This window comes from Hydra vulgaris, chromosome 07, assembly GCF_038396675.1.
Source record: "Hydra vulgaris chromosome 07, alternate assembly HydraT2T_AEP".
NCBI classification, from domain to species: domain Eukaryota; kingdom Metazoa; phylum Cnidaria; class Hydrozoa; order Anthoathecata; family Hydridae; genus Hydra; species Hydra vulgaris.
In genome coordinates, this window is record NC_088926.1 from 4,730,748 (window position 1) to 4,784,741 (window position 53,994).

The window sequence follows — 53,994 nt, forward strand, 5'->3', positions numbered from 1 at the left end:
AAATGCAAAAGTTGAAAATAAACTAATTAATGATTCTGAAAAACTGACATAATTAATTAAATTAATTACGTAATTAAATTAATTTTTTTTTTTTAGACATTACGAACAAACTTGACTACTAACAGCGTTTCTCAAACAATTGTTAATCTAGCAACAATGAAAGTTTTATTAAATTGTCACAAAGTACAACTTTTTTAAATTAGTTTGAAACTAAATTATTACTTATTATTATATTTTTTAGTATATGTATTAATTATTTGAAAAAGCGTTTAAAAGAACTAAAAGATATATAGGGTAGATTAGGGTAATATGAGCACCTTAAACGAAAATTAAAATATTTAAAAAAATAATTATGCTGTATCCAGAATTTTTGTGAATAAACAATTTTTAGGGGTCTATGCTCATGATCCATTTACATATTTGGGCACCCGAAAATTTTTTTTAAAAACATAGAGGTTATAAAAAAGTAGCAAAAGTGCTCATACTGCCCAGACCACTTGGTAATATCAGCACTTTAAAATAGCTCAAAAAAACAACATTTATTAAGTAAAAAAAAATACCAACCTGACAATTAGAACTAAATTTTGGAATATAATGATTCGTTATTTGCAAAACTTATCATTAAAAGATCAAATTTTAAGCAACTTTTTGTTGAAAAAATATAACGTTTTCCGCAACAACAACAACAACAAATTAATTCGTTATTTTTTCATTTTTATCAACTTAAACTTTTGAACGACAAAATTTCAAATTTTTTGAATTTAAATTACAGAAAAATATTTAGTATTGTTAAAATAAAGTTTTTTATTATGTTTTGTTTTTATTCAAAAATCAACTAAAACCACTGCAGTTTTAGTACTTTTAAACTAGGTAATTTTGAGCATGCTCATATTACACAAAAATGGCATCATTAAATTAAGTCAAAACTAAATGTTTCTATGCATTGTTTTTCAAACAAAAATGAAACGGATTTCTAGCTAACATATTTTTCTTTAAGAAAAAATAAATTTCATTATTATAGCACCAAAATTTTGCGCCAAAAAGTTATTCACGCGTAATGATATTATTTTAACAACGCAAAAAGTTTAACAGCGTTTTAATTAGATAATAGCCGCTAATTACTGCATATAAATTTATGCTAATTGCACCGAATCCTGTTGTTACCACATGAAGTCGATTCAAAAATTACAAAGCAACTTTAACTTCACTGCTCACATCTAAGAAATCTTTAGGTATACTCATATTACCAAGGTACTTATATTACCATAATCTACCCTATTTATTTTTAAATTCTGAGATTTTTTCCTCTTGATACTGTTGTTATCTTTGATACTTCCTTCATTTCATTCTGTCAAAAAAGTAAAAATTCTATTGCAAAAGTGCACCCTGAAACAGTTTAAAAGTTGTAAACTATTAAAGTGGTAAAAAACTTTTAATTAAGATCTGTTATAACAGAAAATAAATGCAACTAAAAAGTAAAAGTAGCTTTAATGCGGTGGTGGTGAAGTGGTAGGGCGTTCGCTTCATAGGCAAGTAGTTCCGAGTTAAATCCTCATCACTTTCCTGGTTTTACCGCGCTCAATTTGTTTCTCCATGCAGCGGCCTTGTTTGTCAAGGTTCGTGTTTTGGAGTTATGTAGTTGAGAGAAGGTTATAACCACAATTAAAGTAGCCTCCTCGACTGTAGTGGGCTTCTCGGCCTCGAGGAGGTAACTTAATATTAAAAAAACCCTTTATTTTTTAAATTTGACATAAAATTAATGAAATATTTGCATAACTTTAAATATGTTTTTTAGATTAGTTCTAAACAACAAACTTTTTAATAAAAAAAAATTTGGCCTCGCACGAACCATTTATTCACGATGACTATTTAAAGAGATGGAAAGCCAAAAGCACTTTACTGGTAAAGTACTAATTCCGCCCCGTCTCTTTTTGAAAGCTCTAATTTTTTTTAAGGAATTCGTTTATTTTGTCGATATTTTTCTTTATATATTGCCCTAAATCTTTCTATATTGAGTATTCGACCTTTTATATTTTAGTATATTCAAAATAATCTGTACACATAATTTCTTTTTGTTTCCTTCGTTTTTTTATGTGATTACTTCTTTTGCTATACTTATAAAATAATTTATTATTTGGTGAGCGAGGAATTTACTGTTTTGGCTCGTTATTGTTTATGATCTGATTTGAATGATGCTAAAGATATTTACAACTTAACTCCATAAGGACATATTTGTAAACTTTCTATTTTCATTCTAAATTTTATACTTTCATTTTAAATTCAGTGGTATGAATGATCACACAGCTATTTCAGTTAGTCGCATTTAATCTTTTATAGAATTGCCATTTACGGTTTTTCCGTAGAAGAACGCTCTCCTACGTAAAAACGCTACAATGTTCACTCTAATTTTATACATACCTAACTAATGTGTGGTGTTTCAATATATTTCGATCACTCCTGTATTTATAATAATCATAAATAATCTTTAAATAAGCATCATATTCAATGAACAAAGTTTTTTTTTATACTAACTTTTCAAACCGCTAAGCTAAAGCTACGTCACGAAGTTTGTAGAAGATCAAAATATAGTTAATTCAATTCAAAAAAAACGACAATTCAATGGAATTTAAGTTTTTATATATAAAAACTCATTTTTTACGTTATATAATATATATATATATATATATATATATATATATATATATATATATATATATATATATATATATATATATATATATATATATATATATATATATATATATATATATATATATATATATTATATAACGTAAAAAATGAGTTTTTATATATAATATATATATATATATATATATATATATATATATATATATATATATATATATATATATATATATATATATAGCGTAAAAAATGTGAAGCAAAGTAAATTTATTTTTTGAATTTATTTGATTTGTATGCATGAATACAATTTTAGAAATCGATTAATTGTTGATATCAGATTTTTAAAATTTCAATTTTCGTTTTTAATTTGCAATTTATTTTATGAGATAAGTTTTCACATAAATTTTTTAAATATATTTGAAAACATAGTCTTCACTTGTCTTTTGTCAATATGTTGAGAACATATATGGGCAAAAATAAAATGCGCATGCACTTAAATCAACAACCACTTTAAGCAAGTCAGGTTTAAGATGTAAACACAAAATTTAAAGTTTATTTATTGTGAATGTTTAAATTGCGAAACTGAAAAGGTTGAATTGGTTGGTTTTTTAAAAGTATTTTGTTTTATATCAATACGATTTGTGATTATAAAATTAAAAAATTTTAAGATGACTATATTACCCAAAAAAAAAGAGCAAAAAAATGACGAGGTAGAAAGAAATCGTTCAAGAAACAGAACCACTCGTAGTGGTGAAGTTGTTAGAAATAGAAATAATCAAGATGAAAACATTTCGGAAAGTTCGAATAGTTTAGATAAAAGAGACTCTCAAGAATTATTAAATTTGCCACTTCATAAACGTTCGCGACACCGTCAAAGTTCTAATTATTTTTCAAAAAACAGCAGAGAAACTCGCGAAGGTAGTGTCAGTCCGCCATATGACGTGAGTGAAAATGGATATAATAGTTCTGATGAATATGATAGTCTTCGAGAAATTAAAAAGGTAACAAAACTTTATTTTGCTAAATATTACATTTAAGAATTTATTGTTTTTCGTTTCTAAGGTTTAAAATTTGACACTTAAAACAAGAAAAATGAGTTTCAATAATCTTTTTAAAGGATAGAGTGAAGTAAAGTGAAATTAAAGTGTAAAAAAGTCTTCAATAAAATAAAGCCATTACCATGAAGCTAAGATACAATGAGCTACTCCACTTTACTCTAGCTCTAGACTGATTTAAAATTGCATAAAAACATAAAAATTTGAGGAAAGTACTTTAATCTGGTGTTAAAGTTTATAAAATTACACTAAACATGCTAATATTCGCTTTTTTTGAAATTAACTTAAAAACGGCCTAGTTTTTATTGACACTCGAAGGCAAACTTTTTTTTAGCAAAACCCATTAGTCCCTGATTGATCTCTGACCTTAACCACGACTCTAACTATGTACTTTTATTTACACTTATCCTTATTGCCAATCAATGTATTTACATTTAAGTGCGCCAATTCCTATTTTTCAGTCAATTTGTGTACATTTGATTGCTCCAATCAATATTTGTTAGTCGATGTATTTACACCTAAAAAACAAAGTCTTAAAAGTATTTTGTTTAAAATTTATATTCATAAAAATATGTAATTAAATTTTAATAAATTTTTATGTAGCAACAATAAAAAATTAGATTGCATAATTAAAAATTTTTTTTTCCTGTGCTAAAGAATATCATTAAAAAACAAATATTTGTATTTTAAGTGTACATTTTTAAACTTTAACATCAAAGCAAAATACTTTTTTCAAGATTTCAGATCTATGTTTTTGTATGATTCTAAATAAGCATAAAGTTCTTTATCATAATTTATCTTAAAATGATAGAGATAGGCAACTTAAATGGTGCCCCAAAGTTTTGGTCATTATCAACTTAACTTAAAAGATGTTTTTTTTTGAAAACTTGATGAGGCTAGCCATTAAAGTTATCTGAAAAGTGAATTGCAAAGTTAACTATCTGAGTTTAAGATTGAGAAATACAAAAAGTTATGAGCATTAGTACCAACAGTGGTGTTAGAGCCAAGCCATTCAGCATGATGAGCAATAAAGTCACCAATAACAACAATATTGACAAGGGCATAAAGAAAAAAGGCTTGGCCAATTTTATCAGAAATTACATCTAAAAGAGTGCAGTCTTGAGAAGAAGAAGAATAATAAAGAATAAAGAAAAGGTGATTAAGTGAAGAGGTGGTAAGTGAAGAGGTGGTAAGTGAAGAGGTAGTAAATGAAGAGGTGGTGAAGTGAAGAGGTGGTAAGCGGAAGCACATAAAAGAATAGTCAGAGGATTCAATCCTGACTTGGACAAATTGATTAATAAGACAAATATAATTGATTTAGACAAATAGAATTGATGTGTATAATTGATGTATCATTAATATTGAGATTCGATGAAGAAGCATCCAAATTGGATCTAAGTCTTGCAAAGATCTTGTAATTTTTGAATGAGGTAAGATTCAACTGATGGAAAGTTACTTTAAAGACCACAAATATTTGTAAAAGATAAGTTAAAATAGTTAGATGTTGATGGTTTTATATGTTTAATATTTTAAGTTACTTTGGTCATGTTAATGCTCTATGACTCAATCATAGATAGAGCATGACATCCCAAGCAATGAGCTATGCAACTGTCTCAGTCCTGTTAATTAACCAAAACTTGTATGTTAGGGCTTCATATGTGGGCTTTGACAGTGTACACCAAAATTGCAAACAGGGACATCATCCAGGGTTGCAAAGTTTTAACCAAATGGTTTAAACCATGGTTTAAAACATTAAAAAAATGTTGGTTTAAACCAAATTAATGTTTTTTTGATTTGAACTTACAACAGAAAACTAAAACAGGGTTATGTTAACAAGTATAACTAATCTTCAATATAGATATTTTTTTAAAATCCATGATATTTGTTTCTGTTTTTTCATAGAATAGAGTCCTCAGTGTTCTTATATAACAGAGCAGTAATAAATTAGTAATAACACTTATTTATCTGTTTTCTTCTACAGACTTTTTCTCCTTCATTAGGTTCATCAAGAAGCATTGCTTCCTGATGAACTTATTTCATCAGGAAGTTTTCTTAACGATATATAAATGTGTGTGTGTGTATATATATATATATATATATATATATATATATATATATATATATATATATATATATATATATATATATATATATATATACTATAAGTAGTTCTAACATAGTTTATTGATACCACAAAAAATATCTCAAAAAACTGGGCGCAAATATGATATGATTTGGTTAAAGTATACACGAGTGACTGTTCCAGAAAGAAAGGGGTGTAGAGCAGTTTGTAATGCATGTAGAAAAGAAATGGAAGGTCAAATTCAAAGGATGCATGAACATATAAAAAAGTGCAAGCAATCACAACCCCATGAAATTATGGAGTCAATGGAAGATCAACAACTTCTTGAAGGTAGTTAAACTATGGCATTGCCATTTTAAATTTTCAACTAAATTTTAAACATATATATTTGAATTATCACGTAGAGACATATTAACTTAGAATAAATCAATAAACTGCAATTTCATTTTAAAGGTAACTCACCATCAATGTCACAACAACAAATGAAAAGGTCTCAGCCCAATTCAACATCAGCTGATAAATATTTTGAAAATAAATAAGTTTTTCACACAAACAAGCCTCAAAGAGAAAGATTTATTTGATCTGCAGCTTGGTAGATTTATATACAGTACAAACTCTAGCCTCAGAACAGTTGAACACAAAGAATTTTATATATAAAAAATAAAAAATTTATCAAAATGCTTTATCCAGAATACACTCTACCTAATAGAACTCAAATTGGAGGAGAAATATTAGATAGGGTTTACGCAGAAGAAATTCAAAAATGTAATGTATTGAATGGTAAAATTGTAGCCATGTCTTTAGATGGCTGGAGTAATGTACATAATGAACCTATAGTTTGTATCTCTGTAATTACAGATAAAATTAACATTTTAGTAGAAACGATCAACACTTCTGGTCATTCACATACTGGTGAATATCTTACACAATTATCAAGAGAAGCAATAGATTCTGTAAGATGTAAATTTGGATGCAGAGTAAAAAGCTTTGTGACTGACAATGCAGCTAATATGAAATCAATGAGACAAGTACTGTCATCTGAAAGAGATATTATCATAACTTTTGGGTGTGCTGCTCATATGCTGAATCTTTTAGCAAATGATCTTAACATTGAAAATGTGAGCAAATTTTACACTAATAATAAAATATATAAGAAATAATCATAAAGCTGGAGCAATTTATAAATTAAATGGAGGAGCAAAATTGCCACTTCCTACAGAAACTTGCTGGAATTCTGTATGTGATTCACTTGAAAAATATGTCAACAACTGGAGCATCATTTTCACAATGTTTGAAAAAAATAAAGACTTAGATCCTATGATTGATAAAAAAGTAAGTAATATACAGATAAAGCAAAACACAGAAGATTTATTTAAAATGTTAAAACCAATTGCAGTAGCTCTAGATAAGTTGCAAAGAGATCAAACAAAAATAAGTGACACTGTTGAAATTTTTAAAGATTTGATAAACAGTTTATCATTTTTAACAAACGAAAAAAAAAAAAATCTAGATACCTTCAGACTGTCAATGATGCTCATTTCCTGGCAAACACAATAGATCCTAGATATTTTGGATGTAATCTTTCTGAAAATGAAAATGAAGCTGCCATGATTTTCGCAGATAAAGAGTTCAAGAATTTGTTACCAATAATATTCAAATTAAAAGCCAAATCTGCTCCATTCGATAAAAGCTGTTTGCATTGTGAATCGGTTTTAAAAAATGTATCACCAATAGAATGGTGGAAATCTCTAAAAATTGTGGACTGTAACATAATGGATATTGAAGGTTTATTAAATGCACCAGCTTCTAGTGCTGGAATTTAAAGAATTTTTTCAACTTTTGGCCTTGTTCATTCTAAGTTAAGAAATCAATCGGGGGTAGAAAAAGCAGCAAAGCTTGTATTTATATATAGAGCATTAAACAATGATGTATTGAATAATTTTGATGAAATACTACAGTAATATTGATAGAGAATATAGTTTACTCAAATAAAATGCATTATACTTTTTTTAATTTAAAAGGATAACTAAATACGGCATTATTTAATAAAAACCTAATTTTAACCAAAAAAACCATGGTTTTTTTGGTTTTTTTAAAAAAACCTATAATTTTTGGTTTTTTTCAAAAAAACCGTTTTTTTTGCAACCCTGACACCATCCATGCAAAACATGGCACTGTTTATAGTCTGATATTTTACAGCTGTTAGAGTTTTAGAGCTGTACCCTCAGTAGGAGATAACAGGAAGAATTACATAGCTGTTATCAAGGAGGCACAAAAAAAAAAGTCTTAGAGTCAAGAAGATCCATCATTCATCATCCTAGGCATAAAACTGACATGGATGTTAACACTAGTTTACATCAATGCCAACCAAATAGATAAAGAAAGGGTGCGAGGCCAATAGAATTTGTCTGCTAACCCCTATAGTCTTTGCCTATCATCTAATCATCTTATCATCTATAGTCTTTGCCTAGCATCTTATCATCTTATTGTGCATTATCATTGTATTGTGATTTATAGTATGAGATATGCTGAAAGCCTATCTCATACTAAAAATATTTTATTCATGTAATGATTATGGTGACCTTTTGCTATCTGCCAGACAGAATTGAGAAAGTACAACTCTTCTTCACTAAAAGAATAGCTGGTCTGTGTTCAGCATCCTATTATAAACATCAAGCTCTATTCACTAGAATATTGTCTAATCTTCAATGATTTAGTATTATGTTATTGGTCAAGCGGACACTGATTTATGAAATGTTTTTAAATCTAATTCTTAATGAGGCAATTGTTATCATCCCTTGAAACTTTACAAACTCCATTGTAATCTTAACAGTACAGAGTTTTACTTTTTCAATCACCTTGTAAATTTATGGAATAATTTACTAGAAAATGTAGTATCTCCTGCATCTTGTTCAACTAAATTGTTCTGCATGATGAAGTTTCCACATTTTAATACAGTTGACTCTTGATATCTTGAACTCTCAGGGGACCAGGAAAAAAGTTCAAGATAGCAAGAGTTTGAGATATCAAGAGGATTTTGACTCAATCAAGTGTGCAATGGACCAGAAATGAAGTTTGAGATAATGAGTATTTGAGATATCGCGAGTCAACTGCATGTCTCTTTTTAAAAAAACAAGTGTTTGGGCCTCAATAATTTGAAAAACAAAGTACCTTTTTTTTTTTTTTAAACATCTTCACCTCCAACAAGGCTGCAAGCAACCACTATTAGAGTTGGAAGTTACTGGAAGAGAAAAGATCAAATTTATAGAGCAAGATAATGATTAACAGTCGACTTAAAGAATTGCAAACGATATGAATCAGGAAAGCAAGATGAAGGAAGTGAATTCCAAATAACCGATGTTTGAGGAAAAAAACTTGAAAAGTAAGAATTTTTGTAGCACTTAGGAACAGTCACAGTAAAAGGCTTAATTGAATGATAAGTAACACAAGAATAAATTTTAATAGATGTCACAAGAGTTCTTTTTAGTGCAGTGCCCATTATAGTATTTATAGAAAAGAGAAAGGGAAGCAACATTATGACGATGTGATAATAGTTAGAGGTTGGCTGCAAGAGCAGGTTCAACTATGTTTACAATGCATTTTTGCACCTTGTCTAAGAGAGAAAGGGAACCATTGGAAGATCTGGTTTCCAAGAAGGATCCAATCCTTCTTGGAAACCACATATCGTAAGAGTTAATAAATCTCTTGTTTTTCAAATAAATAAATGAAATCAATTTTCTAAAATTTTGACTTGCCATTAGTAATTAATTATGTATTCGATTTAAACTATCTGATAAAGAGTTTAATCATAACAGTATTTCAATAGATGTTTCAATAGATGTTTCAAAAGAACCTTACACATTGAAGAAAGAACTTTAAGTGTTAGCTTAATTGAAAATAGATTGAAAGTTCTTTTTGCTTGAGATTCATTCATTGAGTTAAGATTCATTTTTGACTGATATTTCGTGTTTGTATAAAAAAAAAGCAATGCAAAATTTGATTACATTTTCAATAACTTTCTAAATGAGTCCTTAGAATTAAAAAGCTCTTTTTTGGACTCATTTTTATTAAAAAACTAATAGATTTTTAGAGTATTAGATAACTAATAAACTCTTAATGGCACAACACATTGATACTAGCAAAAAGATGGCACAACACATTGATACATATGCAAAAAGATAGCACAATGCATTGATACATAGCAAATAGATGGCACAACACATTGATACATAGCAAATAGCAACAGCAATAACACATTGATACAATATACATTGCCCATTGTTTCCCACCTGTTGTAAATTTCAATTAAACTATTAATCTTATAGTTTTTAAACTTTCTAATAATCAAGTAATTTTTTCTAGATTATACTATATAAGTTCTACCATTTTGAATATACAATATAAGTTCTACCATTTTGAATATGCTAGAACTCATTTTTTAAGTTTAAGACTTTTTATAAACATCTCTGTTTAAATTAAAAATACTCTCATGATTTTGCCTTGTAACTTGATAAAGCAAATTTATCAAGTTACAAGGCAAATTTATCAAGTTTACAAAAGTTGTTTTAACCACACAGAACCAACATAAAATAAATCTTTTTTATTTTAAGTCATTTTTCTGACAAACTTATCAATATATCAAACTCATATTAACTCCACCCTATATAGACCAATTTGAAAGAAATTTAAAATGATTTTTCTGTTTGATTTAGAATAGATTTTTTAAACAATGAAGATTAAGATAGTTGGTAAACAAACTGAAAATATTTAAACAGAATATATTTTTTTGATTTTATCTGTCAAACTTTAGCTTCAGCCCTTATCTTTCACCTTTTCCTTTACCCTAATCCTCGCTTCAATTCCTTTTTTTTTTAAAGTTATAATAACATAATAGTAAATTATTTAAATCAAATAACAACTTATATTTTTAATAATATTTAAATATTATTAAAGCTATTAATCTTATGACTTTTTATGAAAAAATATTTTTATTTTAGGGTGTTATAAAACTTGATGGTCCAACTGCGGAGGTAGGACTCTTTTAGTTAAGATTATAAATTACATATGTAATTTACAATCTTAATTTATTACAATAATTACATAAATTACTAATACAGTTTACAAACTAACATAGACATTTTCAAAATAAGAAATAAAAAAATGTCATCAAAAATGTTTCAATTAGTTATAAAGTAAGGTTATATATTATTATTATTATTATTTGTTCTTAATATTTGTAGTTGCAGTCACAATAGCAATAGGAGTAGTAGCAATAGTAATAGTAATAAAAAAAAAGTAGTAAATAAAAATAGTAATAACAATAAAAATAATAATAATAGCAATAATAATAATAATAATGATAAAACTACAAGGAGAAAATCTCGTGGAGTAGAGTATGAGTACAAATTCTACTATAAGTAGATTGTCGCTATATTATTGGCTAAATGTAAATTGATATCTATTGTCTTGCTCTTTTTGTCAAAGCAGTTTTTTAAAACTGAATGAGCAATTATTTTCAAGTTTGTACTGTTGTTTATATATATATATATATTTATATATATATATATATATATATATATATATATATATATATATATATATATATATATATATATATATATATATATATGTATATACAGGGCTTGTGATGAAGAGAGCGCGTATAAAATAACGCTCGTCCAATAGTTCAAGATTATTTTTTTAATTTCATAAAATATTTAAAAAAGATTTTTTATTAAAGATATTGTGTTATCAAACAACTGATATAAAATATAAAAAGCACAACGTCGTTCTCTTTTGCACTAAAGTAATGAATGAGCAGTTTAAAGTCGTTAATAGTCACTAATTTCAATAATGGAATGTGCACATGGAAACACAATGTGAATACAAAAATGCGCAAATAAGATAAGAATAGAAAATTAGAAAACCATTATAAGAAAATTAAAACCGTTGAGTATTTTTAATCTTGTGAAAATATCAAGTAAAATTTATTTGATTTATTGTTTGTAATATTCCACACATCGTTTATAATAAAAATAAATATTAATAATACAGTAATTTTTAAAATTAGTTTTTGTTCATAGTATAGATTTTTTATTAACTATTATTTATTTTAACTCAAATTTAAAATTAATTGTTTAGAATGTTCGCAATTAAGGACACTCGAAAAGAAAACTAAGTAATGATATTTATTAAATGAAAAGTTATTATTCTTATTTATTATTATTTCAAATTATTCTTGTGTTATATTTTTAAGATAAAAAAACGTAATTTAAAAAAGAAATTTTAGAAAAAAATTAAATAATTAATTGGAATAAAAAATATCAAGAAATATAAAAACCATTAACCGTTAATTAAGTTTACAGAGTAACATTTTAAAATACATATATCAAAACAACGAAGCAAAACTAAGTCACTAAATTATACTTCAATACTAAATCAATAAGAAGTTGCATTTTTGTTTGATATTATTTTTTTATTATATATATATATATATATATATATATATATATATATATATATATATATATATATATATATATAAAGCGTGTACACAAAATAAATGTGAAAGAATAAGCACGTTGTTTTTTTTCAGTGGTTGTATTTTTTCTTTATTATTTTGATCTTTTTAATTGTTTTGTATTTTGTTTACAACGCGTTATGGTTTCAAAAAAATATGCTAGTTTTTGGGTTTAACTTGAAATTAGTTTTAAAAATGACAAAAGAAGAAGACATAAGAGAAAAAATTATGCACAAATATTTACAAAATCCTAATAGTAGCTACAATTCGATAGCAAAATCGTGGCAAATACATCCATACAACGTTAGTTGTGTTATTCAACGTTTTTCTCAAACAAAATCGATCAAACGCAAATCTGATGGTGGAAGAAAGGAAAGTTTTAAAGATATAAAACCAGTTAGAAAACTGGTTAACAGTTTTAAGAATAACTCAAGCCTTTCACTAAAGGAACGTAGAAGTGTCAGCACTATTCCACAGATATGTGAAATTTACAGTAGTTAAGACATTTGCGACGTCCTGTAATTTAATTTTAGGTATAAATTGAAGTTTTATTAATTTGATCATTCATTTCTGATGAGTCTTTATTGATGAAACACAATGAGTGAAAAATGAAAAAAAAATTTTGTTAAGTGATTTTCTACTAATTTACAAATGCTTTGTTCTTTTAAGAATATTGAGCACTCTATTTTGTAGAATACATTTTAAAGTTGTTTAAATAATATATATATATATATATATATATATATATATATATATATATATATATATATATATATATATATATATATATATATATATATATATATATATATATATACATATATATTAACGAAGAAAAAACAACTTTTTCTATGGTACTTTAAGTTTCATGCCTATACGGCAATCATCAGCCATTGAATACAAATTCAAAAATTTTGAATTTGTATTCAATGGCTGATGATTGCCGTATAGGCATGAAACTTAAAGTACCATAGAAAAAGTTGTTTTTTCTTCGTTAATATATATGTATATCGCTCTATTTGAAGTATCTTTTTAATATTGAGCACTCTTTTACGACTATGAGTTTTGTTTTATTATTATAATACAAAACAGCCTCAAATATCAATATATATATATATATATATATATATATATATATATATATATATATATATATATATATATATATATATATATATATATATATATACATACAGTGGTGTACACTTGGATTTTCGTTGGTCGCCCGGCAGGCGACTGAGAGTAATAATTTTCATTCGTCCATCTCCATTTTTTAACAAAATTCGCATTTTGTGTTATTCTCATACAGTTAAGTCTTGACTATCTCTCCTAAACTTGATTTTTTTTAAATATTAAATTTTTTTTCTTACTGTCACAACTGTTTTTTATATTTAATGAGGATTACATTATAAATAATAAGAAGAGAAAAAGGAAATCGAGCGATAATTGTTCAAATTAATGTTTTTTATTTTTTGCAACGTAATTTGATTGGTAGTAAAAAGATGTTAAATAAAAGCAAACTTTTTATGTATTATTTTTTTTGATTACGCAACTTGGTTTTTATCATTTCTCTTAGAATGTTACAACAAGATAATATTTAAATAATAAATAATGCGTACGTATACAGAAGGGGGTGGTTGTTGAAAGCATACAGGTGCGTACAAGGGGGAGGGGAGTCCTAAATCAGTGGTTTTACTGCTTGCGTACTTTATGGATGGCCCCAAACCAAAATAATTATTGTAAACTATCGATAAAATTTGCTCTTCCAATTTCAAAAAAAGCATACATAGGCATAAATGAGTTTAGTTTTCTGACTTGCTATAAGCGCTTTGATTACAAATAAAATAATTTAAAATCAAAGTCTTTATAAAAGTGATTTTTCTTTTACAAGAATACAATTAAAAAAATGACTTTTACAAGAAAGGAGTAAAACAAAAGATGAAATTCAAAAATGGTTATTATCATCTATCATTATAATTGCATCATTATCATCTTCGCTATCATCGCTCTTCGAAAAAATTTTGATTCGTTTTGATTTTTTAACTGAGATGATCGGAGTTTTGTTATCCATACAACCAAGTCTTCTTCTTCTAGGAATGCCGGATTTATTTTTCCGTGACTGTTTTAAAAGCCAATTTTCAATAGCTTTCGTTGCATCATATAGTTCCATTTCCTTACCATCAATCTTAATACGCAATTGTATTGTTAGTAACTTATTACCGACTCGTGTTCTTTCTTTGTCTTTATATTTTTCATTGCGCTGAAGCCTCTTTCCATGTCAGCCAAACTTAAACTATGGCATAATAAATAATTAATGAAAATAGATTATTAAATCTATCTGGTTTGACATTTATTGATATTTGTGCCCATGACAATGGCGGAAATGATTTTGAACTTGCAATGGTCCAAGTTTTCATTATTTGCTTTAAAGATATCCACTCGGATAGGATATTTCCAACTGTTTATGTTCAAGTTGTTTGCATAACCTTTCGTCCTCAATAAGGACTTTAATGTTAGAGTCAAATATGTTTTTATGTTTCTTTTTGTTGTTTTCAGTGGTGAAGAAGTCACTATCCACCCATTTAGCCGTGTTTAGCAAATCGTCCGCCTCTGCAAACACATCCGGTATATTTGAACACCATTTTAAAATACACTCCTTCAAGGAAGTTACAATACAAACTCAAACTTCGTTTTTTAGTACTTCGTCTGTATTGACAATTTCATACAATGAGCGCTTTGCCCAGAAAAAACCGGAGTCTGGATTTTTTTCAAATCTTTCTAGATTGACAATCGCATGATCGAGTGAAGTCTGATTTTCGTGCGTTGATACGTTTTTTTCTTGTGTTACCTGTAAATAAAAACATAAACAACATTATTGGCGATATATTGTGAATTTCTTATCATTATATCTGTTTAATTTATTAAACAATTATATTGATATAATTATTACATATATTAGTATTACAACAATTTATTTACTAAAATTAAGGGTTTACTTAAAAAATTATTTGTGTGTTTTTATTAAAACTATATAGTATATATTATATGGAAATTAAATATTTGAACTTAGTAATTAAATTTAAAATATTAAAATTAAAATTTATTTGTGAAACAAAAAGCGCTAAATCAATAGGCATAACATATAACTTAAATATATAATAGTTCTTTAAAAGTAAATTTTAATGAATGATTAATGAACTTCTTGTTTACTGTATATTGTTAAACAATATATTTAATATACATATATATATATATATATATATATATATATATATATATATATATATATATATATATATATATATACATATATATATATATATATATATATATATATATATATATATATATATATATATATATATATATATATATATATATATATATATATGTATATTATAATGTATTATATATAGTTATTATAATATACTAAATTCAAATGATTTACAAATATAAATAGTATAAAATTTATAACTGAATAAATATGGGTATATTAAATATTTGAATTTAGTAAATAATAAAATCTTGATTTTTTAAAAGTCTACCGAAGTATGACTATGCAAAAAATCATGTTGAAAAAACTCAAAGTAAGAGAGCGACAAAACAAGTTTTCAAAATTCGAATTTGTTCTTTTAAAGTAAATTTAAGGACTTGAACATTTTACTTTCATTATTAAATGTTAATAACTAAACTTTTTGTAAGTATTCAAAACATATTTTTATTATTTCATTATTATTTTTCATATTTTGTTTTAAATTTTATTTATATTATTTGTTTATATACTGCATTAATTTTATTCAAACTTACCTTTGAAGAAACTGTCATTGCTCTACACACATCAAGAATATAGAATGCTTTTGACACAAAATGCTGATCCTCTAACTTCTTTGTGAAGAACAAAGCCTTTGATTTCTGCGCTGCGCTATAGTCATTTTCTACACTGATGGTGTTATAACAGCTAATATGCGCTTCGAGACCATTAAAAATATTCTCCAACACATTTACCATATGTGCCACACATTTAGTACTGTTTATACATATTACACTACACTTGCCTGAAAAAATACCACAAAAAAATTAATGAATTATATTAGTGTTGAAAAATTGTCAAAATTGTGACAAAAATTTTGATTTTGATTTACTAAAATTAAATTACATAACAAAAAAATTAAATGGAAAAAAAACATTATACATCAATAATTATTTAATAAAATACCTTACACACCATAAACTTTGCATGCATTACGAATAACAGCAGATATAACTGTTGAATTTCTATGATAGACGAAGAGCTGCTCACAAAATATTTGCAAATTTTGGAGCTCCTTTGACGTGCTTGCAGCATCTTTTAATGCGAGCTGCAATCGATGCGACAAATAACGGGTAGATGTAAGAAAGTTGTTGCAAGTAATTTTGAGTTGGTGCTGAACACTACTCCTCCGTCCAGTGAGAACATTTGTGCCATCTCAAGTTATGCCTACCATGAGAGGCGCTTCATTCTCTGTTGGGAGGAATAACTGATTATTATACTCGTCATGGTCTTCTTCACTTATAATACCTTCAAAATTGTGTTCGTCATAGTCTTCCCTGTCGCTAAACATATTGTATATTTCGTCTTTTGTGTGTACTACTTTTTTGTCTTCAGATTCTATATCTTCTTCAGTTACAGCTTTGCCTAAAGGCTGTTTTGGGAGATCCCATTTCATTTCGGGTTTTAAAAGTTTGAGTATTAAGGCTGTTAGTTGTATGGCATTTGGTCGTGTTAGACATTCTGTTGCCAGAAATCTAGTAATAATATTTCCATTAATCGAATAGCGCAGATAAACAACCATTTGCTCCAGTCTATAAGCATCAGTCGACTCGTCCGCAATAATGCTAAAAAATTTAGATGCTGAGAATTCCATTCTGAATTCATTTAGAAAAACATCTTCTATTGCTAATCCAAAATCGACTCCTGCTTGTCTATTGTGATATGTTGTTCCGATATCGACAGCTTTCGTTTTGTCCAATCAGAGGTTAAGGCCATCGCTCTTGACATTTCAAAAGCGTTTGATAAAGTTTGGCATGCTGGTCTTCTCCATAAGCTTTCTTCTTATGGTGTATCCGGTAACATCTTTAAGATCATCGAATCCTTCCTTTCCAATCGTAGCATAAAAATTGTCCTCGATGGACAACACTCTTCTTCTTATTCTGTAACTTCAGGGGTTCCTCAAGGTTTTATCTTTGGCCCTATACTCTTTTTAATTTACATTAACGATCTTCTTATATTCTCTCATCTAAGGTGGCATTGTTTGCTGATGACACTACCATTTATTCTTGTCGTGATAAATAACCAACACCCTCTGATTGCTTGGAGGGGGCATTTGAGCTTGAAAAGGATCTTACTTCTGCTACAGCATGGGTCTCACAGTGGCTTGTGAACTTTATTTCAGATAAAACTCAATTTTTTTCAGCCAATCGTTATCGCAATAATTTAGATCTTCCTATATTTATGAACGGTGATGTACTCAATGAGTCACCTACTCTTCATCTTCTTGGATTAACTCTTACTTCGAATCTTTCTTGGAAACCATATATCAAATCGGTTGCAAAATTAGCATCTGCTAAGGTTGCATCTCTTTATCGAGCTCGCCACTTTCTTACTCTGGATTCTATTCTCTATCTCTATAAATCCCAAATCCGGCCTTGTATGGAATACTGTTGCCATATCTGGGGCAGATCTTCTAATGATGCCCTTTCTCTTTTAGACAAGGAGCAAAAACGCATTGTAAACATAGTTGGACCTGCTCTTGCAGCCAACCTCCAACCATTATCACATCGTCGTAATGTTGCTTCTCTTTCTCTTTTCTACAAATACTATAATGGGCACTGCTCTAAAGAGCTAGCGTCTCTTGTGCCATCTACTAAAATTCATTCTCGTGTTACTCGTCATTCAATTAAGTGTCATCCTTTTTCTGTGACTGTTCCTAAGTGCTCCAAAAACGCTTATTCGTCTAGTTTTTTTCCTCGAACATCAGTTCTTTGGAATTCGCTTCCTTCATCTTGCTTTCCTGATTCATATAATTTGCAATCTGTTAAATCGTCCGTCAATCGTTATCTTGCTCTACATTCTTCATCTTTTCTCTTACAGTAACTTCCAACTTTAATTAGTGGCTGCTTGCAGCCTTGTTGGAAGCGAAGATGTTTAAAAAAAAAAAAAAAAAAAATCTAAAAATTCTAAAAATTCATAATCGGAAAATGGTTTTCCCTTTTTTAACACACCATACATATTTCGAAACAAAAATTGCAAATGTGGTTTTAGACCTTCTGATAAGATTATTTTAATCCTTTGAACTTCGCTTAACTTATTAAGTTTTTCTTTTTATAAATTTTGATGTCTGTCCATCGCAAGGGTGTGCTGTATATTCATTGGCTTGCAAGGTTTACTGACACTCTCAATTATGTATGATGTAGCACCAAATACAAATGGATATTGCTTGATTTCTTTTATTGTTGGTATATAATTTTTTGTTAATTTGGTGAGCGTGATAAATTCACAGCAATTAAAGCAAGTCATAACATCCTGAATTTCATCATGCGTCTTAACTTGTATATGTTTTTGGCGTTTGGTATTTATTTCTTCCAGATAGCTTTTAATAATCTTCGTTGCCTTTTCTGTATACAATTCTGATATACAACTTTGTTGTATCAAAGCCATGAATATTCTTTCAACCATGATGATTGAAGCGTTCGCATTCTTTTATTTTGTTCATATTGGCTGCTGTTGACTTTGACATTGCTGCTTTCGCCCACCACAAAATCAATACTGCGTCCTGTAAAAAAGTCAGATGTCATTATAATTGTCATTTATAAATGTCAGTTATAAATGTCATTATAAAAATTGAATGATGACTATATTTATAACTTACAGTATCAAAATTATTCTTATAATTGACAACAAAATTATAAAGAGTTTTTATATTAAAAAAAGTAACGTAAGGATGTGTCTGATAACGTAAGAAAATGCAGCAAAACACCTAACAAGGCCATTGTATTTTTATGATTTTCGTTTAAAGTGAATTGGTTTTCTACTATGAAATATAAAAATAAGGTCATTTATTAAGTCTAACAATTATGATCAAAACAATTACGTCACAAGCATAAACTATTATGTAAATGTTGTAGTTGTCTAGTTTAAAAACTTATTTAGTAAAATATTCACATAAAGAGATTAATAATATTTTATAAATAGACGCATGCCGAAAACACATGAAAATTTTAATACTGGCAATTTAATATAATAATTCAATATAATTACAAGCCAATATTGTTAGAAATACACACTTGTTGAAAATATTTGTCTTGTTTTTTCTTGTAAAACGATTAAGCAACAATTACAATTAAACAATTGGAAATAAGTATAAATAAAAACAAATAATCTCAACTGATCTGAATTTTAGAGATCGTTAAAAATAAAATATGATTTTTTTATAGTAAAATAAATAATTTAAAACTAATTTTATTTAAAATTAATTTAAATTAGTGAATTTATACTTTCTAGTCTTTCAATAATTGTAGGATCAAAAATACCACAATTAATAGTAATGAATCATTGGCCCTTAAAATGGAAGCCAATGGTATTGGCCCGCGAGCTGGCCAATACCATCTCAATTTTTCTAGGTCACCTTTTTCGTTATTAATTCTTTTTGTTTTTTCTAGGTTACCTTTTTCGTTACTGATTTTTTAAAATTGATTTCGTTAATGCTTTTTTTGGTGGTTTAAGCTGTTTCAGTACTTTGCATTCCCCCCTCCTTCTGCTCAAAATGTAACGCCATGGCCCATATACATTGTAGTATTTTTTTTACAAACTTATTTCTAAATCATTTAAAAAAAAAAAAAAAGTTCCTAAAATAATTAAACATAAACTAGTATTTCATTGTTTAAACAATGTAATGCTAGAAAAATTTTATTTTGTTCTAATTAATGAAAACAGAATACAGACTTTAATATCGAGATATGCAAAATGTTATTGCATTATTATGTTAGATAAAAGTCATCTTCTTTAATTTTGGACGCATAAATTTTGCTTAATTTGAATTTGAACGCATAAATTTTGCTTATAGAATTATTGAAATAATAATAATAATGAAAAAAAAAATCGAGTCACCTGGTCGGGCGACTAAACTGCATCAAAATATTATTTCCGGTAGCCCTTCAGAAGATTCGGGTGGCATTTGCCATTGGGCGACCGCTAGTGTACACCACTGATATATATATATATATATTTATATATATATTTATATTTATATATATATATATATATATAAATAAATATATTTATATATATATATATATATATATATATATATATATATATATATATATATATATATATATATATATATATATATATATATATATATATATATAGTTATATATATATATCAGGGCTTCTGATGAAGAAAATCGTCAAGCGTGTTATATCGCGCTCGTAAAATTAGAATATGTTTTCATCTAGCGTGATTATGTGCGCTCGAGATAACGTCAGCGAGTGCGATCACGAAAATTGCTGAAGGTGATGCTCATAAAAAGCGTTTTTTTTTTATATCTTTTTTTATTTGTTACATAATTATTTCGTCAAAAAATGTTTGAGTTAGTATCACACTCATGAAACTACTACAACGAAGTAGATTTTTATACTTCCAAACTTCTTTTATATTGTCATATTGCGATTTTATTTTTAACAAATTATGTTATAAAAACATAATATCAAACAAAAACACAACTTCTTATTGATTTAGTATTGAAGTATAATTTAGTGACTTAGTTTCCCTTCGTTGTTTTGACATATGTATTTCAAAATGTTATGCTGTAAACTTAATTAACGGTCAATGGTTTTTATATTTCTTGATATTTTTCATTCAAATTAATTATTTAATTTTTTTCTAAAATTTCTTTTTTAAATTACATTTTTTTTTATCTTAAAAAAATAACACAAGAATAATTTGAAAATCTTCTTTTATAAAAACTATTCATTATAAGTTAAATAACAGATTTTCCCTTCAACTTTTTTCAACAGTGTTTCCTCTTCTACATTGTTGAAACTGAGTGCAGCTAATTCATCAGTCGTGTCTTTATCAGCACTGTCTATTTCATCATCATCACCAAAAATTTGATTTGTAATCAATGTTGTTGCTGTTGTCATATAGTCAACTGGATCATCATCAACTTGAACCACTCGTCTCTTATTCAAACAAATTTCTTTTGCTTGCTTTTTAATCAGGATTATTTCTTCTTTTGACCAGCTTCCGTGGTTTCCTAATATCATAATGCTATCATTTAGAGTGTCGTGATTCATAGATAAACGTTGATCTGATAATATGCTAGTTACTGTGCTAAACATTCGCTCCACGCTTTGATCCGGAAATTGCGAAGATAATCGATATAACTTTTAATAAATTAGGAAACTTTGACTTTTTGTACAAAAACGTCGACCTCCAAATTTTTCCTGTCTGGCGATTGCGTACTATTGTTTCAAAATTGGTTCTTGAATTAATCAAAAAAAGTTTCCTATCTTGGAAAACTAACTTTTCATTAAAATTGGAATGTTCCAATGGTGTTTTAAAATGCGTGGATAAAAACTTTATTTCTTCCAAGCCAAACTATTTAATAAATGTTGACATCGTTACTTTGTTTCTTTTTCGAATGTCCTTGATTGCGAACATTCTAAACAATAGAATCGTTTTAAATTTGAGTTAAAATAAATAGTAGTTAATAAAAAACCTATACTATGAACAAAAACTTATTTTAAAAATTACTCTAATATTAATATTTATTTTTATTATTAACGATGTGTGAAATATTAAAAACAATAAATCAAATAAACCTTACTTGATATTTTCACAAGATTAAAAATACTCTGCAGTTTCAATTTTCTTATAATGGTTTTCTAATTTTCTATTCTTATTTTATTTGCGCATTTTTGTATTCAGATTGTGTTTCCATGTGCACATTCCATTATTGAAATTAGTGACTATTAACGACTTCAAACTGCTCATTCATTACATTAGTGCAAAAGAGAATGACTTAGTGCTTTTTATATTTTATATCAGTGCTTTGATAATAAGAATATCTTTAATAAAAAATCTTTTTTAAATATTTTATGAAAATAAAAAAACTAATCTTGAACTATTGGACGAGCGTTATTTTATACGCTCGTTATAAGCTGAACGAGGGTTGTTTATCGCGCCTAGAGCGTTTGAAAATACCGTTTACGGGCGCGTTTTACGAGCGGAGCGCAATCGCCCTTGCTTCATCGCAAGCCCTGATATATATATATATATTTATTTATATATATATATATATATATATCTATATATATATATATATATATATATATTTATTTATACACAAATTTAAAATATAAGTTACATTTACCTGCAAAACCAGGAATCAGCTAAATGCTAATATTTATAATAGAATATTGCTACTCAGAGTTTCTTGTTTTACCACAATCTTCAGACAAATAGTAAAAAGTTAATATTGCTAGGATTTATTTCATAGAAGTTATGGCTTATATATGAAAATACAAATATATTTATAAAAAATACATATAAAATATGCATGATAATACAAAATAACAAATACATGATAAAATTATGGTAGGATAATACAAAATAACAAATACATGATAAAATAGAGGTGTGCCAGAACCATTATATGGTTCCGGCACACCTCTAATTTTATCCATTATATGGTAAAAACTGGATCCAAAACTGGGTACCTGACACCGAGTCCATTAAAAAAAAGTAAGACTAAAAAAAATTTCAACAAATAAAAAATAATTTAGACAACACTTTTTTGCTATATTTTATTTGTATATATATATGTATATATATATATATATATATATATATATATAATATAATATAATATAATATAATATATATTTATAACATATATATATATATTTTTAACATATATATATGGACTCGGTGTCAGGTACCCGGTTTTGAATCCAGTTTTTACCATATAAAAAAAATGTGCTCACATAAATATGCTATAGTAGATATATATATATATATATATATATATATATATATATATATATATATATATATATATTTATATATATATATTTATATATATATATATATATATATATATATATATATATATATATTCAGTAAAAATAAAATAAATTTGTTAAATACAAAATTCAAAAACACAATATAAACCTAATTTTTTTCTTCCAAATTTTTATTATTTTATTAAAAATCCTTCCTTGAAATTTTTTCTATGCTAGTAAGAAAAATAGAGCAACGTATTGGTGCTATTTTTACGTGTATTCTTTCTCCATATTGTATGCAAACACTAATATGCAAAATGACACTGATATACATATGATATTCATGTACTGATATGCAAAGAGCTTGCAAACAAGGAATTAATTAAAAGCCGCAAGTACCAGAGTGAGCTATTCATAATAATCATCTTACTTATGGTTTTGACTCGTAATAAGGTGTTCAAATTAATTGCATTCATATAAATATAAATGTCAGGTCATTGTATTTTCTTTTTCTTACTTGTTTCATTTTTATGAAGCATTTCAATTTTGCAAGCATTTGGTAATAAAACTGGCATAAAAAAAATATGTGTGCTTGCAATGCTTGGAAAACTTTTTATTGGGTTACAGATGAAAATACTTTATGAATCAGTTGATTATGCAATTTTTGACTATGTTATTGATATTCATTTAGTGAAAATGTTTTGCAAACAGTTCAAGCTAGAAAGTCTCATTTAGCTTTTTTTTTTTTGCAAATGAACTAATTTTTCTGGAAATCCTCTCGAGGTAAATGTTTTGGAATATATATTTTTTAAATTTATTCTGATTCACTCTTAACGCAGCTGCAAGCAACCACTATTAAGTTATGAGTTACTTGAAAAAAGAATAGAGTTAAAGAGTAAGGAAACAGTTGACAGAAGTCTTAAAAAGCTGGGGCTGTATGAGTCAGGAAAACTTGAAGTTGGAGGAGAGTTCCAAAGGGTTGAAGTGCGGGGGAAAAAATAGAAGAATAAAAGTTTTGCAGGACATGCAGGGACAGTAAAAAAATAAGTTTTAGGAAGGATGATTAGTTTTTAAATAAAATATTTGTAAATTTTGCTTTATACTAAGTATTTAAACTTTTTGTAAGTATTTATTTATTTGCTAGAGTTTTTAGCAAAAGTTAATACACTTTGTATCAAGGAGATTAATTTACTTATATCAAGGAGATTAATTTTTTGGAATAATATGTTAAAAATTAATCAGCTAAAGTTAATTATTGTGGTGACCTGCTATTAATGTTAATAGTGGTTAGTTATTAATTTCAAATACACCGTTATATCATTGTCAAATAACCATAAAAATGTATGCTCACATATTTATATCTATATTTCACATTTTGATTGTTGATTATATCATTTTTATATGAAATAAAAATTATTAAATTGACCAAAAATAAATTGAAGTCAAAAATAATTTTATCATTCTTGGTTTACTGTGTTTTATTTTATTTTATTTGCAAGTATGTTTATTTTTATTGACTTTCATTTTTTAGCAAGAATCTGAGTTTGAAAAGCAGTTACTTCTAAAAAGGGGTTTTCAAATTAAACAAATGGGTACAGACGGAGCTTGTTTGTTTAGAGCTGTAGGTGAGATTAATATGATCAAAATTTTATTTCAAAATATGCTAAATGTTGTTTGCAATTTTAATAATACACTAACAAAACAGATCGCAATTGACTAGCACAATAGATTGGGTCAGACTGTCAAAACTCAATAGATTGATATAAATAAAATTGCTTATAAAAAACTTAAAAGTTGTTTTGTTTCATATTCAAAAGATGATTATGAAAAATAAATTATCTAATTACTATTGAATTTTAAGGGAAAAAAATTAATTTAAATTTAATAATTTTATAAAATTTATAATTGAAAAAAAAAATTGTAATTTTTCTTTTTTTCTTGTATTTTTGTAGTTTGACTAAACTCTTGTGATTTTATAGCATTCACAAAATAATACAAAGTATGTAAAAATTAAAGAAATAAAAATATATAAAAGCCCTCTCATAATAAGTCATAGCATGAAAGATAAGTTTGTAATTTACTTTTAGTCAGGGTTTTGTTTCACTTGTTTGTTGGTGGTAACTTTAAAACATTATTGATAAATTTTTTGTTTATGGAGTTGGAAATATTGTTTCTTTTAATAAAAAAGAAAAAATTTTTAGCATATTATTCATTTCTTTAAAGCATGGAAATGCTTAGTTATGTCAGTTGTCAATTTGCTAACTTGAAAGATTTAGTATTTCTCCAACGTTAAAAAAGGTTCAAAAAAGTTACTTTAAACTACTTTTAATATTTTGTGATTCAAGCAAAGGTCATGAAAGAAATTAATCTTATGTAAGTAAAGCATAATATGTTGCATGTTGTCATTATTACAAATATCACACTATATTGGCACTCATTTGACTCTTACAGTTAATTTGAATATTACGGTTTTGCCATTGCATCACTTGAACCTTTTGTTGAGTTTTTTGTTACATTAAAAAAGCTTACAATCTATTTTTTGTCAAGTACTCTTTTACAGTTTCCTTACAAAAATGTATTATCAAAGTTTTTAATTACAATACTACCAGTATAAAAACCAGAGGTTCCACCCTACTATTTATTATGGCTGTAAAGTAGCAATTGTATGTCTAAGTATATCTATAACATACTTTTCATGGCAATCTAAGGCTATGGTTGTTATGGGTAATCTAACAAAGCGTGTTGACCGCAAAAATTAATTTTTGACAGCTTACTCCTTCTCAGGCTCTTTAATGCACATTACATTTTTTATTTAATTAATGTATGTCATATTGGTTTTCAAAATCACCTAAGAAAACCATGTGCAAATAATGGCCTTAATAGATATTAATTCTCTAAGTTAGGGTAAAATTTCAAGTTTAATGATTTCGAACTATGATTTCTAGACAACCAAAAATGTAACTATGTTGAATTTTTACTTTAAATATAAAAATCTACCAGAGAAGCAGAAAAATTACAAAGAAATGTTCATGTTGCTAAAGTTAAGCGATCCATTTAAAAATATTTTCACAAATAGGGCCAAATTTTGGGACCAGAGTAATTTCAGAATAAATAAATATTTTCAAAAAAAAATCTTAGCAATAGTAAACTTTCGTTAAATTGCTAAAAATAAATTAAAATATCAATAATCTTTTTATAGTAACTCCATAGATTGTTTTCTACAAAATATCTGAAATTGAAGACAATTTGAAGAAATCGCTTCCAGACTTTGCTTGGATTTCTCAGACAATGGTTCCTAATGATTTACTATGCAATAGTATATATATGAAGTAAAGATAAAAAATGTGTCAGAAAAAAGTATACTAAAAAATGAACTTAACATAAGTATAAGTACAAATATAACAGAAAGAATCGAATACAAAAACAAGCACTTAACAATGCCACTAAAAACAATGCCTCTTGTTTTGATAGATATAAATATATATTCGACTTTTGAAAAAAATTTATGCTAACATGGACAAACAAAAATAAATTTATCTTTTTGTTGGTAAAAATTTTATTTTTGTTAACAAATTTTCCTGCATTACCTTTTTTTTTCTTAAATGTTTTTCAATTTTAATTTATTCAAATACCATTGGCCGACTTTTTTAATTTTTACATTCTATTTATCTTTTTTTTTTTTTTTCTTGTTTTTTTTTTTTTTTTTTCACTTTCAACAAGAATGCAAGCAACACTATTAGATTTGGAAGTTACTGGAAGAAAAAAGATGAAGTTAATAAAGCAAGATAATGATTAACAGATGACTTAAAAGATTGCAAATTACATGAATCAAGAAAAAAAACTAGATAAATAAAAATTTTTGGAGCACTTAGGAACAGTCACAGAAAAAGGATTAGGCTTAATTGACATACCCTTGTCTAAAAAAGAAAGGGCATCATTTGAAGATCTGCTGCAAATATGGCAATAGTATTCTATACGAGGACGGATTTATAGAGATAAAGAATAGAATCCAGAGTAAGAAAATGGCAAACACGCTAAAGAGATGCAATCTTAGCAAATGCTAATATATTACAATGGATTTGATATATGGTTTCCAAGAAAGATTGAAAATAAGAGTTAATCCTAGAAGACGAAGAGTAGATGACTTATTGAGTACATTACTTTTCATAAATATAGGAAGATCTAGATTGTTGCAATAACGTTTAGCTGAAAAAAATTGAGTTTTATCTGAGTTTAGTTTACCAGCCACTGAGAGCTCCATGCTGTAGCAGAAGTAAGATCCTTTTTAAGCTCACATGCCCCCTCCAAGCAATCAGAGGATGCTGGCTTCTTATCTATACAAGAATAAGTGGTAGTATCTTCACTGAACAATGCCATCTTAGATGTGAAAATCTATGGAAGATATATGTTAATATAAATTAAAAAAAAGTATAGGGCTAAGGATTAAACCTTATGGAACTCCTGAAGTTATAGGTGAAGAAGAGTGAAGTGAAAAGTTCTTAGCTGACAAAATTAGCTTTTTCTTTAGGTGAGATAACAAAATCTTAACCATGCAAGAGAGGAGGAATAACAGATTTACCCTTTGATATAAAATACAAGATTTTGTGATCTGAGAATAGCAGGCTTTGGCATTAAACAAAACCTTTTTACAATGATTTCTAGCAATAATAAACAGACGTCAGTTTCTGAAGAATTATTTTGGCAATAGATATGGAAGTAAAGGTTATAATTGGAAATTGCAGCAGCACAATTAGAGGAAAACCATAGAGAAAAGTGAGGCTTGACTTGGAATTGTCAAGAGGGAATAAAAAATTCCATACCAGGCTGAATTCAAGAAGTTACATAAGAAGCACATTTTTCAGCAGATAGACAAAAGATTTTTACCCAAGGGCCATCGCAAAGAAAATCATGGTAAGAGTCCCAGTCAGCTTACCTCGCAGTACCTCTTACAAGAAAGTTGTTAGAGGTACTATGTTAGAGGGGTTCAGATGATGAAAAAGAATGAGATAATAGCTTTAGAGAAATCAAATCAGGATCAGAAGCACCTAGGGGTAAATGTTGAAAAACTGAGCACTGACTAGGATCAGAAACAAGACATATGTTGAGTAGAGAAAGTAAATAATTTGGGTTGTCTGGAAAGCAAGTCAAAAAGTTGACTATTTGTGTTAGAGAAAGAGAAAGGCAAAAGTTGTAGGCCTTAACACCTGCAGAGTCACTGACACTAGACCAAGTCATTCATGTGATGCGTATTAAAACAACAATGTTATTGGCTAAAGGATAAAGAGAAAGGGGTTGGTCAAAGGGTAGAGTTTATAGAGCAAAGAGAAAGGTAATAGAGAATTAAGTGGTGCTAATCAAAAGCACATAAATTAAGTGGTGCTAATCAAAAGCACGTGAAAGAATAGTCTTTAGATTCAAACCTAGTTTCCTGACAAATGTGTGAGTTCTTACAAATGTAAATGCCCAGGCCAAGCATGTGACTATTAGAGTTTTTATGAATTAAAAGAAGATAACCATTAATACTAAGATCACAAAATGAGACAACTGAACTCAAATTGATCTCTCATAGAACAAGTTGGTCTAGTGAACCTTGCACAAGGTAAGACTCAACAGAAGAAAAGTTATTTCAGAGGACACAGATATTAGTGAATGGTAGACTTAGAGAACTTAGTTTTTTGTGTTTTATAGTTTTTGATACTTCATTTTTTAAATTGGTTAAAGAACTCAACTCAAGTCATTTTTTAAATTGGTTCAAGAACTCAACTTAAAGCACAGATAGTACTCAGTACACTAACTAATAATCCAAGCAATTGCCTCATTACAATTAATAAACCCTAAGCTGTAACAAAGAGTTCCAAATGTGGCCTTGACAATGCACACCAAAGGCACAAACAGGGACACCATCCATGCGCAATATGCCACTGTTAGTATTTTGATATTTTATAGCAGTTGATGGAATCAGCCTCTCTGATGCTACCAAAAAGTTCAAGAAACCTAACTACCAGCAGGCCTCAGAACCATAAAACTAAGTTTTAGGGCTGTACCCTGATTTAGAGATAATAGAATGAGTTGTCTAGTCATAAAAAACACTAGCAAAACTCATGCAACGAGTCAAAAAGATCCAGCATTCAGCATTCAACAACTATTTCTTTCTTTGTATTTTGTTATTTTTATTTTCATTAATTTTTTAATTAAAGCTTTTTTTATTTTTCAAAAATAATTTTTTTCTTTTTTTAGATTTTTTTATTTTTTTTTGGTTTCTTAATTGCAATAAAAATTTATCATTACTATATTTAAAATAATTACTGTATTTAATAAAATAGTTTGTTGTTTTTATTAAAATATTTTTTAAAAATAAATAATATGAAATAAATATATATAATTTTAGTAAAATAAATAAAAATAAAAATAATTAAATAAAAACAGTAGGTTTATGATATTTTTAGCTGATCAGGTTTATGGAGATCAAGAGATGCACAGTGTTGTAAGAAAACATTGCATTGATTACATGGTGATTTCCACTTTTATTACTATTATATAAAATCTAAGTTATTGTATTTTTCTGTTTATCTTTTATTGTTTTGTTTGTTTTGTTATTTATGTTTTTTTTTATAATTTGTTTGTTATTCTTTTATTATTTATCTTAAATAATTTTATGCATTTTCAATAAGCTTTATTTATTTATTGTTTTTTTTTAATCAGGTTAAAAACAGTGATTTTTTCTCTCAATATGTTACAGAAGATTTTCATACTTATGTTAGAAGAAAAAGAAATGATTCAATTCATGGAAATCATGTAGAAATGCAAGCGCTTAGTGAAATATATAATCGACCCATCGAGGTTTACCAATATGGATGTGGTTAGTTTTTTTTTTTTTTTAATAAGTTTATAAATCATTTTCCTTTCAAATTTTCTTTCTTTAAACCTAAAATGTGCCAAGTTTTTTTTTAAATAGAGAGATTTTTTTAATTTTTTCTTTATTGAGAAGTTTTATTTTTTGAAAAGCCAAAATGTTTAAAAACTATTTTGTTCCATATAAAAACCTCAGGAAAAAAACAAGTATAAAGTTACCAAAATTAAAGAGAAAATTTTTTTTATCAATAGATATAGTTTTTTTTAATTCAAAAAATATTTTTATGTTTTTTATTTAAAAAAGTGGATGTTTTTTCAAATGTTTTACGTATTTACAAACCCATATTATATTTGGAAGTATTTTAGAAAATCACATTAACTGAATTAAAAAGTTTAAATTTTTGTTTGTTTCAGAACCAATAAATATTTTTCACAGTCGATCTTCTAATAGCGATGAAAATCCACCACTACGACTCAGTTATCACGGAAGCATACATTATAATTCTGTCATTGATCCATATAATCCAACAGTAGGAGTAGGTCTTGGACTGGCAGGATACAAACCAGGGGTATTATTTTTTAGAGTTAATTTATTACAAATGTGACATTTTTTTGTTGTTTAAAGGCATAATTATATAATGTATATATAATTTAGATATATATCAATGTTTGTATAACTGTATATAATTCTAACAAAGTAGAATAATAGCTATTGTTATTGAAAGTTCATATATATATATATATATATATATATATATATATATATATATATATATATATATATATATATATATATTTATATATATATATATATATCAATATAAATATATATATAAATAAATATATATATATATAAATATATAAATATAAATATATATATAAGTATATATATATATATATAAATATATATATATATATATATATAAATATATATATATATATATATATAGCAGATAAAATCTACATAAGAGAGATGATAGATTAGAAAGAATCTATATATATTCATTTTGATAAAGAGAATGTAGAGAGAGATAATGCAAAATACAAGTTTTATTTCAAGTTTTTTTAGATGATAAATCTAAAAACAAAGTTTAAATCAATTTAAAAAAAAAAAAAAAATGCATTTAAAGATAAAACTCAAGTATTGAACTTATATTAAGATTCTTAACCTGTTATGCTTAAATAAGCTTTAAATAAATAAGGAATGCTTTTAAAATCCCAAAACAGCAAACTTCAGACATTACAATTAACAGTTCTCAGCAAATAATAAAAACAAAAGTGTCAATAAATAAATGTCCACTGAGCAAGACAAACCTAATATGGTTGTTCTTTGGTTGACAAAGTTAAATGAATAAATATAAACTTTTAATTATTTTATTTTTTTTTACTTTTAAAATTTTTTTTATTAGACTTTTTGGTCTTTTAATATTTTAGACGCATGATCAAAGATTGTTACAAAGTACAATACAAGAATCTGAAGCGCAGCTCTTGGAACAAGTAATGGATAGTTACTTTTATCGAAATTTATTGTTTTTATAAATATAAACATTAATACTGTTTATAAAGTTGAGACATTTTGTAAAGAATAGTTTTTTTTAATGACACTTTGATTTAAGGAAATGTTACAAGACAAGTTAAAAGCAACTGACTGGGAAGCAACTGACGAGCACCTAACTGAAGTTGCTGCTAGAGAATCTTACTTAGAATGGGTTAGAGAAAATCAAAGTAAAGAAAAAAATGTAAGAAAAACACGTCATATTTAAGACTAAAAAAATATAAAATATATTAAGTCAAATTAATAAATGAAAGTCACTAAGTTCACTGCTCTGCTGTGTGTATCATGAAATCACAGGGTAAATTTTGGTTTACTTTGACTTGTTTAAATTAATAATAAATTGTTAAAAAAATTAGTTAAAATTATCATTATTTATTATAATTTTAAGTTAAAATTATTATTATTTACTATAATATTATTATTAATGAATTTTGGGTTTAAAAAGGTATTTAGTTTTTAAATTTTATACTTTTAAACGCCAAAATTAAATTAAGACAATAAAAAAAATAAAATAGTTAAAATAAGTATAAAAAAATAATTATTTATTATAAAAAATAAAGTTGAAATTTGAATTAAAAGTTATTTAAATTAAAAGAATTAAAAAAATAAATAAGTCTTGGGATTATTTATAATTCTTTAAAGCAATCATGAAAACTTATATTTTTGTCAAAATGAAACAAAATATTTCATTTGTACATGTTGTTTTGTTACCATGAAATGGAATTCATAAACTTATCAAAGGGTCATTCCAGCTCAATTCAATTTATGCCCCGCACCATGCCACCTCAGATTTTTGGTATTTAAGCTTAAATAAATGAAAGAAAACTTCACTTTAAATTTTAGTGTCTAACTCCTTACGGTTTTAGAGATATGGATACTAAGTTCCAATCTTTTTTTTACTGTTTTTTTCAGCACTATTTGTTTTTTAAGCTAATTGCATAGCACAATTAACTTTAACTTACGAAATACTTGCTCAATAGTGTTAAAAATTTGTACCTAACTATTTTTTAGGGTGAGGAACTCAGAAATGATTTCTTAAACACTAAAAACTTAAAGCTTTGATATGAAAGTTCAATTTTAAAATGGTGAAACACTTTTTATAAGTTTTTTGATGCTCCGTACAAAAAGAAGTATATCTCAAGATGCCTAAAAGATACGATTTTGAAACTTTTTCCTATGTTTCAATATATAACAAATTCCTTATTACAAAAAAACTGCAAGGGTTTTTTTCTTTGAATCTGAATTATTTACATTGAAAGTTTTATAAAAAAAATTAAGAAAAATTGTTACTTTATAATGAAAATTTTTTTTTTTTCATTTTTTTTCAAAGGTTTAGAATCTCAGGTACAGTTCTAATATATGAACTTGTTTGCATTTTACATTAAAGAACTTTACTTTATACAATCTTTATAATTATTTTAAAATTATGTCTTACAGAACTAAAAAATCATATAAAAATATGAATGATAAAGAAAGATGTTCAATAATAATAAATAAATAAATTTGTCACAAACATATGTGAAATCTAGTAATATCAAGAAAGTTTTAAGTCTCGATAATGTAGAAAAAGACTTTATAGGAAGTCGCTCTGGCATTGAAATTTATGAAAATACAACAGTTTGCTTACACCATAAATATGTTTATTTAAAACATTACTTTTCAATCCATATAACTTGCTGTGATTCATTTAATTCACACAATAAAAAAAGAAAAGGTATTATTAATTACCCATGAAACCTTTTTAAGCTTTATTGTAGTTACATATACTTGATTTTTTTTTGCAAAATACTCACTAATGCAGTAATTATAAATTATGTTTTTAGGAGGATATAACGAAATTAATTTACAACTTGCTGGGAAAAAAACATTGGTACTAATGTTATTCCTGGAGAAAAATATGTCCATTATGTAAAATTAAATTGATGTCATTTAAGGATGATGGACCAGGAGAACCAGCATGCAGTCAGATTTATGAAGATGAAGATAGTGAAGTTACTATAAATGAATTGGTAAAAGAAAATCTCAAAAAGAAATTATTATATGTACAAAAAACAGTCACGTTAGGTATTGCAAGGACTTTAAATATAGATCCTGAGCAGCTAAGCCAAAAAGATTTTATCGATAAAATATCAAGGAAGTTAAACGTAAAGCAAATGACATGGATATACTAGTTGGAAAAATAAAATAAAAAATGTTAATTTCCAATGAAAACCAAAAAATTCATTTACTAATACTGGTTCCAATATCTTGGTCTAATAAATGTGTAGAAAAAGAATTTAATGTTACTAATTGTATAGTGCAGATATCACGCAAGCTGCTGCATAAAAATAGTATTTTATCTTTCCCTGAAAATAAAAAGGAAAAGAAATATCTAAAGAGACTGTAGATAAAAATATTGAATTTTATTGTAATGATGAAAATAGCAAGTAAATGTCTGGTAAAAAACATTTTGTGAGTATAGCTAGAAGATCTCATATGTAAAAGTGTTTGATTCTCTCAAATCTAAAAGAACTGTATGCTAAGTTTAAAACCAGTTATCCTAATAACATACCATTAAAATGTGAAGTTAACGATTAGTACAGTTGAGTTATCAAAGGATTATCATGAGCTTATTGATATGTTAAGACATTGTCTTGAAAATGAGTTATACTGTCTATATTAAGACATTGTCTTGAAAATGAGTTATACTGTCTATATTAAGACATTGTCTTGAAAATGAGTTATACTGTCTATATTAAGACATTGTCTTGAAAATGAGTTATACTGTCAAGAAGATATTGATGAAGATGATGATTATTGTATAGATTACACACAATGGAAGACAACAGACAGATCTGAGCTAGTAAATCTAACAGAAATTGCAAGTAACTTCATTAATACTTTAATAAATAAGTTACAAAAACTTACCGCTCATTCTTACATTGCAAAAAGTCAAGCTGCTTTTTTAAGGAAATTAAAAAATGAGTTAAGTAGTACTGAGGTCATTGTCCTTTGTCATTTCTCAGAAAGTTATAAGTTTGCTGTACAAGACGAAGTACAAAGTTTTCACTGGAAAAAAATTCAAGCAACATTGCATCCAACAGTAGTTTATTATAAAGTAAATAATGTCCTTAAATGTGATTCATTATGCTTCAAATTTTCAGAATCATATCTTTTAGGCATCTCAAGATAAAATTATTTTTGTAGGGGGCACCAAAAAGCTTTCAAAAAATATTACGCCATTTTGAAATTGAATTTTTATATAGAGGCTTTAATTTTTTAGTGTTTTAGAAATCATTTTCGAGTTCCTTACTCTAAAAAATAGTTAGGTACAAATTTTCAAGCCTATTGAGCAAAGTAAAAGCTAGTTGTGTTATGCAATTAGCTTAAACAATAAATGGCACTGAAAAAAACAGTAAAAAAAGGTTGGGAATGAGTATCAATATCTCTGAAACCTAAAAGAGTCAGACATTAAAATTTGGAGTGAAGTTTTCTTTCTTTTATTTGAGCTTGTATTCCAAAAATCATCAAAATCTGAGATGGCATGGTGCTAAAATTTTTTTTTTGGGATTGATTTAAAATGGAATGACCTCAAAGTAACTCTTGCAATCCAACTTCATGTTCAAAACTTATTTTGGAGAGAATATGATGTAGACAAAGAGTGTTGTCCAAAAAGTATTTGCTCAGCTTTCAAATCAAACTTATATGCTTTCTTCAGGGGTAAAACAGCAAAATTAAATAATTGGATTATAAAAGTATTAGCAATGTGTTAATATTTTATAATCCCTGGGTGACTGCATACCCGAACTGGGTACGCAGCAACCCAGGGACCTAGTAATTCCGCTGTTTTCCCTAGTACCCGGAAACGGCCATTTTGTTGCAGTACCCGGCACCAAGTATCTTAAAAGAAATTCAATTTTATTTTATTCACACTGCAGTTGAGGTCTACTCTCTTTTTTTTTTTGTTGCAATTTTGTGTCTCTCCTAATCTTTTATTTTCCATAACATAACTTTTGATTAATTACACGCATTAGCGATTATTTAGTGATAAATTACACAAAGATATATATTATATATAGTACCACAATTATAAAACAAAAATTAGTTAGCTGGAACAGTATTTTTCGAAGTTGGTAGAGTTAGTTTTAATTTTGAAGTTCTTAATGTTTTTGGCATTAACAACGTCAGACAACAAGTTATTCCAAATATTAACAACCCATAGGGAGAAGGAATATTTACAGACATTAAGTTTACACTTTAGTTAGATTAATTTGTGACCTCGAGTGTAAATATAGTTGTTTATTAAAAAGAAACTTGATATGTTTAGGCAAATTTAATAAGCACAAATTAATCGGTGTTATTTTGTAAAAACAAAACAGCGCTAGGATTTTACAAGCTTTTGTTTCAACTTTTTTAAATGGACCTGGTGTCAGGTACTCAGACTCGGACCCAGCATTTTCTTCTTAGAACCCGAAATCGAGGACTCAGGATAAATTGGTTCCTGCACATCTCTAAAAAAAACATTTTATAAACTGAGAAAATTATTTGATATTGGTGATGTATCTGGGCAGATAAGAGCAAATGACTCTTGTCAACTGCCAAAATGTAAAAAGTCAAAATCGGTGATGAAATCAACCATTTATAACTAATTTTGCTGAAAAAGAAGGATGTTTAGCTATAGTTTTTATGATGAAATAAGTTTTACTTATAACAACCTTTTTTGTTAAATATTGCATAATAAACCTTTTCTGTTAAACATTGAGTATATCTTCATTTCAGTCTTGCTGAGTGGTCATATTTGCAACAATTTCCTGTTGAGTCTATTACAAGAATTTTGTGTTGATTTATCACATTAACTGATAAAATATCTTTCTCTATTATGAGTCAGTTGCAGACAAACTTTTGAGTAGTGCATATGAGTTTTTTGTGTCAGTTAGTGTGTAAATAGCTTATGTTGTGCTTGTGGTAAAATAGCATTTTCCACAAAAAAATGTCCATTTACTCCAGTGATTAGGGAGGCTATTTTGCATTGTTATTTTGGGTGCAAGATTGAAGACAAAGGTAAAATCTGGATGTCACATACAGTGGCGACAATATAAATAGCACACTTTCTTGACCAGTTAGTTTAACTTTTTAATATCAAGTTTTATGTTTTATAGCAATTGCTGTTATTTTTTATAAAAATCAAAAATGGGTATAATAAAATTAAAACTTTTTTTCAACACCAAGCTGGTATCTTAACACCTACTTCTATTACCATAAAAAATCTTTTATTGAAAAAGTTTTTATCAAAATTCTAGAATTTTTATTGCACTCTAAAAAAAAGTTAAAAATAAATAACATTGAAGTTTAAGATTCAGACGTAAAATTTTTTTTACGTTCTTTCAAAAATTATGAAACAATCATATTAATTAATGTAAAAATAGTTACTATAAACATAACATTTTACATTTACTTTACAAACTAACTTTTTTTTATTGATTACTTTAACAAACACTTTAATGGAAAATCTATCACCATTTTGAAAATATTTTTAAAACAAAAAAAAATCAAAATGTTTATTTTTTTAAACAGAACTACTTATTAGAAAATTGTTTGTTTTGAGCATTTTAGCGGGCGCGTTTAAATTTTTGAAGTCATTTTAAATAGCACACATTTACTTTTTCTTAAAAAAAAACCCAAAGATCTTGCATTAAATCAAAAGGAAATCATTATACTCAGTATTTTAAGGATAAACTTGTAATTTATTTTTCAAAAATCGTATTCTTTCAACTATTGGACAAGGTAAACATGGAACAGATGTCTTTTGAGGACTAGTACAGGCACTTCAAGATCAAGAATTGAACAACTCTAAAATTGCTTGAAGATTGGATTTTTCTCATGAAAAAGCTATCAATGCTATTAATTTAATAAACAATACTGGTTCATTAAGCAATAAAAAACACAAGGCTCGCAAATGAAAGACACTCCCAGAGAAGATGCAGCCATTGTCCATATCGCTAAGCTAGATCCTTTTGCTGGTGCACAAAAAATTAAAGATTAAATCGCTCTAAATGTACAAGTCAATCTGTCTGTCAGTGCTGTCAAAAGTTGCTTACAAATATAAGCTATTTAGAAGAGTTGCCCGAGAAAAAACAATATGTCTCAAAACGCAATCTCGCCAATTGTTTAAAGTTTATAAAACAGTACATACTCGAGAAGTTGCGTTTGTGGAAAAATATGCTTTGAACTGACAAGTCTGAGTTTGATTGCTTTAGATCTGATGGAAAACAATATGTTTGTCGACCCCAAAGCCAAATATACAGCCCTCGGTATACTTTAAAAACGGTAAACATAGTGGTGGCAAGGTGATTGTTTGGGGCAGTTTTTCATGGTGTGGCATGGCCCTGTTGCATAGAATTTAAGTGACAATTGATTAACGCATGTAAAAAGAAATACTAAAAAATGTCATGTTGCCTTATGCCGAAGAAAATCTTACTTTGGTTTGAAAATTCTAACAAGAAAAAGACCTAAAGCACACCACCAAAAGTGTTAAAATTGTGGTTTAACGCAAACAAGGTTGATGTTTTGGAGTGGCCTGCACAGTTACCAGACCTAAATCAGATAGAAAATTTGTGGAAGGAAGTTAATAGAAACATATATTGATCAACTGCAACATATTTAGAAATATTTTGGATCAAAATAAAGGCAGCTGGGGATACCATTAGGCTTGAACAATGCCAAAAACTGATCTTGTCAATGGGTTGTTGTCTAGCAGTTATTTACTCAAAAGGAGACCCCACTAAATATTAATTTACCTCAAATAAAGTTTTCTTAAATTTGTATACAAAGAACTTCTATGATTTTTATAGCAAAGGGATAAAATGATAATTCTTTAACAGGGTGTGCTATTTAAATTGCCCCCTTATTCTATACCTCTAAATCATTTACATTATCAAAGTTTTTTTTTAATTAAGTTCATTAATTTTTTTTCCTCAGTAATGTTATCTTCTAAAACTAATATTTTATTAGGCTAAAAAAGTTTAGATCTCAAAAACTCAGATCTCTAGAAAATATATCATTACATATTAAACATCAATCTGTGCTATTTATTTTGTCGCCACTGTATATACTTGTACTTCTAACCACTAGAATTGGATCTATAGAGAAGGTGATTCTAAACCTTTTATTTCTCCTACGGTATGGAGAAAGTCAACTAATCATGTTACAGACTGCTATTTTTGTATAATATTGTTCCTACAGCACAGAATTTCTAAAAATGGACTGTCAACTATCTCAATATACCACCTGCAGTTTTTCCACTACCTCAATAAAAAGAACTCCCATTCCCAATCCACCAGCAGATTATTCTCTGGAATCTGAAGTTAAAGAATCAGATCATGCTATTGCTAAATCTGACTAAATTGTCAGACAGACAATCAATGTCTGTTGTGATTCACTCTTTCTGGCTCTCTTTTTGATTAGGTATACTATGTTTTAAATGGTTTTATGTCAGTGTACTTGGAAAGAGTTTTAATGGTAAGTGAATAAATATATTTAAATTTTCGACTGGCTTGCTTCATTGAAACTTGGCCACTGTGGTCAAACATGGTTTTCAGGTGCTTGATGACTTTGGGGTCATGATTTTGGCTACACAACCACTTCCTTGAGTTTTTGTGTGTCTAGTATCATTCTTAACACATCATATCATACATAGTGCTTCTTGGAATTTGTTTAGCATTGGAATGATCTGCAATGAATTTTACCTTACAATTTGTTAATCAAATCTATTTTTTATCTCTCTTCTTGCTCGGACACCATTTTGTTCTTAATTATTATTACTTATCTGAATCTAAAACTAGTCAACTTGTAGAGAATCTAAATTTGATATACAACTTTGATTGATAACTTATAGAGAATGTAAATTTTAAATAGAGAGAATAAAATGAGATTCAAAATGAATATAAACATGAAGAAAAAAAAAGCTTGTGTTATTTAGAAGTCCCTTAAAGCCAGTCCAGATTTTTAGTTATTATTGCAGTATTGTTGTTATTATTATATATTCAGTAAAAACCTTCTTTTTTTCAAGATTTTTTAAAAATGTTTTTGGTCATTGTTTGTTTTTGGTCATTGTTAGTGGCAGATGTTTCAGAATGTATTAGAAATCTCAGAAAAATATTGAAATCAATAGCTCTGTATTATGTATATTATTCTATAGCATTTGACCTAAAATGTAGTAACTATTTGGTTTATGCAACCACATTGATAAGTATGCTTGCCTCTGGCGTGAGTATTTAAGGTATTAATCGACCATGGATTGAATTTGACCTGGTTTTGATAAAATAAGATTGATAGTTACAATCACACAGTATAACAACTTTCAAAGGTTGAAAAGATTTAAATTCATAAGATTCATACAATTGCAGCACCGGATAAAAAAACCAATCAACAATCAATGATTGACTACTTTGAAAAAAATGATGTTTTGATCTCCCGATATTAATTCTGGCCACTCAAATTTGATTGTCATAAATTACAAGTCAAACTTAATAATAAAAAATTGAAATATCTTTAAAATCAGAAAGATTAAATTATTAAGCTAGCAACTAAATGTTTTTGATTATTAGAATAAAAATAAATTTGAGAACAATTTTTAGTTTACACTATGAAAAAAGAGCAAAAGTGTTATTGAATAAGCAAAAATATAACAATAAAAAGGTGATGTAAAATATAGATGGCAGAGTAAGTATAGTTTGCTGTCATAATTTTTTTTTCTGACTCAGAAAAAAAAGATTTAATTAGTCAGTTAAATGTTAATGAATTTTTATAATTGAATTTAATTTTTTTGAATAAACTGAGTTTGAAATAATAACTAGAAACATTAACACTTCTTTTCAAAGTCCAAATAATAAATATTCTAATCATAAGAACTCAAGCAAAATAGTTATACTTTTACTTAAATTATTTAATAATATCAAAAGTTTGAGATCATTAAACATCAAAACGATGTAATAGTTTTAGTTTTAAGATTTAATATTGATTAAATAAAATAAAATAAATTATAATCATAAAATAGAGGCAGAAAAAACAAAGCAGACAATTATTTCATTTAATAAAAGTATTTGAATCAACTGCAAAAAAAAAGTAAAACTTTATTTTTTTTATAAGAGAGATAATTATCTTATCATATTATTTTAAATCACCCAAAACAATTAATAGTTTTTAAAAAAAATTATATTTCTATCTATATGTGGATTTTCCAGTTTTATAACGATATGGCCAATAAAATATTGTGCAAACTCAAAAAGTGTAATGTATAAAGTGTTACGGCTACCAAGTTTAGGTGTAAATTACAAAAATTAAATTTGATTGTTCGTAAGAAAATTTTTCAGCTGATCAGTGTTGATTGGTAACTTTTAATTAATTATTTCCAGCCAATCAGTTGCAAAGTAAGTATCTGCATCTGTTGCCATTCCTTATTCTCACTTCTCCTGATTCCATTCTCTATCTCTATAAATTTCTTATTTATTCTTGTGTGAAATTGGAAACTTGTGTGAAATTGGAAAATATTTGAAGTGGTTCTTTTAATAAGGCGCTGCCACTTTTAGACAAGGTCCAAAAGTGCATTGTAAATGCTGTTGGTCTTCGCTGCCAAGCAAAAATCTCTGTTGATGTATCTCTATTTCTTTTTTCAAATACTACCATGGTTGTTACTCAAGCAAGTTATCATCACTTGTTCCATCAAAATTTGATCTTGTGTAACTTGTCATTGACCAAGCTTGTATCTTTTTACTGTAACTATTTTTTTATGCTCTAAAAAGATTTTAAATATCTAATATATTTTATTTTTCATTATACATCAGCGCTTTGGAATTCTCTCCTTTCTTCATGTTCTTGAGTTGTTGAAAATTTCTGCCGGTTGTCGCTTGTGTGGCACTTTTTGGTTTAAACTCGGTGCTTTTATCGATTTGGTATGTAGTTTTGACAAAGCCAAGCCTTCCTTTTTTTTTATTTTTTGCACTGGCACCATTCATTGTTTTGACTAGTTTTAGCTTGGCACAAACTTATTGATACTTTTTAAACTTGATTTGGTTTGTTGCTTTTTTACAATCTGCATACTTTAATCTTTAAGTATTTTAAGTTTATTAATCATTTCTTTGAATCTTTGCATTTCTACATTTTTTTTAAATTGCTGTATTTTTGCCGCCCCACCATATGTTATATTTGGTTAAATCCGTTTGTTTGTTTTTTTTTATGTTAAAATCTGGTTTAGATTTAAAATACTATTTTAAATACTTTGCAAAATATATATAGTAATTATCCACACAAAAAATTAGAGTTAAAAAAAATTTATTCCCTGGCTTTGTAAGGAGACCTCGCCGTGCCAGTGTTAGGAAACTTTACCCTGGTGTTTTAAGGAGATTTCAATATTTAATTAAATCAATGAACAACATTTTTAAAACTATATGTTTTTTTTTTGTGTCGTTATTATTATTTGTATTATATTATCATTTTTTTTTTCAGTTAGTTTTGAAAGTTTTTACTTTTAAAACTAACTGTAACTAAATTAAAATATCATTCAAAGTCTGTATAGATGGATTTTATTTATGAATCTTAACATTTTATATTAATCGTATTAATGACATTATTACTTATAATAAAAATTGATTTTTTTTTAGAACGGCGCCTCAAGTTCTACGTGTACTTCATCTCAAATTCGGAATTCGCCAGGACATCGTTCACCAAGTAACGAGAGCGGCTCTCGATGTTCGCCTCGTGGCGAAAAACATATAAATTTATCAATGTTATCAAAAGATAATGAAGCTACTGCAAAAAATAATACTTGTATTTCGCTATCAACTCCAAACGTAGATGATTGGAGCTATGCTTTAGGTTATAGCGAAGGTAATTTTATAAGTATTATTTTTTATACTTCTCTAAATGTTTATTTTTTATTGAAAAATTATTTATTTGTTATTTAAGATTGGGATACTGACCCGGTATTGGCTGCAGTACTTGCACAATCACAACAGGAGTATTTGCAGGAAATATCAAGATTAAATTCTAGTGTAAATAAAGAATGTGACAAATAGTCTACCTTATTTCAACTCCATGTTATTTTTTTTTTCTGTTACCATTCAACGACTATATATATTCTTGTATATTTTCTTTACTTAAAACATAAAAAAATAATTTTTTGTAATCTCTCTGTCTATAAATGATTTCTAGATAAAATGCCATATTTAGTAAACAATCCTCGCATTGGGATTATGTATTTGTTAATTTTAATGTCGCGACACAATATAAACTTCTAAGTATACTGCTAAAGAATAAAACATCCTTTAGTTTTAGAAAAGCAGACGTGACAGTGGTTAGTACGGCTTCAAAATCACAAGATCCGCGTTTCGATTTATTCCCTGGTCTAAATGCGTCTTTAGTGGGTAAGGCAGTAAGAAACTTCCTCGTTAAATTGTATTCTGCAGTGCTTTGTGATAAAGTAAACGTTTTATATTTTATATGAGATATGTGGCCGTTAGAAAAAAGATATAAGATTTATATTTTATTTAAGATATGTGGCCGTAAAAAAAAAAGTTAAAGTTAAAAAAAGTGTAAATTGTTTTTTTTAATTTTCTCATTTACGAGAAGTTCTATTTTCTTGTGGAAAATCAAAATGTTTTACAGCTATTTTGTTCCGTAAAAACACGAAGTGAAATACAAAACTTAGGAAATATAGTATTGAAAACTACTTATCTAACGAAGTTTTCATTTTATATAGTTGATCTTTTTACTATTAGGAAGTATAAATTATGAATGACGATGCGTAAAAAGAGGTAAGAGTGGCGATGCGCAGGATAACGATGTGCAGGATGACACATAACATTTGAACATAAAAATCTTATCGAACAAAATTAATTTGGACATAATTTACTTTGTAAATATAGTCATAGTTACAAATGTCAAAACTGTACACAGTGTTGACATTTTGCTAACTGTAAAGGGTTTTCTATATTACAAAAATGGTTTAAAACATATGAAAAAATCACAGAGCATTAAGAAAACATTAGCCATAATAAATGCTAAATTTAAAGATATTTTTAGTTTACGCTACTTTTCAGTTTTGAAGAGTTGCATTTAGAAGTTCGTTAATAAATGTGGGAAATTTCGAATTTTTCTAAATTCACTAACACTTACAAAAAATCACTTGAGCTATTAATTATAGTTCGACTACTTAATTTTAAATTGTGATTCAATTTTCGATTAATTGTGATTCAATTTTTTGTAACGTCGAAATAACTGCGTGAGGAAAGTCATTTTATTTATTTTTAATCACAAGTTTATTACACTAAAAACATACAACATTCCATCTAAAAAGTGACATTTTTTTAGAAAGGCAGAGGGCTAAACATTTTTTAAGCAATGTACAGTGAAGCAAAATGACCGAAAAAGCAGCCTTTTTGGTTTCACTGCAACAGATTTTATATACTGATAGATGAGTTCTTACAAGAAAAAGTTTAAACTTAAAATAAATAATAACATTTATTAAGATAAAAAAACTATTAATTTTCCCTGAGGAAGTCCTGATCCAACAATGCAGTGTGGATAGTCCTAAAGCTATATGTTGCTCATTGCATATTTTTTCTATAATAGATATTTTTTTCTATAACAGAATATATAATTATATCCATCTTGTTCATTTCACTAGATTTGGCAGAACAGTTATAGCAAGATTGTATTGATTTTATATTTGTTACAGCATTCACTCGCCCCCCCCCCCCTCCTCAACATGGTTATCTCTATTTTTATTTCTATCTTTGCTTTCTGGTTAGAGAAGGGAATTTCAAGTTGAAAATCTTGAAAGACTTTCTATTTGCTCCCTAACATCTAATTCTTCAGCTCTTACGGACTTCTTTATTTCTTTTTGGTGTTGCAGGTGAATAGGCCAGCAAAAGTGGGGGCTTGAAGCTTTGAGTCTGAAAATATAGCGGTGTCCCCTATTTTCAGTTTCAATGGAACAATTGCAGTTGGGAACAAAAAATTTTCATTTTAACTCCAGTTGCAAAATCTGTGTATTCAAACCTTTTTATTTTATACACTTTGAGAAGAGACCCCATCCATTCCAGCTTTCAAATAGAGTTTTACTTTTATTCTTGGTCCATCTAGACATTCTGTATTCGATATGTACATAATTCTTGATAAAGTGTCAAAAACACCTGTCAAGACTGAACACTTGACAGGTGTTTTTGAAAATTCCAAAATTTCTGGATATCATATACGTACTTAAACTAAAACACTTTTACCACCTTTTTACAACAAATTACATTGAAGTATTAAAGTTGTTGTATTAAAGTTTTTTTACAAAATAATTTTGATGCCTAAAAACAATAAAAACTACAGGTTTTTTGAGATAAAATGAGTTTAAAACTGACGTTGCCGTAAAAGCAACGATAGCTGAAATACTTAAAATTCCTCTTCCTGAGAGTGCAACAAATTGCACTGTGGCATTTGTGAAGAAATATGAAGTCAGCTTATTGCAAAGATGATTTATTTTTGCAATTCATAATCTGAACTGTTGCAGAGGCTCTTAAATATCCTAATTTAAATAAAATTTCAAAAACGCAGTGGGATACTTCAAAGATAGTGGTAAAAATCTGGAACAAGAGCACACCCTCAAACAGTATATTTTACACCCTTAAATAGAATATTTCTCTTCGTTGAAAATGTCATACTTTTTTTTCGTTACCACGCCATTTAGATAATTTCAAGTCCATTTTTGCTGATTTACATGATTTTAGCTTAAAAGAGTTGGGTTAACTTGAGCAAATGGGCAATTTTAGAGAAAAAGTTGCCACATTTATTAACAACTAGCAGTCCGGAACCGTATAACACAGGTCTTGGAAAGTATATTTCACACCGACTATTTCTATATATTCAATACCCAATGTATATATATATATATATATATATATATATATATATATATATATATATATATATATATATATATATATATATATATATATATATATATATATATATATATATATATATATATATATATATATATATATATATATATATATATATATATTCATATATATATATACAGTATCGGACAAAACATTTGCAACCAACGTCGAACAATGCTAAAAAGTGTTCCTAATTTTACATGTCTTAAAAACGAAACAAACTATACTACCACAGCAGACAGTTCAGGAGTCTGGAGTCATAGCATGCCATGACATGAGCAATCAGCTGACAGGTGACAGCACACAAGCAGAAATTCGTTGACAAGTGCCATTTTGCAGCGGAGAAAACAAGTGCAACTTTTTTGGTTTGTTTCATTTTCTTAAGTCTGGTCCGTGTCAACGTCACGGAAGTTTTTTAATAATTAAAGGAAGTATCCAGAAGTTTCCGAAAGTTTCCAGAAGCATGCAGAAGCTTCTAGAAGTTTCCAGAAGAAGCATCTGGAAGCATCCAGTAGCATCAAGAAATATCTAGAAACATTCAGAAACATCAAGACGCATCCAGAAGCTTCCGGAAGCATCGAAAAGAAGCATCTAGAATCTTCCAGAACAGGTTCACACAGGTTCATTTTACTATATAAGAGACATGTAAATTGACATGTAGTTCAGTCAGTATATGGAAGTCAATCAGTCAGTATTATCAAGACAGTTTATCGAAGTGAGTTTTATCAAAGTGTTTTATCGAAGAACATCAATACAAGAAGTGAAATACAACAAGTGTTTCATTACATCAATACAGTCTACATCCAACCAAGACTTTGTGTTCCACAGAGGATTTTTGTATCATCACAAAATAAATGTAACACGGTAAGCCTTGAGAAGCGTGATTACTTATTTTTATCATTTTTATAACTTCAAGTGCAAAAATGGCTCCCGACAGTCTTGGATTGGAACTAAGAAAGAAAACTATTAGCGATTACGTAAGTGGAATATCACAAAAAGTATTTCTGATAAATATCGCGTGAAAAATGGACCATATCAAGATTATGTTCCAAATATCGTTCTACGGGGAAGTTGGCAGCAGATAACAAAGGTGGAAGACCGCGTTCCACCACTTATAGAGAAGATTCTATGATCGTCAGATCCGTCAAGAAGGATCCCTTGATATTATCAGTCGAGATACAAAAGCAATTAGAGCTGCCTGGACCAAACAATCAGACGACGTGCTGTTGAAGCCGGATTGTTTTCTCGACGCCCTGCAAAGAAACCGCTGATTTCACTAAAAAACCAGAAGAAAAGACTCCTGTTTGCTACATCTCATATTGACTGGAATGTGCAGAAATGGCGAACTGTCCTGTTCAGTGATGAATCGAAATTCAACATAATTGGGAGCGATGGCATTTGCCGTGTACGTCGACCGGCCGGAAAACGCCTCGATTTACTTTACTGCCATAAGACCGTGAGGCATGGTGGAGGCAATGTAATGGTCTGGGGGTGTTTTTCTGCTAACGGTCTAGGTCCAATACATCGAAACGATGGAATAATGGGCCGTTTCATGTATAAAAATATCCTGAAAGATATTATGTTACTTCATGCTGAATGGAATATGCCAATAAATTGGGTTTTTCAGCAAGAAAACGATCCGAAACACACTGCAAAAGTAGTCAAGCAGTGGTTTCAAGACAACCACCAAACGGTGATGGATCGGCCGCCTCAATCTCCGGATCTCAACCCTATCGAGAACCTGCGGGAGATCGTCAACCGCAGAATTAATCGTGAAAGTGTTCATAATAAGGATCAACTGTTTGAACAAATCCAAAAGACCTGGGCAGCGGTTCCACAAAGTTTCATTGATCACCTGATCGAATCTATGTCTCGAAGATGCAAGGCGGTGATCGACAACAAAGGATTCGCCACGAAATATTGATAGCGAAATACAGCTTGGTCAACATTTGTCGAGTTGCACTTGTTTTGTCCAGAAGGAAATCAACTTTTTTTAATACTTTTGATTAATTTATTAATTTTCGTGTACAAATAATGAACTTTGTGATGAATAAAACTTGAAGAACTTTGTCTCTAAACAGTTACATAGTTATTTCTCTAAATTGAAAAAACGCAGCACTTTTATATAAAGAAATTAAATTAGCATTATTTGGTTGCACTTGTTTTGTCCGATACTATATATATAAGTAGCCTTCTCATCTGTAGTGTTCTCGGCCTTGGGAAGGTTAATTACAATATATATATATATATATATATATATATATATATATATATATATATATATATATATATATATATATATATATATATATATATATATATATATATATATATTGTAATTAACCTCCCTAAGGCTGAGACCACTACAGGTGAGAAGGCTACTTGTGAATATAACCCTCTCAACTCTATAACTCCGAAAAACGAACCTTGACGACTTTTAATAAGTGGTATAAAATAGGATCTTTAAAATCCTTATTTTGAGTTAACGATTTGCTTTTAATACTTTATAGCTTTTTATTGTCAAATTGTAAGCATTTAAAAAAAAGAAAGACTGATTATAAAAGTTTAAAATAAAATCTTTTTTCCTATGCGAAAAAAGTTTAATGTGTGTTAAACGCACAAATTGAATTAACTACCTAAGCACATTAATAACATAAGTATCTACCGTGATATGCGCAACAAATTTCTACCGTTGTTTTGATGTTTTTAGAAATTTCAATCTTTTCAAAAATTCTCTCTCCTTCGTTTGTTATAGTATATATTTTCTTTATATAAGTTATGCATATAATATCAGTAGAACTTTAAAAGTAGTTTGTTTTGTAAAAAAAAGAAAAAGTGCTAGGATTTAAACCCCACGATGCACTTCTGAAGCGCAGCGAGCTAACCACTTCGGCCACAAAGACATACGCTACTAATTTTTTTTAATACTATTTAATGAACAAATTGCGGTGTTACATTATAAAACGGCAATTACAGGTAAAGGGATCTCAGAATGTTTCAGAGGCGGATCTAGGGTACGGCACATTAGGCGGCCACCTAAGGAGAAATATTATATTACTAATAAAATGTTAATTAAGATATAATAACTTACTTTACATTTTAAAACTCCATCGGGCATTTTTTATTATTCATGGTTTCGGCGTTGCTGACGAGTAACTTATCTTTAATGAGCGCGGGAGTGTTACAAACTATGATTAGGCAAATGGCTTTTTGATGCACTAGGCGAAATAAATTTTGCCTAATCTAAACTCGGTACGAGGTGTATATTTTTAATCACTTTAACTGACGAAAGTTAAATTATACCCAACGTAGTATAGAGCTAAGTAGTATGGAACTCCGCCTAATCAAATCTAGTCAATCCACCTATCTGATCTAGATCTAGATAAAAAGTCTGGAAATTAATTGTGCAACTTGAAAAAAATAGATAATTAAGCCGATAAATTGCATAGAGTTAAATACCCAGTGTTCGATATACGACCTAGTCTTCAACACTTGGTCAATAAAAAACATGCAGAGCTAAAACTAATTGCTGGAAAGTAATCGAAATCGTATCTAAAAAAAACTCTGATCATCGCTATATAACTGACAAAAATTTGACGATCGTAGCTTTGAAAATAAAGGTAGAGAATCTATTGCAAAAAAGACTTTGGCCAAAAATCCTTAATGCTTAACGACAAATTTTATATAAGCTTTAGAATAATCACTCAAAAAACATATTATTTATAATTTTTTTGCTTTTTTTTTCTCAGACTGTTATTAGGATGCAGAAATATATATAAACAAAGAATTAGTGGATGAATAGGGTACGCACAAATATAGTTTTTGTTTTACTGTATCACGTAAGAACTCTAAGAAATAGACATTTATATGTTTACCTATTTAATCAAGTTTATGTTCCGCATGAGCCATTAGTTCAACAGAATTAAAAATGTTTTGCTCCTAATTTTCTTTTGTGTTCAACTTCTGGTGCATCACGTTACAGTGTGCAACAGTAGTCAGCAAGCATTGACGGATTCCAGTTGCCCTGGTATCGTTTCTCCATTGTAGCAATGTCCTGGTGAAACCGCTTACCGTGTTCGTCACTGATAGCACCGAGATTCACGGGGAAGAAGTCCAAGTGCGAGTTAAGGAAATGAACCTTGAGTGACATGTTGCACTTCATTTTCTGGTATGCGCGGATAAGTTTGTCTACAACTTTAACGTAGTTTGGCGCTCTGTAATTGCCCAGAAAGTTATCAACAACGTCTTTAAAGCCTTTTCAGGTATTTTTTTCCTGGCCAACTAACAGCTCTTCAAACCGCTTGTCACTCATAACATGTCTGATCTGGGGACTAACAAAAATGCCTTCTTTGATTTTCACATCACTTATTCTTGGAACATCTGTCTTAAATAGCGAAAACCTTCACCTTCCTTGTTCAGTGCTTTCACAAAATTCTTCATGAGTCCAAGTTTTATGTTTAGAGGAGGCAAAAATATCTTTGCTGGCTCGTCAAGTGGTTTGTGTGCAACATTTTTCTGTCCTGGAGCTAACTTTTTGCGGAGTGGCCAGCTCTGTCGACAATAATATGACTCTTTGGCACGGCTGTCCCATTCACAGATGAAACAACAGTACTTGGTATACCCAAGCTGCAGTCCCAGTAACAGAACAACGACTTTCAGATCTACCCAGATATTCCAGTTGTAACTGCTATACTTGATGTGCTTGAGCAACAGTTTCATATTCTCATATGTTTCTTTCATGTGTACCACGTAGCCAACAGGTACTGACGGATAAACGTTGCCATTGTTTAGCAGAACAGCTTTCAGGCTTAGCATTGACGAATCAATGAAGAGACGCCACTCTTCTGGATTGTGATCACAGCCCAAGGCCGAGAACAATCCTTCAATGTTACAACAGAAACAGAGACTATCGACTTGAGCAAAAAATTTGGTGATATCATGGTGCCGGCTTCTGAACATAGAAATTTTCGTACCTGGTGACAGCAGACACCATCCCTGCAGCCTGGAACCAAGCAACTCGGCTTTTGCTTTTGACAGACCCAAATCTCTAACCAAATTGTTCGATTCTGACTGTGTTATTAGATGTGGATCACCTGATGAGCAAGGTTCAAAATCTGGGTCAATGTCACTGTCAGTAACCTGCGCTAGAGTTTCTTCATCTGGTTCATCTAAGGTCCAATCCTCTGGTTGTTTTGGAATTGGGAGATTGTCGTCATGTGGCACAGGTCTCATTGCTGTAGGCAAATTAGGATATTCAATTGACTTCTTGTTTTTGGAAGAGAAACCAGATATATTATTCAAACAAAAATAACAGTCCGTCACATGGTCTTTTTGTTTTCGCCAGATCATCGGAACAGCAAACGGCATACTCTTACAAGTGCCTCTGAGCCAGGCTCTTAGATTGACACCGCATGTTGTACAGCAAATGTGAGGCGCCCATTCCTTGTCTTGGTCACCAATTTTGCAGCCAAAATACAGATGATAGGCTTTCTTCACAAGAGCAGTTATAGACATCTCTGAGACGCAAGTGTATATTTGCCACAGATATAGCAGAATGTATTGCGGCTGTTACAATATTGACGAGACATATTGCCAGACAGCAAAACGGCTATAGCATTAAATTTACTTACTGTTATATTGATACTGGGACTGTACTTTACTATAATGATGCACACACACACACACTAGCTGCACAAACTGTTGCTGATGAGCCACTAACTGGAGTGAGATGTTTAGATATAAATAAAAACTTAGATATAAGCAAAAACTTAGATAAAATTGAAGATTTCTCTTAAACGGTACGTGATACGTAAATTTTGATGTGATGTTTGTAATCAGCACCCAAAAATCTTTAAGAAACACCTAACAGTGTTCAAGAAGCAAAAAATGTGTTATGCGGTGTTATTATTAATGTGTTTATACGGTTTAATGTGTAATTGTCAATGTGTTAATACAATTTATAGTAATAATTTTTGAGGATTGTAATTTAGCAGATACCGGGTCAAACGGTTTTACTATATAAATAATTAATAGAATTTGTAACGAGATGTATGCTGTAAATATATTAAGGTTTTAATCAATTATAAATTAGGCTGTTATTATAAAGATAGGCTCTCAAACATGAACAGTACTTAAACATGAACAAGAAAGTTAATAAACCTTCTCGAATGGCAACCCGCAGATCGTATACAGATGAAGACATAAAAGTAGCACTTACTGAGCATTCACTGATTTACATGCACAATTTCACTTATATATATAACAACATATATTTTTTAAATTTTATTGTTTCAGCTTTATTCCTTTATTTAGAGGTCTCAGAACAAAACTGGAGGCTGCAAAGCATTATGGTATAGAACCACCTTAATGGACAAACACAGTCGAAAGGCTCCTATCACCAAAAAGATGGGGCCAGCAACTTTTCTAACTGAGGCTGAGGAACACGTTCTCGTGAGCTATATTATAAGCGCTCAACGAAGAGCACATCCTGTATGCAAAAAAAACTGTTCTATCTTTTGTTTCCGGTCTTTTAATGGAAGAGAGGCTACTCGGAGAAATAAATAGGGACAGACCATACAAATTTGGCAGAGCTGGCACGCTAAAACCTGGCAATTGGTGGTTAGTAAACATAACATAATAATTACTATATTTATATAAAATATAATAAGTTACTATACTGGTAGTTGTTTATATAGTATTTTAAGTTTAGTCTATAGTGACAAGTATATGACAATAATATGCTAGTAAACATATAATACAATAAATGACAATAATGGTTAGTAAACATAACATAATAATTACTATATTTGTATAATATATAATAAGATACTATACTGGTAGTTGTTTATGTAGTATTTTAAGTTTAGTCTATAGTGACAAGTGTATGACAGTTGGTCTGAAAAATTAATGTGACTCTTATACGTATTAGACATTTTTTTATAGATTTAAAAGACGTCTTTTTTAGACCAAACATTTGCTGGGTTGTATCTTAATTGATACAATAACTAAATAAGTTATTACCTGAAAAAGTAAACAAATACTTATCGATAGTTATATAGACCTAAAGTATAATTTGTAAAACCTAGCTTTAAAAGAAGGTTAAAATATTAACTTTATCATTATTTTTTATCATTAAGGCATAAGCTTTTCATGGCAAGGCATCCCAACATAGTCACCTGTATGACAGAGTCTTTACGTGCAAACCAGCGAAACATTTCACAACAGTGCATCAAACAGTGGTTTTCTGATATTTGCAGCTTTTTAATGAACCAAAAACAAATGATGGGGAAGCATTCGAAATGCTTCCCAATCATTTGTTTTTGGTTCATTAGAATGCCTAGCTTGGCATGATAATATTCCTTCGCTTTTTTTTTCACATTTCTTTATAGCTAATGTTAGTGCAGATGGATCATTGCCACCACCAGTTATAATATGTCCTAATGTGCGTATTCCAATGAACGTTTTGCATCTTTACCTCGTACAATTGCAGCCATTGGAAAATCTGAAAGCGGTTATTTTAATCACAAGATGTTATACGAGTACTTTTGCAACGCCTATGACCAATGGTTAACATCTGAAAATATTAAAAGACCAGCAATTGTGTGGTCAGATAAACATGAATCTCGGATTCAATTTGATCTCGTCAAGAAGCTAGCTGATCTTAACATTATGTTAATCCTGACCCCCCCACGTCATGTAGTCTCTTAATGTAGGGTTATTTGGAACAATGAAGGCAGCATGGTTAAAGGTTGCAGAGGGTCATAAAACAAAATGCAAGTTGTATGTTACAAAAGAAACGTTCGCTAGTCTTTTTCTTCCGATGTACTCAAAATCAATGACTGAGATGAAGATTAAAAGTGCATTTAAGAAATATGAATTACAGCCATTTAATCCTGATGCTATTGATTACGAAAAGTTAACCTTACAAGAGAAACATGCTGGGGATGAGTGCTTTTTTGAGGGTGTCAATCAAGGTGGCTTTGTTGAAGTTTTAATCCAAGTAGAACCAATATTATAGTTGAATATAAGAACTCAGATCAAGCCAAGTGAGAAACTTTTTCAAATAGGTTTCATTGAAGTACAGGCATCAGGGTCATACATAAACCTGTGATAAATAATTTTTGTTAACGCAATATTGGATTGGGACAAATCATATACTTTGTTAAATTTTAAACAACCTTCAACAATTATTTGTTCTTTAATTAATTGGTGTAACATTTTGTAACTTCTAAAGCCTCTGCTAAAACTATTATTTAAAATATTTATACAGAATTTTAAAAAGTTGTGATGACTTTGTATTGGATTTTCCTAG

General features: G+C 28.3%; 1 protein-coding gene across 1 annotated transcript; it reads left to right on the plus strand.

Annotated features, from left to right (window-relative positions):
* The first annotated feature begins 3,135 nt into the window (after positions 1-3,135).
* On the plus strand, positions 3,136-42,824 carry LOC100209922 (OTU domain-containing protein 5). Its single transcript, XM_065800856.1, has 10 exons — positions 3,136-3,647; positions 10,782-10,814; positions 24,883-24,976; positions 29,798-29,862; positions 30,054-30,210; positions 30,618-30,772; positions 31,638-31,700; positions 31,820-31,942; positions 42,396-42,621; positions 42,700-42,824. Exons 1-10 carry the CDS (start codon positions 3,315-3,317, stop codon positions 42,807-42,809), a joined length of 1,359 nt encoding a protein of 452 aa, XP_065656928.1. The 5' UTR covers positions 3,136-3,314; the 3' UTR covers positions 42,810-42,824.
* The last annotated feature ends 11,170 nt before the right edge of the window (positions 42,825-53,994 follow it).

Excerpts from the sequence above, each read along its gene's own strand:
- LOC100209922 (XM_065800856.1), top strand. The coding sequence starts at position 3,315 with ATGACTATATTACCCAAAAAAAAAGAGCAAAAAAATGACGAGGTAGAA. Across the intron at positions 24,977-29,797 it reads TTGTTTGTTTAGAGCTGTAG|CTGATCAGGTTTATGGAGAT; the intron begins GTGAGATTAATA and ends TGATATTTTTAG. Across the intron at positions 29,863-30,053 it reads AACATTGCATTGATTACATG|GTTAAAAACAGTGATTTTTT; the intron begins GTGATTTCCACT and ends TTTTTTAATCAG.